General features: G+C 35.5%; 2 protein-coding genes across 3 annotated transcripts; both read left to right on the top strand.

The window, feature by feature from the left end:
- The first annotated feature begins 38015 nt into the window (after positions 1-38015).
- On the top strand, positions 38016-46295 carry LOC141401607 (uncharacterized). 2 transcript variants are annotated; one of them, XM_073981935.1, is made up of 3 exons: positions 38016-38417; positions 43811-44053; positions 46238-46295. In XM_073981935.1, the coding sequence occupies exons 1-3, from the start codon at positions 38390-38392 to the stop codon at positions 46249-46251; spliced, it is 285 nt and encodes a 94-aa protein (XP_073838036.1). In that variant the 5' UTR covers positions 38016-38389; the 3' UTR covers positions 46252-46295. The 2 variants fall into 2 exon arrangements, with proteins under 2 accessions (XP_073838036.1, XP_073838035.1); XM_073981934.1 differs by lacking the exon at positions 46238-46295 and adding an exon at positions 45028-45397.
- A 5454-nt stretch (positions 46296-51749) lies between these two features.
- Bmcp (uncoupling protein Bmcp mitochondrial) lies at positions 51750-62041 on the top strand. Its single transcript, XM_073982647.1, has 5 exons — positions 51750-51997; positions 54249-54396; positions 60455-60874; positions 60936-61098; positions 61156-62041. Exons 1-5 carry the CDS (start codon positions 51919-51921, stop codon positions 61270-61272), a joined length of 927 nt encoding a protein of 308 aa, XP_073838748.1. The 5' UTR covers positions 51750-51918; the 3' UTR covers positions 61273-62041.
- The last annotated feature ends 10048 nt before the right edge of the window (positions 62042-72089 follow it).

The following is a 72089-nucleotide window of genomic DNA, read 5'->3' as shown; positions in this document are numbered from 1 at the left end:
ATAGGAAAAGTCATCGACGATGAACTTTCCTATAGGAAAAGTCATCAACGATGAATTTTCTATAGGCAAAGTCATCTACTATGAACTTTTCTATAAGAAAGTCATCTACGATGAACTTTTCTATAGGAAAAATCATCTACGATGAACTTTTCCATAGGAAAAGTCATCTACGATGAACTTGTCTATAGGAAAAGTCATCATTTTTCTATGGGGAAAGTAATCGACAAAGAACTTTACTGTAGGGAAAAAATCGTCGATGAACTTTTCTATAGGAAAAGTGATCAACGATGAAATTTTCTATAGGAAAAATCATCGACGATGAACTTTTCTATAGGAAAAGTCATTAACGATGAACTTTTCTAGATGAAAAGTCATCGACTATGAATTTTTCTATAGGAAAGTCATCGACGATGAACTTTTCTATAGGAAAAGTAATCAACGATGAACTTTCCTATAGGAAAAGTCATCAACGATGAACTTTTCTATAGGAAAAGTCATCAACAATGAACATTTCTATAGGAAAAGTCATCGAAGATGAACTTTTCTATAGGAAAAGTCATTAACGATGAATTTTCTACAAGCAAAGTCATCTACGATAAACTTTTCTATGGGAAAAGCAATCGACAATCAACTTTTCTATAGGAAAAGTCATCGACGATGAACTTTTCTATAGGACAATTCATCAACGATGAACTTTTCTATAGAAAAAGTCATCGACGATGAACTTTACTATAGGAAAAGTCATCTACGATGAACTTTTCTATAGGAAAAGTCATCTACGATGAACTTTTCTATAGGAAAAGTCATCTACGATGAACTTTTCTATAGGAAAAGTCATCTACGATGAACTTTTCTATAGGAAAAGTCATCTACGATGAACTTTTCTATAGGAAAAGTCATCTACGATGAATTTTCTATGGGAAAAGTAATCGACAGTGAACTTTACTGTAGGGAAAAAAGCCGATGAACTTTTCTATAGGAAAAGTGATCAACGATGAAATTTTCTATAGGAAAAGTCATCGACGATGAACTTTTCTAGATGAAAAGCAATCGACAGTGAACTTTACTGTAGGGAAAAAAGCCGATGAACTTTTCTATAGGAAAAGTGATCAACGATGAAATTTTCTATAGGAAAAGTCATCGACGATGAACTTTTCTAGATGAAAAGCAATCCTATAGGAAAGTTCATCGTCTATGACTTTTCCTATAGAAAAGTTCATCGTCTATGACTTTTCCTATAGAAAAGTTCATCGTCTATGACTTTTCATCTAGAAAAGTTCATCGTCGATGACTTTTCCTATAGAAAATTTCATCGTTGATCACTTTTCCTATAGAAAAAGTCATCGACGATGAACTTTATTATAGGAAAAGTCATCTACGATGAACTTTTCTATAGGAAAAGTCATCTACGATGAACTTTTCTATAGGAAAAGTCATCGACGATGAACTTTTCTATAGGAAAAGTCATCTACGATGAACTTTTCTATAGGAAAAGTCATCTACGATGAACTTTTCTATAGGAAAAGTCATCTACGATGAACTTTTCTATAGGAAAAGTCATCTACGATGAACTTTTCTATAGGAAAAGTCATCTACGATGAACTTTTCTATAGGAAAAGTCATCTACGATGAACTTTTCTATAGGAAAAGTCATCTACGATGAACTTTTCTATAGGAAAAGTCATCTACGATGAACTTTTCTATAGGCAAAGTCATCTACGATGAACTTTTCTATAGGCAAAGTCATCTACGATGAATTTTCTATGGGAAAAGTAGGAAAAGTAGGAACTTTTCTATAGGAAAAGTCATCGACGATGAACTTTTCTATAGGAAAAGTCATCGACGATGAACTTTTCTATAGGAAAAGTCATCGACGATGAACTTTTCTATAGGACAAGTCATCGACAATAAACTTTTCTATAGGAAAAGTCATCGAGGATGAACTTTTCTATAGGAAAAGTCCTCGACGATGAACTTTTCTATAGGCAAAGTCATCTACGCTTAACTTTTCTATGGGAAAAGTCATCTACGATGAACTTTTCTATATGAAAAGTCATCTACGATAAACTTTTCAAGAGGAAAAGTCATCTACGATGAACTTTTCTATATGAAAAGTCATCTACGATAAACTTTTCAAGAGGAAAAGTCATCTACGATGAACTTTTCTATATGAAAAGTCATCTACGATAAACTTTTCTATAGGAAAAGTCATCTACGATGAACTTTTCTATACGAAAAGTGATCTACGATGAACTTTTCTATGGGAAAATTCATCTACGATGAACTTTTCTATAGGAAAAGTCATCTACGATGAACTTTTCTATAGGAAAAGTCATCTACGATGAACTTTTCTATAGGAAAAATCATCTACGATGAACTTTTCTATAGGAAAAATCAACTACGATGAACTTTTCTATAGGAAAAGTCATCTACGATGAACTTTTCTATAGGAAAAGTCATCTACGATGAAATTTTCTATAGGAAAAGTCATAGACGATGAACTTTTCTATAGAAAAAGTCATCGACGATGAACTTTTCTATAGGGAAAGTCATCGACGATGAACTTTTCTATAGGAAAAATCATCGACGATGAACTTTTCTATAGGAGAAGTCATCGACGCTTTCTATTGGAAAAGTCATCGACGATGAAATTTTCTAGAAAAAAAGTCATTGTTTTCTATAGGAAAAGTCATCTACGATGAACTTTTCTATAGGAAAGTCATCTCAGATGAACTTTTCTATAGAAAATGTCATCTCACATGAATTTTTTATAGGAAAAGTCATCTCAGATGAACTTTTCTATAGGAAAAGTCATCTCAGATGAACTTTTCTATAGGAAAAGTCATCTCAGATGAACTTTTCTATAGGAAAAGTCATCTCAGATGAACTTTTTTATAGGAGAAGTCATCTACGATGAACTTTTCTATAGAAAATGTCATCTCAGATGAACTTTTTTATAGGAAACATCATCTACGATGAAGTTTTCTATAGGAAAAGTCATCAACGATGAACTTTTCTATAGGAAAAGTCATCGACGATGAACTTTTCTATAGGAAACATCATCTACGATGAACTTTTCTATAGGAAACATCATCTACGATGAACTTTTCTATAGGAAACATCATCTACGATGAACTTTTCTATAGGAAAAATCATCTACGATGAACTTTTCTTTAGGAAAAGTCATCTACGATGAACTTTTCTTTAGGAAAAGTCATCTACGATGAACTTTTCTATAGGAAAAGTCATCGACGATGAACTTTTCTATAGGAAAAGTCATCGACGATGAACTTTTCTATAGGAAACATCATCTACGATGAACTTTTCTATAGGAAACATCATCTACGATGAACTTTTCTATAGGAAAAATCATCTACGATGAACTTTTCTTTAGGAAAAGTCATCTACGATGAACTTTTCTATAGGAAAAGTCATCTACGATGAAGTTTTCTATAGGAAAAGTCATCAACGATGAATTTTTCTATGGGAAAAGTAATCGACAATGAATTTTACTGTAGGGAAAAACTCGTCTATGAACTTTCCTATAGGAAAAGTCATCAACGATGAACTTTTCTATAGGAAAAGTCATCAACGATGAATTTTCTATAGGCAAAGTCATCCATGATTTACTTTTCTATAGGCAAAGTCATCTACGATGAACTTTTCTACAGGAAAAGTCATCGACGATGAACTTTTCTATAGGAAAAGTCATCAACGATGAACTTTTTTATAGGAAAATTCATCAACGATGAACTTTTTTATAGGAAAAGTCATCAACGATGAACTTTTCTATAGGCAAAGTCATCTACGATGAACTTTTCTATAGGGAAAGACATCGACGATTATCTTTTTTGTAGGAAAAGTCATCGACGATGAAGTTTTCTATAGGAAAAGTCATCGACGATGAACTTTTCTATGGAAAAAATCATCGACGATGAACTTTTCTATGGGAAAAGACATCGACGATGAAATTTTCTACAGGAATTTTATCTCCGATGAACTTTTTTATAGGAAAAGCCTTCAACGATGAACTTTTCTATAGGAAAACTCATGAACTTTTCTATAGGAAAAGTCATGAACTTTTCTAGAGGAAAAGTCATCGACGATGAACTATTCTATAGGAAAAGTCATCTACGACGAACTTTTCTATAGGAAAAGTCATTGACGATGAACTTTTCCATAGGAAAACTCATCGACGATGAACTTTACTATAGGAAAGTCATCAACGATGAACTTTTCTATAGGAAATGTCATCAACGATGAACTTTTCATCGGAAAAGTAATCAACGATGAACTTTTCTAAATGAAAAGTCATCGACTATGAACTTTTCTAAATGAAAAGTCATCTACGATGAACTTTTCTATAGGAAAAGTCATCTACGATGAACTTTTCTATAGGAAAAGTCATCTACGATGAACTTTTCTATAGGAAAAATCATCTACGATGAACTCTTCTATAGGAAAAGTCATCTACGATGAACTTTTCTATAGGAAAAGTCATCTACGATGAACTTTTCTATAGGAAAAGTCATCTACGATGAACTTTTCTATAGGAAAAGTCATCTACGATGAACTTTTCTATAGGAAAAGTCATCTACTATGAACTTTTCTATAGGAAAGATCACCGACTATGAAGTTTTCTATAGGAAAAGTCATCGACGATGAACTTTTCTATAGGAAAAGTCATCGACGATGAACTTTTCTATAGGAAAAGTCATCGACGATGAACTTTTCTATAGGAAAAGTCATCGACGATGAACTTTTCTATAGGAAAAGTCATCTACGATGAACTTTTGTATAGGAAAAGTCTTCTACGATGAACTTTTCTATAGGAAAAGTCATCTACGATGAACTTTTCTATAGGAAAAGCCATCAACGATGTATTTTTCTATGGGAAAAGTAATCGACAATGAACTTTACTGTAGGGAAATCGTCGATGAACTTTTCTATAGGAAAAGTAATCGACGATGAACTTTTCTATAAGAAAGGTCATGAACCTTTCTATTGCAAAAGTCACCGACTATGAACTTTTCTATAAGAAAAGTCATCGACGATGAACTTTTCCATAGGAAATGTCTTCGACAAGTAATTTCTCTATAGGAAAATTAATCAGCCGTGAAATTTTCCATATGAATAGTCACCAACGATGAACTTTGTTTGTTTATAAATAAATGTAAATAACTTTAAATGCAAATATGACAAGCTTTTAATTTTTGACCTTCCATCCCTCTTAAATAAAAACAATTTTAAATCTCCGAGAGAAAAAAGGCGCGCAGACACACACAGCATGATATCTGATGTTACATTTTATGAACTTCCATAAAATACCGGAGTTCGTTAAAACAGGCGACCCAGCAAAATGACATCACATTTTGACATATCAACATTTACCAAGCAAAACAAAAACAAATGAAACAAATTCCACTGAAAAGCAACATTTCAGCATACCCACAGTTATTATTAATCAAATGTTATATTTTAAATATTTTTTTTCCTTTCTCTCCTCTCTCTCCATCTCTCTCCCTTTAGATGAAACCACCAGCACTGTATTTGGCATGGATATGACATGGATTGTAATGATTGTGGTTAGTATCCTGCTGATAATAAGTGCCATTGTTATAACCATAACCATATGTGTGTGTCGGAGACAGGAGGATAGCAACAATCAACATACCACGGCCATGCAATGTAAGTTTCCAGCAATAGAAACAACAAATTACCCAATAATTACAATAACTTCTTTTTTCGTTTCGTTTCTTTCCCAGCAGTACATCACATGGCCGAAACGAATGGCTCCTCAAAACACCTGCATTATACCCATGGCGTTGGTGGTGTTGGCGGCGGCGCCGGTGGTACACTAAGCCGTGAACATACACAATTACCGCCAACGTCGGGAAACTGGCATCACCCTGCGGGACCATACGGGTACCTCCGCACTCAACTCAACTACTTGAAGATGGCCACCAAAGTCCGTCCCATCTGGTGCTTGGCAAATTTCGTCAATTAGGTCAAGATCTCTCAGCAACTTCAGCTAACAATTTGGGCATGTCCCAGACAAACATAGCCATTAATAATGTCGCAAATCCCGCCAATGCTGTGGGTGCTGCCCAAAAAGATGAATGGTTTGTCTGAAAGATGTGGGTGTATGTGTGTAACAACAATGAGAATGAATGTGTCGTTTAGCCAGCCATAAAGCAAATGAAGAGATTTCTTTAAAAAGGAACAAAACAAAAAAAGGAAATCAACGACAACAACAAGAACAACAGTAAACGAATATTTATTAAACCCCAAAACTGAAGACGAAGAAAACTCAAAGAAAAACTGAAATTGAAGAGAGACGAATAAAAACAAATTTGCACAGCATTAAATGAAGTAAGTGGTAGCGATTATATTGAGTTTACAAAGGACAAAACAATTATGTTAACATCTAAAGTTTTTCATGTACGATGAACTTTGCTATAGGAAAAGTCATCTCCGATCAACTTTTCTATAGGAAAAGTCATCTCCGTTCAAATTTTCTATACGAAAAGTCATCTCCTATGAACTTTTCTATACGAAAAATCATCTCCGATGAACTTTTCTATAGGATGAACTTTTCTATAGGAAAAGTCATCTCCGATGAACTTTTCTATAGGAAAAGTCATCTCCGATGAACTTTTCTATAGGAAAAGTCATCTCCGATGAACTTTTCTATAGGAAAAGTCATCTCCGATGAACTTTTCTATAGGAAAAGTCATCTCCGATGAACTTTTCTATAGGAAAAGTCATCTCCGATGAACTTTTCTATAGGAAAAGTCATCTCCGATGAACTTTTCTATAGGAAAAGTCATCTCCGATGAACTTTTCTATAGGAAAAGTCATCTCCGATGAACTTTTCTATAGGAAAAGTCATCTCCGATGAACTTTTCTATAGGAAAAGTCATCTCCGATGAACTTTTCTATAGGAAAAGTCATCTCCGATGAACTTTTCTATAGGAAAAGTCATCTCCGATGAACTTTTCTATAGGAAAAGTCATCTCCGATGAACTTTTCTATAGGAAAAGTCATCTCCGATGAACTTTTCTATAGGAAAAGTCATCTCCGATGAACTTTTCTATAGGAAAAGTCATCTCCGATGAACTTTTCTATAGGAAAAGTCATCTCCGATGAACTTTTCTATAGGAAAAGTCATCTCCGATGAACTTTTCTGAAGGAAAGTCATCTCCTATGAACTTTTCATAGGAAAAGTCATCTCCGATGAACTTTTCTGTAGGAAAAGTCGTCTCCGATGAACTTCTCTATAGGAAAAGTCATCTCCGATCAATTTTTCTATAGGAAAAGTCATCTCCTATGAACTTTTCTATAGGAAAAGTCATCTCCGATGAACTTTTCTATAGGAAAAGTCATCTCCGATGAACTTTTCTATAGGAAAAGTCATCTCCGATGAACTTTTTTATAGGAAAAGTCATCTCCGATGAACTTTTCTATAGGAAAAGTCATCTCCGATGAACTTTTCTATAGGAAAAGTCATCTCCGATGAACTTTTCTGTAGGAAAAGTCATCTCCTATGAACTTTTCTATAGGAAAAGTCATCTCCGATGAACTTTTCTGTAGGAAAAGTCATCTCCTATGAACTTTTCTATAGGAAAAGTCATCTCCGATGAACTTTTCTATAGGAAAAGTCATCTCCGATGTACTTTTCTATAGGAAAAGTCATCTCCGATGAACTTTTCTATAGGAAAAGTCATCTCCGATGAACTTTTCTATAGGAAAAGTCATCTCCGATGAACTTTTCTATAGGAAAAGTCATCTCCGATGAACTTTTCTATAGGAAAAGTCATCTCCGATGAACTTTTCTGAAGGAAAGTCATCTCCTATGAACTTTTCATAGGAAAAGTCATCTCCGATGAACTTTTCTGTAGGAAAAGTCATCTCCGATGAACTTCTCTATAGGAAAAGTCATCTCCGATCAATTTTTCTATAGGAAAAGTCATCTCCTATGAACTTTTCTATAGGAAAAGTCATCTCCGATGAACTTTTCTATAGGAAAAGTCATCTCCGATGAACTTTTCTATAGGAAAAGTCATCTCCGATGAACTTTTCTATAGGAAAAGTCATCTCCGATGAACTTTTCTATAGGAAAAGTCATCTCCGATGAACTTTTCTATAGGAAAAGTCATCTCCGATGAACTTTTCTGTAGGAAAAGTCATCTCCTATGAACTTTTCTATAGGAAAAGTCATCTCCGATGAACTTTTCTATAGGAAAAGTCATCTCCGATGAACTTTTCTATAGGAAAAGTCATCTCCGATGAACTTTTCTATAGGAAAAGTCATCTCCTATGAACTTTTCTATAGGAAAAGTCATCTCCGATGAACTTTTCTATAGGAAAAGTCATCTCCGATGAACTTTTCTATAGGAAAAGTCATCTCCGATGAACTTTTCTATAGGAAAAGTCATCTCCGATGAACTTTTCTATAGGAAAAGTCATCTCCGATGAACTTTTCTATAGGAAAAGTCATCTCCGATGAACTTTTCTATAGGAAAAGTCATCTCCGATGAACTTTTCTATAGGAAAAGTCATCTCCGATGAACTTTTCTATAGGAAAAGTCATCTCCGATGAACTTTTCTATAGGAAAAGTCATCTCCGATGAACTTTTCTATAGGAAAAGTCATCTCCGATGAACTTTTCTATAGGAAAAGTCATCTCCGATGAACTTTTCTATAGGAAAAGTCATCTCCGATGAACTTTTCTATAGGAAAAGTCATCTCCGATGAACTTTTCTATAGGAAAAGTCATCTCCGATGAACTTTTCTATAGGAAAAGTCATCTCTGATGAACTTTTCTATAGGAAAAGTCATCTCCGATGAACTTTTCTATAGGAAAAGTCATCTCCGATGAACTTTTCTATAGGAAAAGTCATCTCCGATGAACTTTTCTATAGGAAAAGTCATCTCCGATGAACTTTTCTATAGGAAAAGTCATCTCCGATGAACTTTTCTATAGGAAAAGTCATCTCCGATGAACTTTTCTAAACGAAAAGTCATCTCCGATGAACTTTTCTAAACGAAAAGTCATCTCCGATGAACTTTTCTATACGAAAAGTCATCTCCGATGAACTTTTATATACGAAAAGTTATCTCCGATGAACTTTTCTATACGAAAAGTCATCTCCGATGAACTTTTCTATACGAAAAGTCATCTCCGATGAACTTTTCTATACGAAAAGTCATCTCCGATGAACTTTTCTATACGAAAAGTCATCTCCGATGAACTTTTCTATACGAAAAGTCATCTCCGATGAACTTTTCTATACGAAAAGTCATCTCCGATGAACTTTTCTATACGAAAAGTCATCTCCGATGAACTTTTCTATACGAAAAGTCATCTCCGATGAACTTTTCTATACGAAAAGTCATCTCCGATGAACTTTTCTATACGAAAAGTCATCTCCGATGAACTTTTCTATACGAAAAGTCATCTCCGATGAACTTTTCTATACGAAAAGTCATCTCCGATGAACTTTTCTATACGAAAAGTCATCTCCGATGAACTTTTCTATACGAAAAGTCATCTCCGATGCAATTTTCTATACGAAAAGTCATCTCCAATGAACCTTTCTATACGAAAAGTCATCTGCGATGCAATTTTCTATACGAAAAGTCATCTCCAATGAACCTTTCTATACGAAAAGTCATCTGCGATGCAATTTTCTATACGAAAAGTCATCTCCAAGGAACCTTTCTATACGAAAGTCATCTCCGATGATCTTTTCTATACGAAAAGTCATCTCCGATGAACTTTTCTATACGAAAAGTCATCCCCGATGAACTTTTCTATACGAAAAGTCATCTCCGATGAACTTTTCTATACGAAAAGTCATCTCCGATGAACTTTTCTATACGACAAGTCATCTGCGATGAACTTTTCTATACGAAAAGTCATCTGCGATGAACTTTTCTATACGAAAAGTCATCTGCGATGAACTTTTCTATACGAAAAGTCATCTGCGATGAACTTTTCTATACGAAAAGTCATCTGCGATGAACTTTTCTATACGAAAAGTCATCTGCGATGAACTTTTCTATACGAAAAGTCATCTCCGATGAACTTTTCTATACGAAAAGTCATCTCCGATGAACTTTTCTATACGAAAAGTCATCTCCGATGAACTTTTCTATACGAAAAGTCATCTCCGATGAACTTTTCTATAGGAAACGTCACCTACGATGAACTTTTCTGTAGGAAAAGTCATCTCCGATGAACATTTCTATACGAAAAGTCACCTCCGATGAACATTTCTATACGAAAAGTCACCTCCGATGAACTTTTCTATACGAAAAGTCATCTCCGATGAACTTTTCTATACGAAAAGTCATCTCCGATGAACTTTTCTATACGAAAAGTCATCTCCGATGAACTTTTCTATACGAAAAGTCATCTCCGATGAACTTTTCTATACGAAAAGTCATCTCCGATGAACTTTTCTATACGAAAAGTCATCTCCGATGAACTTTTCTATACGAAAAGTCATCTCCGATGAACTTTTCTATACGAAAAGTCATCTCCGATGAACTTTTCTATACGAAAAGTCATCTCCGATGAACTTTTCTATACGAAAAGTCATCTCCGATGAACTTTTCTATACGAAAAGTCATCTCCGATGAACTTTTCTATACGAAAAGTCATCTCCGATGAACTTTTCTATACGAAAAGTCATCTCCGATGAACTTTTCTATACGAAAAGTCATCTCCGATGAACTTTTCTATACGAAAAGTCATCTCCGATGAACTTTTCTATACGAAAAGTCATCTCCGATGAACTTTTCTATACGAAAAGTCATCTGCGATGCAATTTTCTATACGAAAAGTCATCTCCAATGAACCTTTCTATACGAAAAGTCATCTGCGATGCAATTTTCTATATGAAAAGTCATTTCCGATGAACTTTTCTATACGAAAAGTCATCTGCGATGCAATTTTCTATACGAAAAGTCATCTCCAATGAACCTTTCTATACGAAAAGTCATCTGCGATGCAATTTTCTATACGAAAAGTCATCTCCAATGAACCTTTCTATACGAAAAGTCATCTCTGATGACCTTTTCTATGGGAATAGTCATCTCCGATGAACTTTTCTATACGAAAAGATATCTCCCATGACATTTTCTATGGGAAAAGTCATCTCCGATGAACTTTTCTATACGAAATGTCATCTCCGATGATCTTTTCTATACGAAAAGTCATCTGCGATGATCTTTTCTATACGAACTTTTCTATACGAAAAGTCATCTCCGATGATCTTTTCTATACGAAAAGTCATCTGCGATGAACTTTTCTATACGAAAAGTCATCTGCGATGAACTTTTCTATACGAAAAGTCATCTGCGATGAACTTTTCTATACGAAAAGTCATCTGCGATGAACTTTTCTATACGAAAAGTCATCTGCGATGAACTTTTCTATACGAAAAGTCATCTGCGATGAACTTTTCTATACGAAAAGTCATCTGCGATGAACTTTTCTATACGAAAAGTCATCTGCGATGAACTTTTCTATACGAAAAGTCATCTGCGATGAACTTTTCTATACGAAAAGTCATCTGCGATGAACTTTTCTATACGAAAAGTCATCTGCGATGAACTTTTCTATACGAAAAGTCATCTCCGATGAACTTTTCTATACGAAAAGTCATCTCCGATGAACTTTTCTATACGAAAAGTCATCTCCGATGAACTTTTCTATACGAAAAGTCATCTCCGATGAACTTTTCTATACGAAAAGTCATCTCCGATGAACTTTTCTATACGAAAAGTCATCTCCGATGAACTTTTCTATACGAAAAGTCATCTCCGATGAACTTTTCTATACGAAAAGTCATCTCCGATGAACTTTTCTATACGAAAAGTCATCTCCGATGAACTTTTCTATACGAAAAGTCATCTCCGATGAACTTTTCTATAGGAAACGTCACCTACGATGAACTTTTCTGTAGGAAAAGTCATCTCCGATGAACATTTCTATACGAAAAGTCATCTCCGATGAACTTTTCTATACGAAAAGTCATCTCCGATGAACTTTTCTATACGAAAAGTCATCTCCGATGAACTTTTCTATACGAAAAGTCATCTCCGATGAACTTTTCTATACGAAAAGTCATCTCCGATGAACTTTTCTATACGAAAAGTCATCTCCGATGAACTTTTCTATACGAAAAGTCATCTCCGATGAACTTTTCTATACGAAAAGTCATCTCCGATGAACTTTTCTATACGAAAAGTCATCTCCGATGAACTTTTCTATACGAAAAGTCATCTCCGATGAACTTTTCTATACGAAAAGTCATCTCCGATGAACTTTTCTATACGAAAAGTCATCTCCGATGAAAAGTCATCTCCGATGAACTTTTCTATACGAAAAGTCATCTCCGATGAACTTTTCTATACGAAAAGTCATCTCCGATGAACTTTTCTATACGAAAAGTCATCTCCGATGAACTTTTCTATACGAAAAGTCATCTCCGATGAACTTTTCTATACGAAAAGTCATCTCCGATGAACTTTTCTATACGAAAAGTCATCTCCGATGAACTTTTCTATACGAAAAGTCATTTCCGATGAACTTTTCTATACGAAAAGTCATTTCCGATGACCTTTTCTATGGGAAAAGTCATCTCCGATGAAATTTTCTATACGAAAAGTCATCTCCGATGAAATTTTCTATACGAAAAGTCATCTCCGATGAAATTTTCTATACGAAAAGTCATCTCCGATGAACTTTTCTATACGAAAAGTCATCTCCGATGAACTTTTCTATACGAAAAGTCATCTCCGATGAACTTTTCTATACGAAAAGTCATCTCCGATAACCTTTTCTATGGGAAAAGTCATTTCCGATAACCTTTCCTATGGGAAAAGTCATCTCCATTACCTTTTCTATGGGAAAAGTCATCGCCAATGACCTTTTCTATGGGAAAAGTCTCCGATGAACTTTTCTATACGAAAAGTCATCCCCGATGACATTTTCTATGGGAAAAGTCATCTCCCATGACCTTTTCTATGGGAAAAGTCATCTCCGATTACCTTTTCTGTGGGAAAAGTCATCGCCAATGACCTTTTCTATGGGAAAAGTCTCCGATGAACTTTTCTATACGAAAAGTCATCTCCGATGAACTTTTCTATACGAAAAGTCATCTCCGATGACCTTTTCTATGGGAAAAGTCATCTCCCATGACCTTTTCTATAGGAAAAGTCATCTCCGATAACCTTTTCTATGGGAAAAGTCATCTCCGATGACCTTTTCTATGGGAAAAGTCATTTCCGATAAACTTTTCTATGGGAAAAGTCATTTCCGATGACCTTTTCTATGGAAAAAGTCATCTCCTATGACCTTTTCTATGGGAAATGTCATCTTTGATGACCTTTTCTATGGGAAAAGTCATCTCCCATGACATTTTCTATGGGAAAAAATCATCTCCGATGACCTTTTCTATGGGAAAAAACATCTCCGATGACCTTTTCTATGTGAAAAGTCATTTCCGATGACCTTTTCCATGGAAAAAGACATCTATGCTGACCTTTTCTCTGGGAAAATTCATCTCCGATGTCCTTTTCTATGGGAATTGTAATCTCCAATTAACTTTTCTATAAAAAAAGTCATCTCCATCTTATCTGCTCTCACAAAAATTTCTCGTGAAACATTTCAGTGGATCTCTCTCTGGGTTTTATATATTATTAATTCTCTTCTCTTTCTTCTTCTCCCTCTCTTTTCAGGACTGTTATTACCAAAAACAAAAAAATTAATAACATTTTGAAAACCAACATCAATTATTAATTTATAACAATAATAACAACAACAAAAATATATAACAAAACCTATATATTTTTTCTTGGTGGACATCACCACGCAGGGTGTATGTAATAAGAGATTTTTTGTACCCAAATCTCTTAGACTAACAAAAATCAACAAAAACAACTAGAACAACAAAAATGAGAACCAACAACAACATCATTGAAAACCAACAACAACTAAGAAACCATTTAAACAGGAATATGGAAATATAAAATTAAATAAAAAAATTCAAACAAAATGGAAGAACAATTATGAAAAAGAAATTCTGTAAATAATTTATACATACATATGTTTTTTTAATGAAAATAATAGAACAAAGAGGTAACAATAAACCATAGAAATTATGAAATAGACTTGAAATAAATTGAAGGCGTGTTTAGACCAGAGGTTTTTATGGTGGTAAGGGATCTATTTCGATTTGTTTGAGGAAAATTTTCATAGATTCCAAGTGAAATGAATTGAAGTATTTTAGTTTAGCATCATAGAAAAGTATGGTCTAAACACACCTTTACAGTTTGAAAAGTGATGCAAAAAATTGTACTTACCAAATTTTGGCCATTGTCAAATGGATTTTTAATTAACTTTAAACGCAAATATGCCAAGATTGTAATAAAGAGTTCTGTAACTTTAATAACTTTTATAATTTTGATAGATAATTTTGAATCTTCTATATTGAAAAATGACGATTTAATATTGTTCCAATCTGCCTGAATCCATTTTATTGTATCACTTTCAAAAAAAAGTAATATTGAATCCATGAATATAAGAAATAGTTTAAAAACCAAAATTCCATAAAGAATCAATAACAAAACAAATATTATTTTTATATATTGTTTAAAAACATTTTCCTTCAAATTTTCATTTCTAATACTTAATTTTAAAATTTGCATTTAGAAAAATATTACAGTTAGAAACTCTAAAACAAAGCTTAGAATTTAAAAAACCTTAAAAATATTATTTAATTTTTTGTAAAAAATAAACAATAAAAATAAATAAAATTCCAAAAGAAAACAAAATTAGTTTCTTGACTAATACCGACCTCCCCAATTGTTTTCAAAACTCCATAGTTTTTCCAAATGCAAAAATTGTAACAGTATTGAAGCTCAAATTTTATTAAAAGACGAATAAAACAAAACTAAACAATTTTTGAATACCGTAACAGACTTCCATATATAGAGAAACAAAGCAACAGAAAATAAAAACAAAAACTATAAAAAAATAATACTACCGTTAGATTACAAATCCTGCCCTAAACTTATCCAAAAAAAAACAACACTTTGTCCAAATAAAAACAACCTCTGAAAACAATAACAATAAAAAATACCACTTAATAAAAACCAAACTTTTTCGATTTCCAATCAAACAAACAATGTGTAATATTTATTTGTCTAATTAGTTGTAATTTAAAATAATAATAATAAAAATTATTATAATTTTGTTTTATTTTAATGTATAATTTCCCCAAAATTTTAAAATTTAAATAAATAAAATCTTATATCTATACAAACACAACTCCATTTGTATTGAAACTAAACTCTATACAAAAAAACATAAACACTTTAATGTGTTTATGGCAAAAACCAATACTTGAAAAACACAAAAATAATTACTAATTAAAAACAAAAAACAGATATAACAGTTAATAAAACAAGGGATGTAAATAGTTGACAATACCAACATGATTAATCATTAAAATTCAGCAAAAACCATAAATCGTAAATCCATTGAAGTGATGTTTTCAAAGACAAGACCATAACAAACTTCAACGCCTCTCTCGCTCTTTCTCAAGATCATTAGTAAAAAAAAAAATCACAACATTTCAAGACAAACATTGAAGCATATCACATTCACATTTCACCACTCCTCACTCCATTTTCCATATTTGGTTTTAGTTTTTCAGTAAAAAAATTTGCTCAATTAATTCTGATAACAAATGCGATTGGAGAGTCTACAAAACAGTCAATCTTCTCATTTGAAAATGTTAAGAGTTTTTAAGTGACAAATGTCAATTCTTTTGGAAAAGATCAACGAAACTATTTGACAATCTAACACAGGTAGCGGCTCAGTTCACACAGGACAAATTTTTCTTAAACGAAACTCATATGCTTCAGCCAGAATGGGTTCATCGGAGACGACTTTTCCTATAGGCAAGTTCATCAGAGATGACTTTTCGTATAGAAAAGTTCATCGGAGATGACTTTTCGTATAGAAAAGTTCATCGGAGATGACTTTTCGTATAGAAAAGTTCATCGGAGATGACTTTTCGTATAGAAAAGTTCATCGGAGATGACTTTTCGTATAGAAAAGTTCATCGGAGATGACTTTTCGTATAGAAAAGTTCATCGGAGATGACTTTTCGTATAGAAAAGTTCATCGGAGATGACTTTTCGTATAGAAAAGTTCATCGGAGATGACTTTTCGTATAGAAAAGTTCATCGGAGATGACTTTTCGTATAGAAAAGTTCATCGGAGATGACTTTTCGTATAGAAAAGTTCATCGGAGATGACTTTTCGTATAGAAAAGTTCATCGGAGATGACTTTTTCTATAGAAAAGTTCATCGGAGATGACTTTTCGTATAGAAATGTCCATCGGAGATGACTTTTCGTATAGAAATGTCCATCGGAGATGACTTTTCGTATAGAAATGTCCATCGGAGATGACTTTTCGTATAGAAATGTCCATCGGAGATGACTTTTCGTATAGAAATGTCCATCGGAGATGACTTTTCGTATAGAAATGTCCATCGGAGATGACTTTTCGTATAGAAATGTCCATAGGAGATGACTTTTCGTATAGAAATGTCCATCGGAGATGACTTTTCGTATAGAAATGTCCATAGGAGATGACTTTTCGTATAGAAATGTCCATCGGAGATGACTTTTCGTATAGAAATGTCCATAGGAGATGACTTTTCGTATAGAAATGTCCATCGGAGATGACTTTTCGTATAGAAATGTCCATCGGAGATGACTTTTCGTATAGAAATGTCCATCGGAGATGACTTTTCGTATAGAAAAGTTCATCGGAGATGACTTTTCCTATAGAAAAGTTCATCGGAGATGACTTTTCCTATAGAAAAGTTCATCGGAGATGACTTTTCCTATAGAAAAGTTCATCGGAGATGACTTTTCCTATAGAAAAGTTCATCGGAGATGACTTTTCCTATAGAAAAGTTCATCGGAGATGACTTTTCCTATAGAAAAGTTCATCGGAGATGACTTTTCCTATAGAAAAGTTCATCGGAGATGACTTTTCCTCAGCAGCTCGCTGGCTTTCCACCGACTCAAAAATCTCTTCATGGTACTCTTCAGACTGAGTTACAGTGAGACAAATACCCAGCTTTCTATAGTTGTTTTTCGGAGCAATGTTAAACTAGGATTCAGAGTTTTAAAGAATGACCAGACCTTTGGATACCTTCTTATTTCGTGGTGATTATATCACGTCTCCATAATTATTTTGTAGCAAAATAATTAAATGAAATTAAGAAAACAAACAGAATGTCACATTAAACCTCTCAATGGGCTATATAAACGGAAAATATTATCTCCGTGGTTAAACCTTCAATAATATAAATATGCCATAATGCTTGGTTTACATTTACGAAATCCACTCAATTTCATCTGTCAATTCCATATATTCCATATTGTATACTTCAAATGAAAACTCACCTGAAATCGATTGGATTTTAGTTGACATTTGATCAATGGAATTGACAGTTGAAATCGAGTGGATTTCGTAAATGTAAACACAGTATAAGATTTAATATACAAGAATTCAATAACAAACATTGTCCTGTGTGAACAAAACATATGTCCAAATGAGCCAGGATTGCCAACTACTTTTTGCACATAAGCAACATTTAAATCACCGCTCAATAGGCTACGTTAAATCAGCGTTGATTATATATGTTCGACAAAAGTTTTCGTACATTTTCCATCACAATAAATGGTAGTGTAAACATATGGCCTGTTCCCGTACTTAATAAAGTTGTAAAAGTCGTAAACGATTTTCATATAAATTTTGTGTACGGGAACGCAAAATGTGTAAAAGTGGTAAAAATTGTAAAAACTTTTTAGTTCTGGAACAGAGCTATAACATTTACATTAGCGCTCATTTTCAGAAAATTGGAATACTTTTAAGTTAATCGTGTTAATCCCACAATTACTTAGCCCTTAGTGATTTAAATGAAATATTTTAATGAAATTAGGCGTTCTTAGATCGAGTTCCCCACTACAGCAATTTTATAAAATTACTTTAGTATGAAACTCGATCTAAGAACGCATAATTTCATGAAAATTTTCAATGAAATCACTGTAGTATGGACCGGGTCTTAGAAAATTATTTCAAATATATTCAAAACGAATTTTCAATTAAGTTTTTAAGGTATGTATTGCATAAACACACACACATATACACAATCAAATCATAACATAGCAATAACATTTAAAAAGGCCAATGGGACAGGTCAAGCAGAAATAAAGCCGCCAAGCAAGATCTATGTATGTCCCGGGCCACACTACAGTAATTTCACTGAAATTTTGACACGAAATTATGCGTCTCTAGATCGAGTTCCTTAGTAGAGTAAAATCATAAAAGTGCTGTAGTGGGGAATTCGAGCTAAGAACGCCTAATTTCATTAAATTTTTTAATGAAGTTCATACTAGTTTGGACCGGGACTATGTAATGTCACGTAATAGTCTCATTATATTTCTTTAATGAAATTACGCTAGTATGACCGGGACATAATGTTATATTTGATATATTGCACCATGGGCTTTCTGTTAGACCCACTTATTATGCCTTGACATCTATCAATAAACATCCACCACCACAACAGCGACACCATCAACAACCTGTCACCTCAGCTGATTCTTTTAACAAGAACGAAACTGAGAAATCAATAAAGAAAATAATTGATCTGTTCCATAACCTGCAAATGTCTACTATTTTTCACATTTTTTACATTGTTTTCCTTTTTAAATTTGTCAAAAATTCAATAAAAATTCAAAAATTCTTGCAGGATCTAGACTGATCAAAGAATAATAATAATAACAACAAACAAACAAAATATGAAACAAAACAAACGACATGACAATACAATTTAAACAGAGAACATTTATAGTGAAAACAAACAACAACAAAAATCTTTACAACCTTTTTATTTAGAAACAAACATTTTTCTACTTTATTATTGGGAAATATATAAATAAAAACAACAACCAGAAAAATACAAACGATTTTTACTAATTGCTTGAGAAGAAAACAAAAAAAAACAGTAAACTTTTATAAAAGAATATGAAATAGTAAACAAAAACAACTAATTATAGTAAAATTTGTCCTTAATAAATTTTATTTTGAAATTAACTTCTTCAATAAAATCAATTGAATCGTATATTAGCAATACCCGCCGTAAATCGTATAAAACTTATATAATGGAAAGGGAAAATAGAAGATGGTGATAAAATGATTAGTTTATTTTTCATTTAGAGTACGTTTACATATTGTATGTAAACCAATGGATATTTAATGCCAACATCATTGCGTATAGGTGAGGTCAGTTGTTATTTGATGTACATGCAATGAAATTGACAGTTGAAATCCACCGGATTTAGTAAATGTAAACATGCTTTTGGAAACGCACAAACCATACCACTTTGACAACTCTACACGAGTGGAGGGTTTCTCCAAAGCCACACGTTGAAACTTTCATACGAAACTTTCACAGCTTTTGGGAGAGAGCGGAGATAAAGGGGCTGTGAAATTTTTGTATGAAAGTTTCAATGTGTGGCTTTAGAGTTTGTTTAGGCGTGTTTTATTTAAAAGCTGGTTTATATCCCGGTTAGGCCATGTTTATATTATAGCCTTTTGCAGGGTTAACCTTCTTAATGTGGATTTATTTGACGTATACGCAAAGCAATTGACATATGAAACCCAGTGGGTTTGTTAAATCCGGTTATATGTAAACGTACTATAAAACGCCTGTTAGACTATGAACTTATACTATGATTTAAACTGTCAACACCATACAATATACGTCAAATAAAAACCAGTGAATTTAGAACTACGATTTATTTGACGTATATACTATGGAATTGACATTTGAAATCGAGTGGATTTATTAGTCTAAACGTACTATTACACTTAATCGGATTAACCCAGTGGGTTTGTTTTTCAAATGTCAATTCCATAGCGCAAATGTCAAATAAATCCTCATAAACTGGGTTAACCCGGCAAAAATCTCTAGTGTAACCGTACTATTACACTTATGCTCCGAAATCCACTGGATTTCACGAAATACTGAAATATACCCCGTTGTTTACACTTATGCTTGGTTTACATTCGGCATCGTTTCGTGATTACACAGGCTTTTAGTGATTTCCCGCGTAATCAAGCAGAATTTACCATGATTTTGCATGATCATCTCATTTCGTGATTTCAGCGAAATCTACATCGAAATCACAGTAATCATGTTTTTGCTTAAACAAGTACCAAAAGTTGCAACACTTTTCACGTATCACAATAGGTGTGTCTTTTTACGTGATAATTTGTAATAATTATTACGAAATGTTACTAAATGCTGTCTTTTTACACAAACGTTCAGTAAAAGAGAGCGAAGTGAGAGAACAATTTTGACAGTTGTTTGCTGAGAAATTGCTAAAAGTTGCTGAAAGAATTTTTCCCAGCAACATTTAGCAAGTTCGATCAGCTGTTTTTTAATCATCTGCTAATGGTCAGCTGCTCAATGTTTATCTTATTTTTGTGAAAAAATACTATAAATATTACGATTCAGCTATATTTATTGATTGTTGTATTAATATATTAATTATTTTTTATTTATTTTGCTTAAAATTGAAGAACTTTTTCATTGCTTTGGAGTTAGTTTATATTTCATGCATTGGCGCCAATGTTTTTGTTTTGGTTATCAACTGTTATCTTGCTAAAGTTTACTAAATGCTGTCTTTTTACTTTTTTCTCTATTTTCGTATCAAAGAGTAAAATCTCTCTTACTCTCTGAAAAGAAGTTACTGAATAATTATTACTGAAAAAGTAAAAAGACACAACTAATAAACAAGGTAGATGGCGAATTGCTGCAACAAAAAGCTTTGTTCCCGTACTTTTTAATAGTAAAACTCGTAAAGGAAACAAGGAGAAAAAATTGTTCTCATACAACAGTTTTTTTTTTGAAAAAAGTTCGGGATCGCGCCATTTTGGTTTAAAGAGAAGTGAACATTTTACAACTTTTTTGTGTACGGGAACGGGTTTTCGGGTAAAATGTGTAAAAGTCGTTAAAATTGTAAAAACTTTTTAGTTCTGGAACAAACCTAAAATGTAATATCAAAATTTGTAAACAAAGTAAAAAAAATTAAATTACTTTGTAAGTCTATATTTACATTAGGCGATTTTCCTTGCGGCAATTGTCAGTTTGTAGGTGAGCGAGGGCGTTGAGTGGCAAAGGGTTACCAAATGCCTCACCCCTCTCTCCTTTATACTTACAATTGCCTCAAGGAAAATTGCCTAATGTAAATATGGACTTACAATGTTAAATTTTCATTGTGTTCCCTACTTTTTCGTCGTAAAATTAGCATATGAGCGAAATGTGAAAAAATACTTTCCTATACAAATTCGTTCAAACAGTTCGGGAACGAAAAATGGCAGAAATTGCAAAAACTCTAGCAGAAATGTTAAAATCAACACATCAGGCAATCAGATGACTGCAAACAAGCTGCTAGTTTCTACTCGGCTGAATTTATATAGTCCCGGTCCACACTAGAGTGAATTTCATTAAAAAATTTCATGAAATTAGGCGTTCTTAAGCCGAATTCCCCACAACAGCAATGTAATGATTTTACTCTACTATGGAACTCGATCTAGAGAGCATAATTTCATGCCAAAATTTCAGTGAAATTACTCTAGCGTGGCCCGGGACATAGCAGAAATTTTTATTCTGCTACATTTTTGTTTGAAGAGAAGTGCGAGTTTAGTACGGAAACGCGTTTCTGACTCAAAACGGGACAAAAATAATAGTATAGTTTGCAGGTTCTGGAACACAACTTTATGCCTGTTCCAGAACCTGCAGCAGTGTACACAACTTGACTACGATATCAAGTTTTCCTTTATGTTGTCGAAAAAATTAGTAAAATTTTGTAGATTCTTGCAGTACTGGAACAGACCAATGTACATATACACAATTTTACGATGAATTGCAAAAACTTGTTTTGAAAATTCATGTTCGATCAGCTGCACATAGTCCCGGCGTAGAGTGATTTCTTTGAAAAAATTTCATGAAATTATGCGTCTCTAGATCGACTTTCATAGTAAAGTAAAATCTTAAAATAGCTGCAGTGGGGAATTCGATTTAAGAACGCCTAATTTCATGAAATTTTTTAATGAAATTTACGCTAGTGTGGACCGGCGTAGAGTGATTTCTTTGAAAAAATTTCATGAAATTATGCGTCTCTAGATCGACTTTCATAGTAAAGTAAAATCTTAAAATAGCTGCAGTGGGGAATTCGATTTAAGAACGCCAAATTTCATGAAATTTTTTAATGAAATTTACGCTAGTGTGGACCGGGACTCAGGATTTCGTGAAATTTAGTGGATTTCGGAGCATAAGTATAAACCAGCTATTAGGCTGAATTCTGAAACGTCTGTTGCTTTGTATTCGTGCATGAAACTAGGGGTTCTTAGATCGAGTTCCCCACTACTGCAAGCAATTTCATAAAATTACTCTAGAATGGAACGATCTAAGAACCCCTAGTTTCATGCACGAATACAAAGCAACTGACGTTTCGGAAGTGCCTTATTTTTTGTTGATTTCAAAGATATCACAATAATCAAGGTAGATGTATATCTGCAGCTGATCGAATATGAATTTTCAAAACAAGATGTTGTAAATTGAATTTGTTGTTAAAAATATGCGACAATATAGACATTTACTGTTTTGTTTCAAACATCATCGTAAAATTGTGTATATATACATATATCATAATTACTGTGTATACAAATTTCATTCTCTTATCTTCTACTTGAAAAGTTTGGCTGATCTAACATCGTGATTACTGGCATCTTATTTGCAGATACGACGATATTTCAGCTAGAAATTGTACAATATTTTTAGTTTTTCCGTTCCCGTACTTTTAGAACAAATTTCAAAAAATGTCAATACTTGACAAATCGTTCATTCGCAAGTACTACAGCATATTAAAAAATCAACAATTTTATGTAGCCACACGAATAAAATTTCTTGTCCTTGTTTTCAATTTTACTAGGGGTTTACACACAGACAGTATTGGCAAGACAAGTTACAAACCATTTTCACCAATACATTCATACTTTTCTCTATACATATTTAAAAATTTATAAATCTATTTGTGAAAAAGCTATTGTCTTGCCAATACTGGCAATTGCATAATGTCAACAACAGTAAAAAATGTCAACCCTGCTTTTGACAGAATAGGCCATAAGAAGAAAAAATTTTAATCAGCTGTTAGCTGTGGCCTACTTTATGCATTATTGTACCATGTCATCTACCTTGTCTATTGTGATACGTGAAAAGTGATGCAACTTTTGGTACTTTATTAGGCAATACCAGGGTTGTATATCATGCGTACTATGATTTCGATGTTGATTTCGCTGAAATCACGAAATGAGATGATTTCAGTTTTGTATGCAAAATCATGTTAAATTTTGTACGATTTCGCGCGAAATGACGAAAGGATGCCGAATGTAAACCAAGCATAACGCTTTATTAATAATTTCATTAAATCTTTTAACAGTTTTTTAAGATTAATGGCAAATGTGAAGCGTTTCACAGATATAAAATGAATATTTCACTGAACAAAACATGGTTTAGACTATGTACCTTTACGATGATTAAGTGCATTACCTCGATTTATTTGACGTATATTGTAAGAAAATGAAATCTTAAATCCACTGCATTTGCTAAACCAAGCATAATCTAAACGGGGTATAAGATGTTTTTATACATTTTACGTCAAATAAATGGAAACACAGATATTTACCACGATAATAAGCTCTAGTATAAACGTACACTAGCTAGAAATGAGAATTTAAATGAAACATTTTCTTACAACCCACTTGGTGTAAACATTGCATAAATGTGTCCAGCTGAAGCGGTGTACACACGATCAGTTTTGACTGTCGATTTTTCGGAAATATCGATAAATGTCAAACAGTCCAGCAACCACAAAATAACCCAAAAATTTGTACAAATTTTTACTTAATGCTGTTCGATAACAAAATTATCCAGCAAAAGAGAGCGAGTTTGGAGAGTTTTGTGACTGAGACAATTTTTTTGCAGGACAAAGTTTCCCAGCAAAAATTTGCAAGGCTGATCAGCTGACTTTTAATCACCTGTTCAATGTAAACAACTCGAAATGTTAACTTTTTTGACCAAGAAAATTTCACAATAACATTGTTCCAGAACTAAAAATTGTTTACAATTTTTACACATTTTACCCGAAAACCCGTTCCCGTACACAAAAAAGTTGTAAAATGTTCACTTCTCTTTTAACAAAAATGGCGCTGAATGACGCTCTCTTTAAAAACTTTTCACTCGACAAATGTGAGCGTGTAAAAAATATTAACATGGATGCCGGCGTCTGATTTGCTGGAACGCCGACTTTGACATTTGTTCCAGCTTTTTTACGTTTTTTCCATTTTTGCGTTCTCGAACTTTTTGAAAAAACTTTTGTGTGAGAACAATTTTTCTCTCTTTCTCTCCTTTACGAGTTTTACTATTAAAAAGTACGGGAACAAAGCTAATTTCACATTTTTTTACATTTTAAAGCGTTGTGGATAGGATTACTGCCTTAAATAAGTCAAATGCAATTTCAAAATGTATGTTTTTGTTCCATTTGGTTTAAAATATCAAAAGAAACAAAAACAATTTTCATACATTTTCGGAAACAGCTGACTTTCTTCGATAACTTTCTGCAATTTTTCTTGCTTGAGAGAGTAAAATTCATTGAGAGAGGTGGATGGAACTTGCTGAGTAATTATTGCTGGGAAAGTTATCGCACCTAATATTTTGTGGTTGCCTGATGACTGACAAAAGTTAGCGGCCACACTGGGAAGCAACCGATTATTTGAACAAAACTGACAGTCCGAACTGATCGTGTGTACCCCGCTTTATAGAGCTGGCAAACTATCGATATTCCCAAAATTAGATATTTTCGATATTTCATTTCAAAAAATCGATTGGTATCGTTATGATCGTTTATTTGTTATCACTATTAATTTGGAAATGAAAATGCCGGAAATGTCTGTGTTTTTGTTGACATTTTGCACAAGTAGTTCACAGAAATATTAAGAAGAAAAAGCAATTGTTTTTATTTAATAATAAAAATACATGTTACTTTTCCAAAAAAATATGACTACGGACTTACTTTCCCACATCCACAAAACGGAAAAGCCGCGAGATTTCTATTTATTTCAACGAATTTTAGGTTAGGGGTTTTTAGTCCGATAATATCGATAGTCAAAACTATCTGTCGATATTGAATTTTTAACAAATAATCTATATTATCGGTAGTGCCATCGATTTTTTGCCGGCTCTAGTTCAAATTCTCATGAAAACGAGAAAACAAAGAGTAAGGAAAAAAATAAATTATGTTTCTCTTAATTACGAATGGTGTCGTTGAAACGGGTTAATTCGTGTACGTATTTCGAGAGGCGAACAACGTACTTCAAACGCTCGTGTGAACATGCCATTAGGGGTTTTTAATCCGATAATATCGAAAGACAAAACTATCTGTCGATTGTTGATTTAAAAAAAAAAATAATCTCTATTATCGATAGTGCCATCGATTTTTCGCCATCTCTACTAGCTTATATGCCGTTTAGTCTCGGTCCACACTAGAGTGATTTCATTGAAAAAATTGCATGAAATTATGCGTCTCTAGATCGACCTCCATAGTAGAGTAAAATCATAAAATTGCTGTAGTGGGGAATTCGATTTAAGAACACCTAACTTCATGAAATTTTTTAATGAAATTCACGCTAGTGTGGACCGGGACTTAAGCTTGTCCATTTTTTCTTTTAATGTAATACCGCGTTTAGACTAATCTTGGTTTAGCAAATCCAGTCGATTTAAGTTGTCATTTTCATACAATATATGTGAAATAAATGGAGATAATGCACTTAATCATCGTATAAGTGCATAGTCTAAACCGAGTTAAGAAACTACTTATTACTATTGAGCCTTTAAATCCGATTTAGCTAATTTTGGGTTTTTTTACAAATTCAATAAATTGTTTAGAAAATTTCCATTTTTTTTGTTGATTATTCGTTAAAAAAATACTTATTTCCTTGGCTATATAGAAGAATGTCCTTTCACAAATTCAATCAAACCTTATTCCTAGAATATATAAATATTTTTGGTAAATGGAAATTATGAAAATTACAAAAACTATATAGAGAAACACAGTCCCCCATTTTTAGTATATGTAGTTAAAATGTGTGTAATATGACAATTATATATGCATATACTATACTAAAACCAAATTACATATAACCTAGACATTTTGTGTATAACAAATTTATACTTTATGATTTCTATTTCTAGGAGATTTAGTGAATGTAATTAAAATAATAAATTAAACTTAATTAGTTTTCTAAACTTTAAAATATTTGTCTATTTGTAGCTAAATTTTAGAAAAAAGGAAATTTTAATAATTTGATTTTTTAATTATTTTTCTAAGCAACAAAAAAACTCAGCTATATTTTGTACAATCTTTTGGGATTTTTTCCAACTTTTCTAATAAAAAATAATAAATTTAGAAAAAGGATTAAACATTAATTTTGAAAAAAATATTAGTTTTCAAAACTAAAAATAATAAAATCTTTAATATGCAATATTGATATACATATAAATATATTACGAACAAGTTAAAAACAAAATTAGTCAATATTAAAAACAAAACAGAAATACAAAATTCAAAATTTATATGGCATCAAGAAACTAACGAACGAAGGAACTTAAAAGAGAGGCGCCCCTCACATTTCAACTGAGGCATTAAAGCAACTAAAATTAAAACCTAATATCTAATTAACAATAAATAATTAATTAAAAAAAAACAACATAAGTAGTTGGTTTAAACCTAATTCGTATTGATAATGATAATGGGATACAGTAACCACAACACAACAATTGTCGGCATATTGTAAAAATATTGAAATCTTAATAACAAAATCCTTAAACCATGATTATTAAAAACTAAGCATATAAAAATGAAAACATAAAAAACTTAGTTAAATTCTTAAAAACTAAAAAAAAGAAAACAAATTCCCCAAAAAGAAATATGAAAACAGAAACAGGTAAACTGTAATTAAACGCATTTTAACTGTTAAAAATAAAAACAACAAGAAGATATAAAAATGAATCCATATTAGTATTAGCATTTACATTCAAAATCGATTAAAATGAAAAGAAAATAAAAAGAGTTACAAAATAATATATGGTATATATTGTTTTTATATATACATTGCAAAATGTAAACATGAGTAAACATTTATTATACATACTTCCCCCACTCAATGAAATAGGCATTTAGTTACAGTTTTAAGTATATTTTTTAAGAAAAACACTTTTTTTCGCAAATTCTTACAAAAAAATACTATGCATTTAAACAATGTTCACACTCGGCAAATTTAAAACATGAGTGGATTTTTATGCATTTATTTATGCCCATTTTTATTATTATTAAAAAAACTATGACTTCAATGGAATCTAGAGACATATTTCCTGGTTCCTGGGGTGGTTGAAGGTAGGTCAATTCACAAACGAGTCAATTGCTCTATGAAATAAGTCAAAGAACCTTTAGCCAAACCCAAAAACTGTTCCTTTTCTCAAAATTCTCTTTCAAAATTAATTTTCTAACTTACAAAAATTCCACGATCTTTTAAGAAACTTAAAAATAAGTTAAAAAATCATATAATTGTTTATAAAGCAGAAAAGAAAAACCTACATAAAAGGCAATGTCAATAATCATCATAAACAAACACTCATCAAATAACATAACCAACAATTATTGGAATTCTATAAAAAAATATAAGCTAGAAATCCAATTTGAAAGAAAACCCCGAAAAAAATTATTAAGAATAATAATATAAAATATAATAATGGTAAATTAAAAAAAAAAAGAATGCTTAGCTTTGTGTTAAATTTGCTGTTAAATGTAAAACAAAAAAAAATAAAATGAAACCATTTAAAACCAAAACAAATAATTATTGTAATGATACCATATGTTAATATTGATTGAAATGGAAACAAAAAATATGAAATGATATTATTATTATGAAAACAAAATGAAACAACTAACAATTGACATTTACAGAATAAAATAATGCATAAACAACAACAATTTAATGGTATGATAATGTGGAAAACCCCCAAAAAAGAAACAGTAATAAATTAATTATAATTTTAAAATAAAAAAACTGACAAACTATACAAAAAAATAAATAAAAATAATTAAAAAAACAAAAAATATCAGTGGGTTGTATTTATTTATTTTAATCAAGTTTTTTTTCAAACGACTCTCTCAGTGTATCAACAAGTTTTTCGAACTGAACATACTCCTTACGTCCATATCAGCGTTATGTGGTATCCGATGGAGTTGCAATTTTCGAATTTCGAAAAAAGCTGAGTTGTGCTAGGTTTGTGCCCATTTGTGCCGAAAATTATTTATATAAATTATTTATTATTTTTTTCGAAAAAATGTTGACAGAATTGCAATTTTCGAGTTTCGAAAAAATTGAAGTTGTGCTGAATTGTGCTCATTTGCGCCGAAAAATTTTTTTCGACATCTCGTACCATTTTCGAAAAAACCGATATTTTCGAATACATGACAGAATTGCAATTTTCGAATTTCGAAAAAAACAAAAGTGAATCCAGCTCTATCTCTTCTAGTTTCGGAGATATCACGATTTTTTTATAGGTGCACTTTTGATGCTCTATCACTTCTAGTTTCGGAGATATCACGACTTTTCTATAAGTGTACTTTTAATGCTATATCTCTTCTAGTTTCGGAGATATCACGACTTTTCTATAAGTGTACTTTTAATGCCCTATCCCTTTTAGTTGTGGAGATATCACGACTTATCTATATGTCTACATTTAGTGCTCCATCTCTTCTAGTTTCGGAGATATCACGTAATCTTGGCATGATTGTAATTAATGTCCCTTTGTAGACAATTTGGCTAGAAAATTCTAGTTGTTGAAGTTATTTTCCAAGTAATTACCATTCTGATTACTTAGTCGTTTTCAATGCTCATTTTAAAAAAGCCCATTTTTCGTTTTCCGCTAAAATTTCAGTATAACGGTAATGTATACGGGATATTTTTGTATGCATTCTTAAAGACATCTTTTCAGTCTACAAAATTGTGTTTTGAATTGTTAAAAAATCTCAACTCGTTTCCACATTATCAACGTTTACATTTTTTATTTCAGGTTGCATCATTTTCAGTGACAGTCATGTCAGTGACAGTCACTGTATCTTGAAAGGGGCAACCAATTTGATCTAAAACTGATACCGATCCTAAAGTTATACTATGACCCACTAAAGTGACTAGTAAGCGCTATATCAATCAACAAGATATAACCCCTAAAATAAGATCGACTTCCATAATGGAATATATCGGTCCATTCCTTCAAGTACCTCCTCCGCAACATTTTGAAATTTAATCCTATTCCACATTTTTGTCGGCAAGTTCAAATGTCCAAAAAGAGCCACAAATTTTCGAAAATATCGGTTTTTTCGAAAATGGTAGGAGATATCGAAAAAATTTTTGCGGCACAAATGAGCACAGTTCAGCACATCTTTTGTTTTTTCGAAATTCGAAAATTGCAATTCTGCCATGTATTCGAAAATATCGATTTTTTCGAAAATGGTACGAGATATCGAAAATGAGCACAAACTGAGCACAATACAGCACAATATACCACATATCAGCGTTGCCAGTATTTTTATACCCTCCACCATAGGATGGGGGTATATTAAGTTTGTAACTACTCGAAATAATCATTGTGAAATAATCGTCAAACAAAAGTCGAAAAATCAGTTCTGCCATTTTTTACCTGCAGAAATTTTGCTGGTAGCCTGTGGTAGAAGAGAAAGCCATTTTCGCTCTCTCCACTCTCACTCTCTTAAAAATTGCTTCCAGTTTTGCCACTTTTCGGGGTTAAGGAACGCTTTGTAAGTTAAAAATGGTAACAAATGGCAAAAATGGTAACCTCAGGTAAGTAAAGGAACACAGCTTATATTCCTGATCAGCGTGTAATTCTACAACCATATAGCCATGTCCGTCCGTCTGTGGACATCACTCTAGCGTCCAAACGGATTGACGTAGATGGATGAAATTTTGGGAAATTATAACCGGGCTATGTAGGTCCACGCTTTCGTATAGCCCCCATACAAAATGACGCGTGACGCGTCGTCGTTTTAAGGAATTTTTAAGATATTTGTCCCATTTTACCACCGAATTGGTTGTAATTTGGTATTTTGTGTCTCCAGAGGCCAAAAAATATTCCTGGCTTACATAGGTCCACGTTTTGGTATAGCCCCCATATAACGCCCCATATAAAGTACGCGTCATTTTAATATATTTTGAATATATTAATCCCATTTGACAACAGAATCGGTTGTAACTTTGTATTTTGTGTGTTCCTGAGGCTAAGAAACATTTCTACCATAAAATGTTTATACAGGTCCACGTTTTGATATAGCCCCCATAGGACGATATCTGCCGATTTTCGGTATTTTGAAGATGGCTGAAATTTGGTATTTAGTCTTCGTTGGGGGTATAAAACTTTCCCCCAGAAATTTGTAGGTACAGGTCCACGCCATCATATAGCCCCCATAGAACGGTACTAGGGATACGTAAAATCGATTTCGGTTAATCGATTAATCGGCTATTAACCGTAAAATTTCCAAAAGTCGTAGTCGACTATTGACTGAGCGAAACCGAATAAAGCTGAAAACACATACAACGTTTGAGTAAAGTTTTGTGTCGTTTTGGCCGTTTTTACACTGTTGGGCATGATGCCGAAAAATTCAAATTCATTTGAAATATATGCCGGCAAACACATTAACGCCGGACTTTGATGTCGGCGTCGCCCTGTTGTTGTTGTTTTTTTTGTCAACGCCCAACGCAAAACTTTACTCAAACGTTGTATGTGCTTTCAGCTTAATCGATTATTCTTAGTTGTCTTTCGGAAGACGGAGTCAAGTATTATTCGTAGTCTATTATTATTCGTAGTCGGCTTTTAATCGTGGTCGACTATTAGCCGTATTTGACTATTGGGTGTTCTAACCATCACGGATCGCATCAACGAAAATGTTCGATTATAATCGGTTTTCGGCGGTTAACGATTAATCGAAAGTCGACATTTAGAACACTCTCAAATAATCGACAAACCGAAAATCGAGTTTTAAGTTTTTCACGAAAACCGAATAATCGAAAAACTGATTATTGCATTTCACTGCGTATCCCTAAACGGTACCTTTCGATTTTCGGTATTTTGATTGTTTCCAAATTTCCAGATATTATTAAATTTCCCAAAAAAAGTAAATAAAAATCCGCAAACATTTTTAACAAATAATTACAAAAAAAAAAACAAAAGTAGTTTTATTTTACTATTGAAATTTATTTCATGCGTTTTGTTTGACATAATTGACTTAAAAATAAGAAAACGTCAACAAAAAGTTTGTACTAAATAATACTTCAAAAAATTGTACATTGCATGGTTTAATAAGAAAGGTTAGCCAAAGCTTTATGTCAATTTAATTTTTTTCATTCGAGTATGCCTAAAACTTCAAAACAATATAAGCAAACTGTGTATGTGTGTGTGGTGTTTGAATAATATTCCAAACAATTTTAAAAACAATCGAATTCAATGATATTTAAAATTGTTTTTAGACCATTTGTATGGAAGAAATTGGTGAGATTTCCATTAAAACAATCAGTTTATCATATTCCCAACTCGATTATGTGGAGAAAACTTAACTCTTCATTCATTTTTCGCGTTTTTTAAAAAATGCTCAAAAAATGCATTGTAAACAAACAAACTTGTTGCTTTTATTTTGAAGTTTTAGGAATTCAAGAAAAACAAGGGTTCTATAGATTTTTTTCATTTAAATCTACCTCTTTACTTATACCATGGTACATTGAAATTCAATTCAATTGGTTCCAAACTTGTAAAGTATAGAATACTTTACTTCTATATCAATTAAATCAATTAAAATTGATTGTCAAAATCCCACAACTTGCCTGTGTGACGTAGGCGTCCAGACAACTGCGATTATGAAATTATGAATGAAAATCACCGATTTCCTTTTGTTTTTCCTTTACATATTTTGTTTTGTACATATTCTTTTGTTTTCAACACATTTGAATTATCATCTCACATTTTTATAATGAATGGTGGTTTAAAATTTCTACAACAAATGGAGCTGTTAGAAAATTGAGTATTTATTCTCAATATTGCTTCTAGTAACTCGTACTATATTTTATTTTTAAATCGTTGTTTTACAGAATGCATAATAGGAAAGACTCTTTCTACACATGCATTACTCGTGGGAACGTAAAGCATATTTAATGTCATCTCCGAACTTTCTAGAAATGTAGTTGACCCTGATGCATCTCTATACATACATATATAAAAAACCCTTACACCAAAATGTGTTTAAATCATTAGAAGAATTATCTTCAAATATGTCATTCCAATTTACGAAGAATAACTTTCTCCATTGCGATTCGTAAACACCCATGGAGGTTCTAATTGGGTTGGCCCACTGAATTTCAACAAATATTGGGGGAAAATTGCTTGTAAGTTTTCAACATTTGTAGAATTCTGTAACTCATTTTTTGAGTTACCGATAAAAATCGATACAATTGACTGTTGAAATCCACTCGATTTCGTAAATGTAAACGTACTATATGTTAAATAAATCCCCATAAAGAAAGTTAACCCGGCAAAAGCTGTAATGTGTTTTTCTATTGTTTGGTTTACATTCGGCGTCTTTTCGTGATTTCGAAGGCGTTTCGTGATTTCGCGCGGAATCAAGCAAAAATTATCATGATTTCGCATACAAAAATGAAATCATCTCATTTCGTGATTTCAGCGAAATCAACATCGAAATCACAGTACACATGATATACAACCCAGTTTGTGACTGAAAAAGTACCAAAAGTTGCAACACTTTTCACGTATCACAATAAACAAGGTAGATGGTCAATTGCTGCAACAAAAAATTTTAGAATCAAAATTTTTAAACAATGTGAAAAAATATTAGATTACTTTGTAACAATGCTATTTTTCATTGCGTTCTCGTACTTTTTTAATGGTAATGTTAGAAAAAAGAGCGAAATGTCTAAAATTGCTTCCCCATACAAATTTCTTAAAAAATACGGGAACGAAAAAATTACAGAAATTGCAAAAACTGCAGCAAATCAACGTATCAGCTATCGTATTTAGATGATAATGAACATGTTTCTAGTTTCTACTATGCCAAAATTGTATGGCAGAAAACAGGAGAATAGGGTGTTATTCGGCGCTATTTTTGTTTAAAGAGAAGTGTAAGTCTTGCTAGACTTCGGAGTACGGGAACGGATTCTATACACAATGAATACGATATATAGATAGTTTTACGATAATTTTCGAAATAAAGTAGTAAAGTTCTATATTGTCGTATATTTTTGATGACTAAGTCAATTTGCAACAACTTGTTTTGAAAATTCATGTTCGATCAGCTGCGCGTATGCATCTACCTTGATCATTGTGATATGTATGAAATCAACAAAAAAATAAGTGTAATGCCAAATTTACACTTGCGCTCTAAAATCCACTGGATTTCACGAAATCCTGAAATACATCCCGGTGTTTACACTTATTTTTTTGTTGATTTCAAAATATCACAATGATCAAGGTAGATGCATATGCGCAGCTGATCGAACATGAATTTTCGAAACAAGTTGTTGTAAATTGAATTAGTCATCAAAAATATACCGCAATATAGAACTTTACAACTTTATTTGGAAAATTATCGTATAAATATCTATATATCGTATTAATTGTGTATAGTACTAACAAATGAAAAAATAAAAAAATGATCTTATCGTTGAGACATCATAATAATAAATTTTGATAGATAAAAGTTGTGCTCAGAACCTGCACAATATTAGTACTTGCAGTGGTTTTCCCGTTTAGTGCTAAAAATGCGTTCCCGTACTCCGAAATCTAGCAAGACTTGCACTTCTCTTTAAACAAAAATAGCGCCGAATAACACCCTCTTCTCCTGTTTTCTGCCATACAATTTTGGCCTAGTAGAAACTAGCAGCAAGCATGTTTATTGGCTGATACGTTGATTTTGACATTTATGCAGTAGTTTTTGTAATTTCCGTCATTTTTCCGTTTCCGTAGTTTTTAAGAAATTTGTATGGGGAAAAAATTTTTGACAATTTGCTCTTTTTTCTAACATTACCATTAAAAAAGTACGGGAACACAATGAAAAATAGAATTGTAACAAAGTAATTTAATATTTTTTCACACTGTTTACGAATTTTGATACTAAAATGTTTTGTTGCAGCAATTGACCATCTACCTTGTTTATTGTGATACGTGAAAAGTGTTGCAACTTTTGGTACTTTTTCAGACAAAAGCAGGGTTGTATATCATGTGTACTGTGATTTCGATGTTGATTTCGCTGAAATCACGAAATGAGATGATTTCATTTTTGTATGCGAAATCATGATAATTTTTGCTTGATTCCGCGCGAAATCACGAAACGCCTTCGAAATCACGAAAAGACGCCGAATGTAAACCAAACATAAACACCGGGATGTATTTCAGGATTTCGTGAAATCCAGTGGATTTTAGAGCGCAAGTGTAAACTTGGCATATGACTGTGATAATGCCTTTCTAATGCTTGGTTTACATTTACGAAATCCACTCGATTTCAACTGTCAATTCCATTGATTAAACGTCAAACGAAATCCAATGGATTTCAGATGAGTTTTCATTTGACGTATACGCAAAGGAATTGACAGTTGAAATCAAGTGGATTTCGTAATGTAAACCAAGCATAACTGAACATGCGACATTAAGTCCCGGTCCACACTAGCGTGAATTTCATTAAAAAATTTCATGAAATAAGGTGTTTTTAAATCGAATTCCCCACTACAGCAATTTTATGATTTTACTCTACCATGCAGGTCGATCTAGAGACGCATAATTTCATGCAAATTTTTCAATGAAATCACTCTAGTGTGGACCGGGACTTATGTTATCACTAAAACTCTACCGCAGCACTTAATGAACGGCAAACCCACTGAACATATCCCACAGTAATGGGTGTTTTACACGATATGTAATTTTACATATGTGTTGTCACTGCGTATACATTTTGTATATAAAAAAATTTTGGAAGTTGTGCATGTTATGATTTCACAACATCCTTCGATGCAGAGTTAGGAAAAATGCACTCCGTTGGATACAATTTATAAGCAGTTGCTTTAAAGATCCCTAAAAAAAAACAAAAACAGTTGGTTGATCCCTACCCACCGCTGGCGAAATCATTTATGTATTCTAAAAGTAGGAGAGAGTGTATACATTTCTAAGAATTAAAAACTTAAACTAAAGTAAAGAAATAAAAACTTAAGTTGGGAACATTTTTGCGGTAATTCACGAGACGGTAATTTTTAATGGAGTGGAGTCCAGTTGGTGTCCATGTCGAAATCTGAACTAGTGATCGGAAGGCAACATAAAAAGCCTTTAATTGGAGAACGGTGAAAGTAAACTCAATTGTGATTGAATTTAATGGAATTTTTTTAATTTGTGTTTATATAATAAAGTTCTTTGTATTATTGTTTTACACAAATAATAAATGCATTTTATTTATTCTGGGATATTTCGGAATGGCTTGCATTTTTATTGCATTTTTAGACTGACTAAAATGCAATCCGAAGAGTTCCTTTAAATTCGATCCAAAACACTGCATAAAAAGCTATGATTTGGATCGAAAATGGAGTGCATCCTAGCTGTGTGCTGTGGAAGCAAAATGGAAAAAGATGTTCTCCAACGGCACTTGTACTGCACACTTGTAGTGATTCAACTGCATCCGCGGATGCAAACTTTTTGTCTTATCTTGTTGTATTTATGTCTTTGAAGTGTGTGTTCAGTGAGAGTTAACAAAAAAGACTGATTTCATAAATGCAGTTATGATGTGTCAAATGACATCGTCGCTAGAGTTGTGCCAAAGGTACTATCAGGGCAATCATGAACAACAATTCCGTGCGGAATTTGTTCCCTTTCCCCAATTTCACAATTTTTTATTTTCAAAAAAGGTAAAATTTTTTGTCGATTCAACGAGAATATTTGTTACGTACCCTCTTTCCAAAATGTGTCTGCCTCAGCTATCTCGTCACCGGTCGTGAATCCTCAACCCTTTGACACTTTGAAGGTACCCACAATAAACTATATACAAATGGACTACAGACACACCGACAATATGACCAACCAAGCAATGCTTCCAGGGATCCACATAACTGGTCCCCTTCTAAACCCACCCAACCTATAGTTCCTTTAAACCAGGAACCCCAGTTCAACAGACACCAACGCTGATTTATTTCACATCCTTGACATATCCCAGTCTTACCCTTTCTCCCCTCCCACTAAACAAACTAACACATCATTTTCATTCCAACACTTAACGTTTATTACATAATTTAAGCTTAATTAGAAATTTTACTAATAGATATATTTCTTTTCTTTTCAGGACTGATTAAATAATTTGATTTATAATAATAAGAATGAATAAAAACCATTAATTAGGAATAGTACAATAAATAAAAAATACTAACTTTAAAACTATTTCTTTGTTTTCCTGGGTGAGGTTATAATGAACAAAAAGAATAGACCTAGAGAAAACTAGGATCTAGCCAAACTCAGTTTAACGTCCTACTCTGAAATCCTGACTACTAGAGCTCTACTAGTGGATGTCCCTTCAGACTTTGAACTTTGTTTTTAGCAATAGATAGTTCCCTCACGCTAGAAAAAAAATCTTAAACAAGAAAATATTGCTTAATAAACCAGCTTAAAAAGAAAGGAATGACCTGAAGATAGTTTACGATAAATTCAAAAACTTAAAACTAACAAAAAGAACTAACTACGACAACACAATCAGACAAACATGAAATCGCCTTTTTCCATTTGGCGCCTTAAGTTATGCTAGACTTAGCTTTATCTTTCTGGATTTCTTCCACAATAGGGCTTTCGTGGTGGGTTCCACACCAAATTGGATGTCGTTTTTAACCCGCTCTCACCAAGTTCCACTTTCCAAATCTGCATCCACTACTGTACACTGCTTTTATGTAGCAATGGGCACTAACTACGGAGTGCCTTCGTAACGTACGTTACCAAAGTACTGCAGACCAAAATGTTGAGCCACACCAGAAGATCTCCAGAAGATGATATTAGCCAGCACTATAGAAAATAAACCCGATTATTACAACATCACCTACACACACTGACAACCACTTACAATTCGAACCATTCGCATGCACGAAATAAATTAATAATGGTATTTCTGTTTATTCAGTCGTTTATGGAGTTTGTCACTAATTTTCCGTTAAAACAATGAGATTTAGTTACTTTTATAAATAAAAATAATCAAAATGACTTTATCAACCAAAATTAATTTTTTTTTCAATTATAGTTCGGAGTTTGCTTGTCTCGCACTATGTTCGGTTGCTTATGACTTCACATCAACGTTTCTTCAATAAGTTGAGTTAATGCTACAGTCAACCTTATAACAAACTTTCATCCAAGTATCTACTCAACTATCATTTGGCAGTCTCACATTATTTACCTCTCTTCTACCAACAAAATTGCCGTGCTTGAACAACGGTCTAAGTTCAAAGTACTTATGGCCTTGAAATTTTGAGTTTGAAACTCACATTACGCATTGGCTAATTCTCTTAGCCTACGCTCTTACGTGTGCACAAGCAACTATACTCCCAACCCTGACCTGTCACACAAATAAGTTCCACAAACAGCTGCTGTCATACCACCACTTGGTACTGGTGGTATGAAAGCAAATAAACAAACTCTCCGATAGAAAAATATAAAATCAACGAAAAAAACGATATTTCCCATAAAAAAACCCACCAAACGAATGCACATTACCTATTTGCAAGGCATATTTGGCGTTATTTACGGGAAATATTTACCTGAAGCCTCCTGGCACCATCTTCGTGTACCCGAAACCCAGCCGGCATATCATATACTACTAAGGCTACATATGCTGTCAATGCCCAGAGAAATTGCAATGAATACTCATCTTAAGCCGCCGAGGCACCCCGCATTGCCCCGTTTTGCATTTTTGGCCTGAACCCCTCCGTACATATCTCATTTGACAATCCGGCATCAATAATCTGACCATGCAGTATTCCCAAATTCTACGGGAACTACTTGGTGTTTATGAATGGTGCATCAGGCATCTTTGCCCGTGAGGACACCTCCAAAAAAAACAACTAGATGGCACTCCAGGCAATGTATCTTGCAGGTAACAACGAACGACCCTCTATCCTTATATTTGTGCCAACCTAGCTGTCGTATTATGTTGTTTTCTTTTGAGGGTAGGCTAAGTTCGTAGTGTATACCATCTACGGACTTAGCCTCTTTCCTTACTAACAGAATGATCCACTATAAATAGAGGGTGTAGATGTATTTAAATATCTTTTCATTAGCTGAGTTTCTGTACTAACTAGGGGAACCCATTATAAGCTTGAAAGAAAGTTCCCTATTAGTAGTGGTTACTACATACCGCCTACCAATACATTTATTTGTCTATCTATCCGGTCTCCCGCACTATTTTCCGGTATTATTTCTGTCCCTCGTTTTTGGCGTATTTGCTTCCCCATCCCTCAACAAAACTCTGGGGTTCTAAAACTTGTTGATAGAACAGCAGTGTGAGGGATGTTAGTCTCTCATGTAATCATTTTTAATACACTTTTGTGCACTAAAACCCAAGTCTTTGATACCATGTTCAACTCTATCTCACAGTGAAAAGCTAATGTATTAGAATCGTTTCTTCAATAGAAGTGTCGTCACCCTGGGAAGGGAAAGTAAAAACTAACTCTCATTAGACATTAATTCTTAAGCGATAGCCCGAAGGGCAAGTCGAATTTCGCAAAATATCTTAATCTATAAACTTATCTACCATATCAAAACACTCTTGTTTATCATCTATCTAAGCATGAAGTCATAGAGATGGTTTTTGCTAAAAAAAAATCTGTTTGATCTTGTATTTTTTTTACTACTCTCTACGTACCCGTTTATGTTGAACTAAACGGAATTAAACTTGAATACTATTATTTATTTATTTTAGTATCTACCAATGGTTCATTATTCTTAATAACATGGCATCAGGAAAAGTATAGACTAAGTTGAGCTTATCAAGTGTATAAGCTTTACATAACCCATATTTTCCTGGACTCGGCTTAGCGAACGTTTAGTGTTAGTTTTTCTTTTTTTTTATCTTTATGTTACGCTACGCGCCCAACGTAGGCTACACCCACGAAATTGTTATCTTTACAGTTGTATAGGCGGGTTAGAGTAAATTCCATCTAAGAAATGTCCATTATGAATCTATTCTGACCTACTGCTGGCATGGTCAACAATACCACTGACAAACTATATGTCATTCGAAAGTCAGCACGGACATTGTACATTTGTGGTAGTAAGTCAATTGATCATGAAGGGCCACATGGGGATAAAGGTACAAGGGTTTCACTATTAGGTTTGTTGGTCAATTTGGGACATTGAGGTAAATTCAAGAGCTAAATCAATAAGATGCGTTCATATTTACGAAATCCGCTTGATTTCAAATATCGATTCCGCCGCTTATACGTAGTTATTGGATAGTTGTTTTTTTGGAACAGCTCATGGCCTAGGTTACTTTATTTGTCCAAATATATTAACTCTATGTGATAAAATGCAAGGATTTATAGAAAGTATGGGTAATGGGAACCACATGTGAAACCCAGTACCATAAGACTATGAACTTAGTTCAAACCCTATACTTTTGTTAACTTCGTATATTTTATTAAAAAAAAAAGTAAAGACTGTTGACAATATGTAAACATCCAGTCAACAAAGTCACCATAATAGTATGCAAAGTGGTGACATGTCGCCACATGACCCCACGTATGTAAAGAGTTAGCCGGGCAATAACTTTATTACTAAACAAAAGACTTAAGACAGTAACCCGACTTAAGCATAACCTCTAGGCAAAAGCCTACCAATATATCACAGACGTAGTTGGGGGATATGTGGGAATGTACACCCCATATCACAGATCGAACAAATACCACTGCACACTACACAAAGCCAATAATTTAAATAAATAAATAATTAAAGACGATACACCACTTACTCTAATATTGTCCATACTTTAATATATTGCACTATTGAGTAAAAGTATCGAAATTTGTTTTACTTTGGATTGACCCATGTTTATTGTTTGATGTCCTTGGCATGGTAAACGCCTAGTGGATCCCCATTCAATGTTTCTAATCTGTACATATTGTTACCTAGTACTTCACCTACACGACATTTAGTGAACTTTCGACAAAACTTGGCGTTGCGGTTGTCCTGAAATTTGCTAAGGACGAAGTTACGTTTGTAAACCTCCTGCCCGGGGCTAAAACGGACTACTCTTGCCCTTCTATTATATCGGAGTGCACTTCTCTCGTACGCTTGATGTAAATTTCTCTTGATGGTATCCCTGATTATGCTGATCCTATCGTTTTCTTCTAGCATTAACAGCTCACTATCACTGAGTGCTTTTAATTTCCTTGCAAGCTTATAGTCTCTGCCGCAAGTAAACATATTGTGGCCATACAGGGCAAAAAATGGTGTCACACCTGTGGCCGCGTGGACAGACGTGCGTAAGGCTAGCTCAATCTTTGCTAAATTTAGGTCCCAGTTGGTGTGGTCGTTATCTAAATATGATCTGATAGCATTGAGTACACTCTGATTGACACGTTCTGCAGCGTTGGATTGGGGTGCATAGAAAGCGGTCTTCATATGGTCTATTTGGAATTCTTTCATCATTTTCTGAAATTCTTTAGAAACAAATTGCTTTCCGTTGTCCGAATGGATTACTTCTGGCACGCCAAATTGCTGAAACACGTTCTCCACTAAGAACTTTATGACATTTTTACTATTAGCTTCCTTTAAAGGCTTCAAAAATACAAATTTTGTTAGGTGGTCCACTACCACCAGAATATAAGCATTGCCCTTTCCAGAACGAGGGTACTTTCCCAAGAAATCTATATAAAGTTTCTGGAAAGGGCGGTCGGTCTGTACTTCATTTCCAATCTGGGGCATCATATGCTGATTGGAACTTTTGCATTCTTTGCAGACTTTGCAGTTTTTTATAAAGTTGCTTACATGAACGGCCATATTGGGCCAATAATATTTCAGTTTTAGGTGTCCTAAAGTTTTTCGGATTCCTCCATGAGATTTTTCTTCTGGTTCATGGGCCCTTTGTATCAGAGTTGTGGTTATGTTCTCCGGAATCCACAGTTTCCACTCAAATTCCTCTAATTCCATGTCCGATTTAGATACGGTCCTTTTAAAAACCATACCGTTCTCCACTTTGATGTCTGGAAATTTTTCTTTATTTTCCTCTATGGTTTTTATTAAGTCTAAATATTCTTCGGACTCAAATTCTACCGTTTCGAACCCAACGACCTCTTCCGGCATAAGAACCTCTTCTACCAAACGTGACAAAGTGTCGGCAACAATGTTTTCCGATCCTTTCTTGTGTTCTATCTCGAAATCGAACATCTGTAATTGCAATGCCCACCGTGCCAACCTACCATTCAGGTCCCGCAATGACATAAGCCATTTTAGACTCGCGTGATCCGTGATTATTGTGAACGGCATAAGTTCCACGTATGGCCTAAAACGTTTGACGGCCAGGATTGCTGCCAGACATTCTTTTTCGGTGACACTGTAGTTCACCTGTGCACTGTTCAACTTTTGGGAAAAGAATGCAATAGGTCTTTCGTTATCGTCGTTGTCCTTTTGGAACAAAACAGCTCCAACCCCTATATTTGAGGCATCACATTGGATGTAGAAGCGCTTTTGGAAGTCCGGGTGTACAAGAACGGGAGCGTGAGTCAAAGCGTACTTCACCTCGTTGAAACTTTCCAAAGCCTTATTATCCATAACGAATTTCTTGTCCTTCTTAATAAGATTAGTGAGTGGTGCCGTTAGTTCGGAAAAGTTTCTGATGAATCTACGGTACCAGCCTGCTACCCCTATAAAGCTCCGTACCTCTCTAACATTCTTTGGCACCGGGATTTTTCTAATGGCATCTACCTTAGCCGGATCAGGCTTCATAACACCTCCACCTACTATAAATCCTAAATAGTGCAGTTCTTTATAGCAGAATTTGGACTTTTTTAGTCCTATTGTTAAATTTGCCTCTCGTAGACATTTTGCCACTCTCTCTAGCAGGTTCATATGGGTCTCAAAGTCCGCAGATATGACCAATAAGTCATCCAGATAAACGAAAACATTTGTTTTCAATTCTTCCGGAATGACCTTGTCCATAAGTCTGCATAACCTTTGTGCCGCATTGCACAGACCGAACGGCATAACCACATACTGGTATAAAGGCCGTCCAGGTACTGTGAATGCGGTGTAAGGTCTGGACTTTGGGTCTAACTCGATTTGCCAAAATGCAAACTTGAGGTCCACGCTGCTTATAAAGTAGGTGTCCTCAAGCCTGCTCAATATCCCCTCAATGTTTTGGATGGGGTATGCGTCTTTAACTGTACGATCGTTTAACTTCCTCGCATCCAAACATAAACGATTTTTCCCGGGTCTTCTGACTAACGTTGACCTATTGCTCCAGGGACTGTGACACTCTTCTATGACTCCTAATCGAAGCATTTCATCTACCTCTGCATAAATGAGATTCTGAACCGCTGGCGAAACTGGGTAATATCTTTCTTTAACTGGTTGGGAACCTTCTTTTAACTCAATGGAGTGCATTTCCAACTTAGTTTTCCCTAACCCATGCTCTTCGTACGATTTAAACATCTTTTTCACATTTTCCAACCTTTTAAACATTTCCTCAGTAAGCTTATGTTCAGAATTCTCACTTATTAATGCAGGGTAGTCTTGCAATACCTCCTGACTTATTTCCTCTATCCCAAAAACGCTTGGAGCTATTTCAAATTTCTTAAAAAAATCTACTCCCAAATAGGCAGTTTGGACTAAATCAGGACATAAGTAGAAAACAATTTCCTTCTCCTTATCTTTAAAATTCACAATATCTCTTATTTTTCCCACTACTGACAAAAAATTCCCACTTGCTGTGGTTACGGAGGTACAAAAGGGTTCGATTTTAGATCCTAGTTGTTCCACTAACTTGTCACAATCCTTTCCGAGTAGACTAACAGAGGCTCCGGAATCAAGTAGTCCTCTGATTTCTATATTTCCGATCTTGAAATTAATATAAGCCCTATTATCTAAAGAATCTACATCTACTACAGAAGAACAACTTATAATTGACCTTTTAACTAGTCTACACAATTCTTTTTTGTTTTTGAATTTATCCCTAACTCTCTTAATTCTACTGATTTTACTATAAGCCTTACTTCTAACATTTTCTTCTTTACTATTACCGCTGTTCATTAGATCCTTACTTCTATACCTAGAACAAACATCTTTATAAACCTGTGGCACACTAACGCTGTTTTCATTGGGTATTAGTTCATTTCCATCATTATATCTATTGCCGTAACTCACATTCCCACTGTTAAATATTCTATCTCTTACCCTATTATAATTTTCTAATCTCTCATCATAACTCCTATATCTTTCTGAACTAGCTTTACTATTTATCATTCTTTTTCCCACTTCTTCTTTTCTTTTTAGGACTAAAACATGATTTTTCTCACTATCCGAAACTACATTCTGATCCTGGCACGCATTTATTGTTCGGGAGCTGGAACCGAACGCATCTCTCCCGACTTCGACGCGCTCTTCATGCCGTTTCCCAAACACTTGGGACACGTAGGACAAGTTACACCAGGATACCCGCATCGGTAACAGAACAGATTGCGCTGTGGTACCGGACACTCGATGTAGATATGTCCCGCTGCTTGGCAGTTCCAGCAGGTGAGTTTCACTTGTCTCCTCTCAGATGTTTTGCTGGGATTTATTTCTTCGACAACCAAGTTCTCGTCCTCCTGATTTTCGGGCTGTTCTTCGAAGTACACTTCATTTACGGGATATGTTCGACGGATGGTGGTTATGGGTTTTGTTGGTTGAACTGTATATTTTTCCCTCTTCAAATAATTTTTCTCTAATTCTTTGCACTCATCTCGCAACTGATCGATTGTATAAATCTTCATAGAGTATAGGATATGAGATAAATCAGACCGCAAGTTTCTCTTCACGATCCTTATCATCTCTGCATCTGGTAAGGGAGTACGTAGTTTGGCTCGAAGTTTTTTTATTGCATGGAAATACTCATCAATCGATTCTCCAGGACGTTGTTTTCTTTCTTCTAAATCCCTAAGGTACTCATAGACGCTTCGATTGGACTTGTATTGCTGTACTAAGGCTTCTTTTAAGTCGACCCAATTATTAATATTTTGGTTACTCATTAGGACCCAAAACCATTCTTTAGCGTCTCCTTTGAGCAATAGATGGAAATCTCGAATTATTTCGTTCCATGGGCATCCATACAATCTTTGAAGATGTTCGATCCTGAACACGAAATCCTCCACATCCAATCCGTCAGGTTTCGCGTCAAAATAGACATTCCATTTGTCCACAACAATCAAGTTTCTATTTGTTACCATTTGTGCAGATTGTGTATTCACTGCATTGGAGGAATTATTGTAGTTTTGATTAATGGGTAATGAATAATCTTCCTGAAAGTCTAGATTTCTTTGAGCCTTGTTTTTAGAAGTCCCTTGTGTTTTGTCAGAAGGTTTCGGGTTTAGCTCGTTTGACCCTAAGCTACAGTTGTCTAACTCTGAGTCACCTTGCCTGTTTCCCACTGTCATTTTATTTAGTTCCCTTATTAGGCTGGCAAATCCCGATTGAATGCTTTGATTTATCCTTTGCTCTAACCTTTCCTCTAGATCGTCCCTATAGGCGTTGTTGGCATCAGCTATTAAAGCGGTTACCATAGCGGCATATTTTTCAGGACTATTTCTTTGTCTTGTTGCAGACTGAGGTAGGGGAGGTGGAGGCTGAGTGAAGTCCAATAAGGAACTAGCTTGAGCCCTCGAGCTCTCGCCTGAATTATTGCCTTTGCTAGAATTTACCAAGTTTCCTACCTGAGATTGACTATTTCCGGCGCCATTCGACGTCGATGGTGAGCGTTCAAGAGGCATGTTGTTGGCAGAGTAGTTTTGACAGTAGATACTTAATGTTATTAAGTTAGACGAGTGGCAAAAATATATGTACGAGATTTAGTATTGGCTAAGTCAAGAGACAAAGTTCATTCACGTTTTAAAATTTAACACAAATTAACATTTACACTAAGGAAGGATCGAAAGGATAATTAAATTTAGGGATATGTCCTTTTCAGTTGGTGTCTACGCATTGCTTCTATGGTCATATTCTACACTACTATTCAAAATCACACGAACATCCAGAACACAAATTACACTGGGTTTCGTAAAACTGTATTTAAGAAAAGAAACTGAGCCATCAATTGATAAACTATATGAAGATCTTGAGATCTCGGTTTCTTTCCTTGGCTGGATTCAAACTTTGTTTAAATTAAGATTCAGAGAAACAGTCACATTGATTAATGCAAGATTCCTTTGATCTCTCGCCTGTTAATTTCATAGGCGGCTTATAACACGTTTACAATTTACTATTTATATCACCACGCAGCTATTTGATAACTGGGGCTATGGTTTATTTTTCATTGGGCGCCATTACTGTTACGTACCCTCTTTCCAAAATGTGTCTGCCTCAGCTATCTCGTCACCGGTCGTGAATCCTCAACCCTTTGACACTTTGAAGGTACCCACAATAAACTATATACAAATGGACTACAGACACACCGACAATATGACCAACCAAGCAATGCTTCCAGGGATCCACATAACTGGTCCCCTTCTAAACCCACCCAACCTATAGTTCCTTTAAACCAGGAACCCCAGTTCAACAGACACCAACGCTGATTTATTTCACATCCTTGACATATCCCAGTCTTACCCTTTCTCCCCTCCCACTAAACAAACTAACACATCATTTTCATTCCAACACTTAACGTTTATTACATAATTTAAGCTTAATTAGAAATTTTACTAATAGATATATTTCTTTTCTTTTCAGGACTGATTAAATAATTTGATTTATAATAATAAGAATGAATAAAAACCATTAATTAGGAATAGTACAATAAATAAAAAATACTAACTTTAAAACTATTTCTTTGTTTTCCTGGGTGAGGTTATAATGAACAAAAAGAATAGACCTAGAGAAAACTAGGATCTAGCCAAACTCAGTTTAACGTCCTACTCTGAAATCCTGACTACTAGAGCTCTACTAGTGGATGTCCCTTCAGACTTTGAACTTTGTTTTTAGCAATAGATAGTTCCCTCACGCTAGAAAAAAAATCTTAAACAAGAAAATATTGCTTAATAAACCAGCTTAAAAAGAAAGGAATGACCTGAAGATAGTTTACGATAAATTCAAAAACTTAAAACTAACAAAAAGAACTAACTACGACAACACAATCAGACAAACATGAAATCGCCTTTTTCCATTTGGCGCCTTAAGTTATGCTAGACTTAGCTTTATCTTTCTGGATTTCTTCCACAATAGGGCTTTCGTGGTGGGTTCCACACCAAATTGGATGTCGTTTTTAACCCGCTCTCACCAAGTTCCACTTTCCAAATCTGCATCCACTACTGTACACTGCTTTTATGTAGCAATGGGCACTAACTACGGAGTGCCTTCGTAACGTACGTTACCAAAGTACTGCAGACCAAAATGTTGAGCCACACCAGAAGATCTCCAGAAGATGATATTAGCCAGCACTATAGAAAATAAACCCGATTATTACAACATCACCTACACACACTGACAACCACTTACAATTCGAACCATTCGCATGCACGAAATAAATTAATAATGGTATTTCTGTTTATTCAGTCGTTTATGGAGTTTGTCACTAATTTTCCGTTAAAACAATGAGATTTAGTTACTTTTATAAATAAAAATAATCAAAATGACTTTATCAACCAAAATTAATTTTTTTTTCAATTATAGTTCGGAGTTTGCTTGTCTCGCACTATGTTCGGTTGCTTATGACTTCACATCAACGTTTCTTCAATAAGTTGAGTTAATGCTACAGTCAACCTTATAACAAACTTTCATCCAAGTATCTACTCAACTATCATTTGGCAGTCTCACATTATTTACCTCTCTTCTACCAACAAAATTGCCGTGCTTGAACAACGGTCTAAGTTCAAAGTACTTATGGCCTTGAAATTTTGAGTTTGAAACTCACATTACGCATTGGCTAATTCTCTTAGCCTACGCTCTTACGTGTGCACAAGCAACTATACTCCCAACCCTGACCTGTCACACAAATAAGTTCCACAAACAGCTGCTGTCATACCACCACTTGGTACTGGTGGTATGAAAGCAAATAAACAAACTCTCCGATAGAAAAATATAAAATCAACGAAAAAAACGATATTTCCCATAAAAAAACCCACCAAACGAATGCACATTACCTATTTGCAAGGCATATTTGGCGTTATTTACGGGAAATATTTACCTGAAGCCTCCTGGCACCATCTTCGTGTACCCGAAACCCAGCCGGCATATCATATACTACTAAGGCTACATATGCTGTCAATGCCCAGAGAAATTGCAATGAATACTCATCTTAAGCCGCCGAGGCACCCCGCATTGCCCCGTTTTGCATTTTTGGCCTGAACCCCTCCGTACATATCTCATTTGACAATCCGGCATCAATAATCTGACCATGCAGTATTCCCAAATTCTACGGGAACTACTTGGTGTTTATGAATGGTGCATCAGGCATCTTTGCCCGTGAGGACACCTCCAAAAAAAACAACTAGATGGCACTCCAGGCAATGTATCTTGCAGGTAACAACGAACGACCCTCTATCCTTATATTTGTGCCAACCTAGCTGTCGTATTATGTTGTTTTCTTTTGAGGGTAGGCTAAGTTCGTAGTGTATACCATCTACGGACTTAGCCTCTTTCCTTACTAACAGAATGATCCACTATAAATAGAGGGTGTAGATGTATTTAAATATCTTTTCATTAGCTGAGTTTCTGTACTAACTAGGGGAACCCATTATAAGCTTGAAAGAAAGTTCCCTATTAGTAGTGGTTACTACATACCGCCTACCAATACATTTATTTGTCTATCTATCCGGTCTCCCGCACTATTTTCCGGTATTATTTCTGTCCCTCGTTTTTGGCGTATTTGCTTCCCCATCCCTCAACATATTCCATAATTATGTGATTCTAGTAGTTTTCAACCTTTTAAAATATTGATTTTAAAAGAATTTCGCTTTTTAAAATTATTTTCCATGCAGAAAATTCCGAGGGAAATATTCTTGATTGCCCTGATTATAGATTTAGGAAAATACCACTTCAATGTTAGAGGAGGTTTATTGCATTGGTCTTTTCCTAAAGAAAGATTCATCGTAGATGGCTATTCCCACAGAAAAGTTCATCGGTGATGACTTTCGCCACAGAATAAATCATCGGAGATTATTTTTTCCTATAGAAAACTCATAGTTGAGGACTTTTCCTTCAGAAAAAAATCATCGGTGATCACTTTTTGCATAGAAAGTCTCGTCACAAAGTTTTCTTGTTACCACCAAGGCATATTAATATAAGGTAAATGCATGAATTACAACAACTAACAAATTTACAAAAACAACATATTTTTATAGAAAATTTAATGTCAAAGAAAATATTGAATAATGGGGTCGTTCTAAAAATTTCTCAGGAAAACCATAAATACATTTTGAAAATCGTCTAAAATAGAACAAATTTGAATTAAAATGTAAACATGAAGCATTCAGAAGTATCGTTGGTCATTATTATTACACGTTTTCGATAAAAATAAGTATTTTATGGTAGCAAATTTCGAAGTTTCAAATTTCATGATTAGACCCTAAACCAAATTTACAAAAAAAAGGTGTGTTCGTTTACTCAATAATTTGTACAAATTTGTACAAGTCCAGTAACTTCTTGTAAACGACTAAGGTCTTTTGCATTGTACTGGAGGGTAAACGAACAACATCCAGTAACAATTTGTACAAATTTTGAGTAAACGAACACACATAAAAAGTAAAAATACAGCTGATTGTCACTTCTACCTTACTGGCGTTTACACAAGGCAGTCTGTCTGCAAATACAACTCAACAACACATACAGTGAATCACAGTCATTTTTACATTAGTGTCTTAACTTAATTATAATGAAATAAAATTAATGAAATTCAGGTAAATTTAGATAAAAAATATGGTTAAACAACATCGATTTCTACCTCACAGTGAAAAGTATGCACTCTAAAAGTTTTATGAAACCAAAAGGATTTCTTAGGAGTTTAGCACTTGGTATGACATCCTTTGTTATCCTTTACAGCTTTTAGCCTTATTGGCAATGATTTAACTAATCTTTCGGGGCAAGATATCGGAATTTTCCCCATTCTTCTTGCAAGGCATATTTCAGGTTTCCTATACTTTAGATGTTACGATTTTTTATATTTGTCTCCAAAATACTCCATAAATTATCTATAGGATTCAGGAGGTGTTTGAATCACTTTTGGACAGTTACATAGCATCCATTTTGGAAAAATATGTGATTTGTGCTCGGGCTCATATATTGATAAAAGTGGAATGTTGTCACAAATCACATTTTTTCAGCGCGTAAATTTCAAATTATCCTTTCAGAATGTTTAAATAATACATCTTATCCTTAATTCCTTCTATAAAATGTACATATTTTCGTTTACTTACAAATTGTTACTGGATGTTGTTCGTTTACTCTACAGTACAATGCAAAAGACCTTAGTCGATTACAAGAAGTTGCTGGACTTGTACACATTTTTACAAATTATTGAGTAAACGAACAGACCTAAAGACACGATTTCTTACACCGGAAGCACTCATACAACGCCATACCACAACAGAGTATCCTCTGTGCTTTACTGTTGAAATTGTGTGTTTAGGGTCCAAGGCGGTATTTGCCCTATGACATACCTTAATTGGTCCATATGACCAAAACAAGCTGCCAATGAAAGCAATGAAAACAACTTTAACCTGTTTTGGTCATATGGACCAATTAAGGTGTAAACGCAGGGTTATATAAATATGCCTCGGTTATCACTATTCACTGAACACATACTTAGCAAAATAAATTGGAAGTAGTGCAATGTAGACTAGTTCTTTCACGGCATGTTTTTATGCAGTTCAAACGGAGTCGTGAAAAATGCACTCCATTCCTCACATTTTGAATCACATCCATTTGTCACATTTTAACAACATCCGGAGGCAGTATAACGGAGTCGTGAAAAAGGCACTCCAATTCCTCACAATTTAACAGCATCCGGATGCAGTGCAAACGGAGTCGTGAAAAAGGCACCCCGTTCACTACATTTTATTAGCAGTTGTTAGAGATCCCTACATGTACATAAATCAGCTTGTACATCTCTACAGGCAGCGGAATATATTTCCAAAAAGAGATAATCGTGTTAACATTTCCAAACATTTGTTAATACAAACTAAATAATATTTAATTTGTGAACATTTTTCCGGTAACTCACGAGAAGAAAATTTCCCAATGGAGTGCTGTTGGAGTACATGTCGAAATCTTAACTGGTGATGGGAAGACAATATCGAACCCATTTATCAGATGAAGCAAAAGCACTTAAGCTTGGATTAAATGAAGAGCGGAGGAAACACACATGTTTGCGATTGAATTCAATAGAGAATTTTCATAATTTGTGTTAATTTAATAAAGTTATTAATATTTTTGTTTTACACAAATAAAAAATGCATTTTATTTTGTTATTCAAAACACGTGCTTTGGACTGCCTCCTATTCTACCGCAAAGGGTCAGTTAAAATGCAATGCCAAAGGGTCAGTTAAAATGCAGTGCCAGAGGTTCAGTTAAAATGCAATGCCAAAGGGTCAGTTAAAATGCGGTGCAATGGAGTGCCTCTTTCCGGGGTCACTCCCTTGTAAAAATCATGAGTGAAAATGCATAATTTGATGCACTTCCAAATCACTTGTACATATCATTTAACTGCCTCTTTGGAGGCAAACTTTTCGCTGGGCTGTTACTTTACGTGCCCGAAGTTACCATTTCTTACCATTTTTAATTTGTAAAGTGTTCCCTTACTTTTAATAGCATACAATTTATATGATAGCAGTTTACCACTTTTACCATTTTCTGCCACTGTTACCATTTTTAAAAGTAAAGGAACAGTCCATTAAATGTTGAAAATGTGAGTCTTCACTAAACACACTCGTACAAAGTGATAGTTAATTTCACTGAACATACCACACAGTAAACAGCGTTCTTTGCAACGATCCATCAGCTGTTGTTGTTTTTCTTTAGTTTTGTATTTTGATACCCATCTTTATCGAATATTTTCATATCTTCGTTACGTTATTCCCGCCGTCATCAAAAGCATTGTCACGTTGTTGTTATTTTTGTTTTGGTTATTCGCATTTATCGTTCGATCTATTTTGTCTTACTCATTCGTCTCGTCCGTTGAACACCTTATTCATCAAAGTGAACCAAGGTTCATTACGAAAAACTCTGCCATGCAATATGGGAGAAGCACGTCCAGTCGTTCATTCTTTCTGTCAGCAACAACAAGCAAGTTCACTTGTTATTCTCGATGTTGAGTTAAAATTAAATTGAATAATAAAAATAAATAAATTGAATAAAAGTTCAGAAATTAATAAAACAAAACAATTTTCAACGCAAGCCAAAGGATTAACACAGCCAATATGAAACAGGAATTGAGTGATAAACGTGATTTAAGGCCTTTCGTTTATGGCGGATTAGCATCTATTATTGCGGAATTTGGTAAGTATTTTGTTGGTGTTCTTTTTTATTTAACAAATATATGTAAAAATTATTAAAGAACATTGCAGTAATTGAAACAAACAATGCATGACGCAATCTAAATTATAAACAAGTAAAAACGGCGTTAAGTTCGGCCGGGCCGAACTTGTTATACCCTCCACCCACCACAAGTTGTATTGAAGTAAAATGGAATAATTAGTTTCCTTTCGTGTATGAAGAAGACTAAATACCAAATTTCCTATATTTCGGTAAGAGAATGTGGCTAGAACTAAAAAAATACCGAAAATCAAGAAGTAAGCTTCTATGGGGATATAGGAAGACGTGGACCTATACTGATAATACTCTTCTGGAATATTTTATAACTCTTGGAAGACGAAATAACGAATTTAAGCCATTTCGGTTGGATATTGACGTCACAATCTTCAGTATTACGAAAATCCGGAGGTACCGTTCTATGGGGGCTATATCGAAACGTGGACCTATGCCGACGAATTTTAGTCAGAAATGGGGCAATATGAAAGCGTGGACCTGTAAAGACATATTTCTGGCGAACAGTTTTATAGCACATTGAAGACTAAATACCAAATTTCATCCATTTTGGTGGAATATTGAAGACACAACCTTCAAAATACGAAAAATCGGGAGGTACTTTTTCATGGGGGCTATATGAAGGCGTGGACCTATACCGACAAATTTAAAGTGGAAGTTTGAGTACCCCCAACGAAGTCTAAATACCAAATTTCAGCCATTTTTGGTGGAATATTGAGGCCACAACGTTCAAAATACCGAAAATCGGGAGGTACCGTTCTATGGGGGCTATATGATGGCATGAATCGATACCGACAAAGTTCTGGGGGAAAGTTTTATACCACCAACGTAGACTAAGTACCAAATTTCAGCCATTTCGGTGTGATAATGAAGCTAAAACCTTCAAAATACCGAAAATCGGGAGGTACCGTTCTATGGGGGCTATATGAAGATGTGGACCGATACCGATAAAATTCTGGGGGAAAGTTTTATACCCCTAAAGAAGATTACGTACCAAATTTCAGCCATTTTGGTAGGATAATGAAGTTAAAACCTTCAAAATACCGAAAATCGGGAGGTACCGTTCTATGGGGGCTATATGAAGGTGTGGACCGATACCGACAAAATTCTGGGGGAACGTTTTATACCCCTAAAGAAGACTACGTACCAAATTTCAGCCATTTTAGTAGGATAATATAGTTAAAACCTTCAAAATACCGAAATTCGGAGGTACCGTTCTATGGGGGCTATATGAAGGTGTGGACCGATACCGACAAAATTCTGGGGGAACGTTTTATACCCCTAAAGAAGACAACGCACCAAATTTCAGCCATTTTGGTAGGATAATGAAGCTAAAACCTTAAAAATACCGAAAATCGGGAGGTACCGTTCTATGGGGGCTATATCAAAACGTGGACCGATATATCCCATTTTCAATACCAACCATCCTGCAAGTAATAAAAACTTCTGTACCAAATTTTGACTCTCTATCTTTAAAATTACGAGCTGTATCTTGATTTCAACAGACAGACGGACGGACGGACAGACGGACATGGTAAATCGACATAGAATTTTATGCTGATCAATAATATATATACTTTATAGGGTCTCCGACGAATATTTCGATGTGTTACAAACGGAATGACAAATTTAATTATACCCTCCATATGGTGGAGGGTATAATAAAACAGCAAATTATTGATCGGGACAATACAGAGATGGCAACAATTTGGGGTAAATTATAAAACAGCAAATTTTTGATCGGGACAATACGGAGATGGTGTAGAAGGCCCTTCAGGCCCTTCAAAACATGCCATGTTTTAGTGGGTGGTAGTGAAAAAATGTAAACATATTTGTCTTCAATTTGTTGTTGTTAAGGGGGTTTAATGTCTAAATTGTTTAATAATCTATAAGAGGGAAGTTTTTGCAAAGACCATCAACCAGCGCCTGCCATGTGAATGCCGTGTCTCGTGTTTCGTGTTCTTATCAACTAATTTTGTTGTCATGATTTATTACAAAGCGCTGCTGACGAAGAACGGGGGTATTATTGTCTTTGCTTGTGTATGAAATTAATGTACTCACGTAGATAGGATAGGTGTTCTTCCACTTACTGTTTGTTTACATGTACCGAATGCAAAATTATAAAATTATATAGGGTATAAGTGTTATATAGTATATGAGTTTTTTTGCAAGATTATTTATCAGATGTTTCTTTCTATTCTAGGCACGTTTCCAATTGACACAACAAAAACTCGCCTACAGATCCAAGGTCAAAAGCATGATAAAACATTTTCCCAGCTACGTTATCGTGGCATGACAGATGCCATGATAAAAATAAGTCGTGAAGAAGGCTTAAAAGCATTGTATTCAGGGTAAGAAGCAAACATTTCTTACATATTTTTTATTACAAAGATTAAATGTCAGTTTAATTTTCGTTAGAGCGAATTACATTGCCTTGATGCTTCGGAATATTTCTTGCATCACATCTTTTGCTTTGTTTGGCTGGTTAACTGAAATAATTAAATCTAATAATACTACAAGCCTAGACAATTACTATCACAAAAGTGCCCTGAACATTAATTAACCACCGTTTATTATAGCCAATAACGATTAAATTTCAAAAGTCCATTTCGTCACCATAAATGCCGGAAGACGTAACCGACATGGAAATGGAAATTCGTTTTTTGGTGGAATCTGATATATTAAGCTAAAATACATGCTCTGGCAAAATTTCAAGCTTCTACGTTTAAAAATAACGATCCTATTCAAGAAATGCCAATAGACGTAACAGCATACTGTAATTTTCATAGAACACAAAAGGCGTAACCCACATTATTTCAAAACTAAACAGCAGTACAAACAATGTATTCTTTGATATTTGTAGAAATTATAATGGCAGAGGGAGGGCTTATTGAGTTAATGTATAATTTCCACGGGGGCGGATTCGGTTAACCGGTTATTTGACCCGAAAGTCCAGGTGCAAAACCGGGTTAGACCCAGTTCTACTGAACCGATTGCTACAAAATGGGTAAGGTATGAAAGCTTATGGAAATACCTATCACATGGTGTAGTTACTTTAACAGTTTGGCTTTTACTCAGCTTATTTCTCCATATGTGTAATTTGACTCTTAGGTTACCATATCTCAAGAATGGTAGCGTTTTTTCAAAAATCACAAAGACCATTCTTTTAATTAATTTTTAAAGTAATAACTTTGACTTCAGACGGTTTTTACTGGTCTTACAGAAAAAATCCATAATTGAAGATTATGACAGAAGACCTATGCCCTGATTTAAATAAACATCTAAAACGCACATATGGAAAACAATATGTTAACCGGACAAAAGGAAGTAGTTATTCGGAAGGCAATGCTCGTCCCGATATTGTTCATTTTTCCAAGAGAAAGAACGAACGGAAATGTTCAAAATTTGAGACGTTGATACGAAAACGTGTATGTGGTCAAAATTCACGTCGTTCCAGTACAAAGATGTATTCATTAAAGACGGATACGATTAGGCTGTAAGTTTGCAAAAGATGGTCTGGTCAACCAACCCATGGTTTAATAGAGATCAACTGATTGTAATAATCGAATAGGTCCAAAGGACAAAAACGCAAATTTTCTGTATTGGTTTGGATTATACAAAAAGACAGGAAATCCTACAGTCACTGCGAGCATTGGCTTTTGATCCTAGCAGTATAATCTACAATAGAGAAGTTCCAAAAATTTTGAGGCAGTGGATCCTTCTCAGATGTACACACAAAGGCTAAAAGTCTCAAAAAAGAAATTCCAACACCTGCAAGACTTAAAACGCTTAATTTCAAGTGATTGTCATTACTTTTATGACAACATTCCTTATGACAATTAAAATTTAAACTGTTACAGATCACTTAATTTATATGAACTATATTTTGTCCATAAATTGACTTAAATACAACAATAAATATAATATTCCAGATTTAATATCGTCTAATACAATTGAAATTATAAGTAATTATAGTGATGGTTGGAATAAACAGTTCACCTAATTGTGGTCCATTGAAATATCGACGTCAAGCCTGGGAATTGAACCCAACACCGTCAGATGTCTAGTTTAAAGTTCGCTTAACCGCGTAGGCCAATAAACCAGTCCTAATTGGTTTATAATTTTTCATTTATACTAGTTTCTTTAAATGTATACTCAATAAATTGTAGGTTACGTCTTTTAGTATTTCAGAAAAATACAATACCAAAAGACGTAACCCACACAGCTTCTAACATTCTGGAAAAAAATTTAATTTTTTTCGAAAAATATATTTCTTCTCTGCCTTAAAACACGATACTAAAATTTTTCGATATTTTATAACACCGTTTTCATTTTATAACGTTTTTTGCTTCTCCTGTAAAGTTTTATTTTTGTGGGTTACGTCTTTCGGCATTTATGGTGACGATTTGCAGCTAATCAAAAATTTGTTTATAGACCCAAATGATAATGGCAATGAATTAAGAATGAAAAAATAGATTCGTAGTGAAAATTATGATTAGTCATGATCATACACGTCTATCCCAAAACATCCCACAAGTCAATGTCATAAACAAAACAAACGCCAAAAGAACTGGGCATTCTCCATCTATCTACAATCGCAGGCAGTCAGTCGTTATCAAATAAAATCTTCAAAAATGGGGCTTATTGACCACCACCACCACCACCTTGCAATTGGAATAATTTATAAAAATAACATTTAATGTGGAAATATAGTAACGTAAGATTTTTGTTTATTTCACTTGCTGCACGATAAGCAAGCAAGCCAAAGTGTTGTTGAGATGTGACGTGAATCAGCGACTGTAAACAACAACTGCACATGTTTACAATAATCTAGAATTATTTTGTTCGCATCGAGACAGTAATATTTGTTTGTTATAAAGTTGTTTACATCGGGGTAGTGATGCGGTTTCATTTACCTCAAATCAGCAGACCCCCCAAGAAATGAAACTTGAGCAATTTGAAACTAAGTAATGAGAAAATAAACGGAAAATAAAAAGCACCTTTGGAAGTAAATGCGGAAATTGACATTATACGTGTCCATTGTGGTCATCAATAAGGGATAGATGCCCACTGTTATCATCTATAAGGCGATAGATGCCCACTGTGGTCATCTATAAGGCGATAGATGCCCACTGTGGTCATCTATAAGGCGATAGATGCCCACTGTGGTTATCTATAAGGCGATAGATGACCACGGTGGTCATCTATAAGGGGATAGATGTCCACTGTGGTGATATATAGGGCGATAGATGCCTACTGTGATCATCTATAATGCAATATGTGCCCACTGTGGTTATCTATAATGCGAAAGATGCCCACTGTGGTCATCTATAATGCGATAGATGCCCACTGTGGTCATCTATAATGCGATAGATGCCCACTGTGGTCATCTATAATGCGATAGATGCCCACTGTGGTCATCTATAAGGCGATAGATGCCCACTGTGGTCATCTATAAGGCGATAGATGCCCACTGTGGTCATCTATAAGGCGATAGATGCCCACTGTGGTCATCTATAAGGCGATAGATGCCCACTGTGGTCTTCTATAAGGCGATAGATGCCCACTGTGGTCATCTATAAGGCGATAGATGCCCACTGTGGTCATCTATAAGGCGATAGATGCCCACTGTGGTCATCTATAAGGCGATAGATGCCCACTGTGGTCATCTATAAGGCGATAGATGCCCACTGTGGTCATCTATAATGCGATAGATGCCCACTGTCGTCATCTATAATGCGATAGATGCCCACTGTCGTCATCTATAATGCGATAGATGCCCACTGTGGTCATCTATAAAGCGATAGATGTCCACTGTGGTCATCTATAAGGCGATAGATGCCAACTGTGGTCATCTATAAGGCGATAGATGCCCACTGTGGTCATCTATAATGCAATATGTGCCTACTGTGGTCATCTATAAGGCGATAGATGGCCACTGTGGTCATCTGTAAGGCTATATATGCCCACTGTGGTCATCTACAAGGCGATAGATACCCACTGTGGTCATCTATAAGGCTATATATGCCCACTGTGGTCATCTACAAGGCGATAGATACCCACTGTGGTCATCTAAAAGGCGATAGATGCCCACTGTGGTCATCAATAAGGCGATAGATGCCCACTGTGGTCATCTATAAGGTGATAGATGCCCACTGTGGTCATCTATAAGGCGATAGATGCCCACTGTGGTCATCTATAATGCAATATGTGCCTACTGTGGTCATCTATAAGGCGATAGATGGCCACTGTGGTCATCTATAAGGCTATATATGCCCACTGTGGTCATCTACAAGGCGATAGATACCCACTGTGGTCATCTATAAGGCTATATATGCCCACTGTGGTCATCTACAAGGCGATAGATACCCACTGTGGTCATCTAAAAGGCGATAGATGCCCACTGTGGTCATCAATAAGGCGATAGATGCCCACTGTGGTCATCTATAAGGTGATAGATGCCCACTGTGGTCATCTATAAGGCGATAGATGCCCACTGTGGTCATCTATAAGGCGATAGATGCCCACTGTGGTCTCTATAAGGCGATAGATGCCCACTGTGGTCATCTATAAGGCGATAGATGCCCACTGTGGTCATCTATAAGGCGATAGATGCCCACTGTGGTCATCTATAATGCGATAGATGCCCACTGTCGTCATCTATAATGCGATAGATGCGCACTGTCGTCATCTATAATGCGATAGATGCCCACTGTGGTCATCTATAAAGCGATAGATGTCCACTTTGGTCATCTATAAGGCGATAGATGCCCACTGTGGTCATCTATAAGGCGATAGATGACCACTGTGGTCATCTACAAGGCGATAGATACCCACTGTGGTCATCTATAAGGCTATATATGCCCACTGTGGTCATCTACAAGGCGATAGATACCCACTGTGGTCATCTAAAAGGCGATAGATGCCCACTGTGGTCATCAATAAGGCGATAGATGCCCACTGTGGTCATCTATAAGGCGATAGATGCCCACTGTGGTCATCTATAAGGCGATAGATGCCCACTGTGGTCATCTATAAGGCGATAGATGCCCACTGTGGTCATCTATAAGGCGATAGATGCCCACTGTGGTCATCTATAAGGCGATAGATGCCCACTGTGGTCATCTATAAGGCGATAGATGCCCACTGTGGTCATCTATAAGGCGATAGATGCCCACTGTGGTCATCTATAAGGCGATAGATGCCCACTGTGGTCATCGATAATGCGATAGATGCCCACTGTGGTCATCTATAAGGCGATAGATGACCACTGTGGTCATCTACAAGGCGATAGATACCCACTGTGGTCATCTATAATGCGATAGATGCCCACTGTGGTCATCTATAAGGCGATAGATGCCCACTGTGGTCATCTATAAGGCGATAGATGCCCACTGTGGTCATCTATAAGGCGATAGATGCCCACTGTGGTCATCTACAAGGCGATAGATACCCACTGTGGTCATCTACAAGGCGATAGATACCCACTGTGGTCATCAATAAGGCGATAGATGCCCACTGTGGTCATCTATAGGGCGATAGATGCCCACTGTGGTCATCTATAAGGCGATAGATGACCACTGTGGTCATCTATAAGGCGATAGATGCCCACTGTGGTCATCTATAAGGCGATAGATGCCCACTGTGGTCATCTATAAGGCGATAGATGCCCACTGTGGTCATCTATAAGGCGATAGATGCCCACTGTGGTCATCTATAAGGCGATAGATGCCCACTGTGGTCATCTATAAGGCGATAGATGCTTACTGTGGTCATCTATAAGGCGATAGATAGCCACTATGGTCATCTATAAGGCGATAGATGCCCACTGTGGTCATCTATAAGGCGATAGATGCCCACTGTGGTCATCTATAATGCGATAGATGCCCACTGTGGTCATCTATAATGCGATAGATGCCCACTGTGGTCATCTATAAAGTAATAGATGCCCACTGTGGTCATCTATAAAGCGATAGATGCCCACTGTGGTCATCTATAAAGCGATAGATGCCCACTGTGGTCATCTATAAAGCGATAGATGCCCACAGTGGTCATCTATAAAGCGATAGATGCCCACAGTGGTCATCTATAAAGCGATAGCACAATAGGTGGCCAGAGTGGTCATCTATAGCACAATAGGTGACCACAGTGGTCATCTACGCAAAGTAGGTGGCCACAGTGGTCATCTATAGCATAATAGGTGACCACAGTGGTCATCCATATCACAATAGGTGACCACAGTGGTCATCCATAGCACAATAGGTGACCACAGTGGTCATCCATAGCACAATAGGTGACCACAGTGGTCATCTGTAGAACAATAGGTGACCACAGTGGTCTTCTATAGCACAATAGGTGAACGAATTCCCATACCTTTACTAAAAAGTATATCTTTTTAATTTCTTTTAGAATATGGCCCGCCGTTTTACGACAAGCAACATATGGCACAATTAAATTTGGTACCTATTACACCCTTAAGAGTGTGGCAAGTGAACATGGTTTGCTTGTGGATCCTGATACGGGGAATGAACGTGTTTGGGGCAATATTTTATGTGCTGCTGCATCGGGTGCAATTTCTTCTGCCATAGCAAATCCCACAGATGTCCTTAAAGTGAGAATGCAAGTCCACGGGAAGGGGACACAGCAACAAAGTTTATGGGCTTGTTTTTATGATATTTACAAATATGAAGGTGTACGAGGTTTATGGCGTGGTGTATGTCCCACAGCGCAAAGAGCAGTGGCCATAGCATCTGTGGAATTGCCCGTGTATGATTTTTGTAAATTACAGCTGATGGGCATGTTTGGCGATCATGTGGCTAATCATTTTGTGTAAGTATAGATGAGGACTCGTAAGGGATGTTTCTCAAATTGCATTTTCTTCTCTTTGCAGCTCCAGCTTTATTGCAAGTTTAGGAAGTGCCATAGCCTCCACGCCCATTGATGTTGTACGAACCCGCCTTATGAATCAAAAACCAGTTACAGTGGTAAATGGAATGGTAACGGCGGCGACGGCCCAGAAGATCTATACTGGAAGCATAGATTGTGCAGTACATGTAATTATCTCCCTCTTTTATTTGTCTCGCCCATTAATTTGCATTTTTTGTTTTTAGACCGTTCGCAATGAAGGCTTCCTTGCGTTATATAAAGGCTTCATACCAACCTGGGTAAGAATGGGCCCTTGGAATGTTATATTCTTTATTACCTATGAACAACTAAAGAAATATTGAAACTATTCAAGTCCACGACAAATGAATAATCTACAAAACTACTTTGGTACAAACATGTGCAGTAAAGTGTACATCTGCAGAAAAAAAAAACACGCCCACATAAACATACATACATTGTAGGCTAGGGACCATATCTTCTCACCGAACAAACAACCAACATTCACAAACCAAATTCTTAATTTTTTGTTCATTTAGTTTAGTAAGTAGAAATATTTTTAAAACAAAGAAATTGGAATTCGAAAGAAGGAACCTAACCTCTTACCAAGGTTTGTTTTATCCTCAAAACTCTATTTTTACTATCCACCTAATTAGCTTTACCTAAGAAGTTTTATTTCATAGAAGTATTATTGAATTTCATTGTGCGCTTTTCTTTTCATTTTCATTGCCTTCCCCCCAAACCAATCTTAAAGTATTTTATGTTTGTATTTCTCCATGCAACTTCTCCATTCTATTTCTTCCTTTTAAATCTATGCATTTCTTTGGCATTCATTGTTGAACACAAATGAACATTTAATTTGGCGGCATTTTCAATTCGCATATCCTGTTGATGAAGACATCTGAGATAAAGAGTCATATAATTTATATATTCTTCTTTCGTAGCTTTAGTTAATGTTGTTGTTTGCAAATAAATATTAATACATATGTATTTATGTACAGAATGTATATAATTAATTTAATCTATGCAAATATAATGAAATCTCCTGTTATATGCTAAGTAAACGAAAAAAAAAAAAAATAAAAAAAGAAAAAAAGTAAATAAAAAAGAAAATTATTTTAAAGGAAAGCTGTTTTTCTACAAAAATAATCACAGTAGAACCTCTATAAGGCGGTAGATGCCCACTGTGGTCATCTATAAGGTGATAAATGCCCACTGTGATAATTTATAAAGCGATAGATGCCCACTGTACTCATCTAAAAGGCGGTAGATGCCCACAGTACTCATCTAAAAGGCGGTAGATACCCACTGTGGTCATCCATAAAGCGATAGATGCCCACTGTGGTCATCTGTAAAGGAATAGATGCCCACTGTGGTCATCCGTATGGCGATAGATGAATACTGTGGTCATCTGTAAAGCGATAGATGAGCACTGTGGTCATCTATATGGCGATAGATGACTACTGTGGTCATCCATAAAGCGATAGATGCCCACTGTGGTCATCTGTAAAGGAATAGATGCCCACTGTGGTCATCCGTATGGCGATAGATGAATACTGTGGTCATCTGTAAAGCGATAGATGAGCACTGTGGTCATCTATATGGCGATAGATGACTACTGTGGTCATCCATAAAGCGGTAGATGCCCACTGTGGTCATCTATAAGGTGATAAATGCCTACTGTGATAATTTATAAAGCGATAGATGCCCACTGTTGTCATCTATAAAGCGATAGATGGCCACTGTGGTCATCTATAAGACGATAGATGCCCACTGTACTCATCTAAAAGGCGGTAGATGCCCACTGTACTCATCTAAAAGGCGGTAGATACCCACTGTGGTCATCTATAAAGCGATAGATGCCCACTGTGGTCATCAATCCCACGGCAGCGGGTTCTTACGTACCGGATTGACCCGAAACCAAAAGTGTTTCGGCCAGCGGCTGCCAACCCAGCATTATATGCTGCTACAACAACAACTGTGGTCATCTGTAAAGGGATAGATGCCCACTGTGGTCATCTATATGGCGATAGATGACTACTGTGGTCATCTGTAAAGCGATAGATGAGCACTGTGGTCATCTGTAAAGCGATAGATGAGCACTGTGGTCATCTATATGGCGATAGATGACTACTGTGGTCATTTATAAGGCGATAGATGCCCAGTGTACTCATCTAAAAGGCGGTAGGTGCCAACTGTGGTCATCTATAAAGCGATAAATGCCCACTGTGGTCATCTGTAAAGCGATAGATGCCCACTGTGGTCATATATAAAGCGATAGATGACCACTGCGGTCATCTATAAAGCGATAGATGCCCACTGTGGTCATCTGTAAAGCGATAGATGCCCACTGTGGTCATCTGTAAAGCGATAGATGCCCACTGTGGTCATCTGTAAAGCGATAGATGCCCACTGTGGTCATATATAAAGCGATAGATGACCACTGTGGTCATCTATATGGCGATAGATGACTACTGTGGTCATTTATAAGGCGATAGATGCCCAGTGTACTCATCTAAAAGGCGGTAGATGTCAACTGTGATCATCCGTAAGGCGATAGATGCCCACTGTGGTCATCAATAAGGTAATAGGTGCCCACTGTGGTCATCTATAAAGCGATTAATGCCCACTGTGGTCATATATAAAGCGATAGATGACTACTGTGGTCATTTATAAGGCGATAGATGCCCAGTGTACTCATCTAAAAGGCGGTAGATGTCAACTGTGATCATCCGTAAGGCGATAGATGCCCACTGTGGTCATCTATAAAGCGATAAATGCCTACTGTGGTCATCTGTAAAGCGATAGATGCCCACTGTGGTCATATATAAAACGATAGATGACCACTGTGGTCATCCATAAAGCGATAGATGCTCACTGTGGTCATCTGTAAAGCGATAGATGCCCACTGTGGTCATATATAAAGCGATAGATGCCCACTGTGGTCATATATAAAGCGATAGATGACCACTGTGGTCATCTATATGGCGATAGATGACTACTGTGGTCATTTATAAGGCGATAGATGCCCAGTGTACTCATCTAAAAGGCGGTAGATGTCAACTATGGTCATCCGTATGGCGATATATGCCACTGTGGGCAACTTTAAGGCGATAGATGTCACTGTGGCCAACTTTAAGGCGATAGATGACCACTGTGGTTATTTGTAACGCGGTAGATGCCCACTGTGACAATCTGTATGCAATTGATTAGTATTGTGGTCATCTATAAACCGATAGATGCTCACTGTATTCATATATTAGCGCCTAAAGGTATGCTTTAAAAGAATATGCAAATAGACATGTTATCATTTTTCTATGATTGACACCCACGATAAAACAAACATTTGATTTTTTGCTGTAAAAACAAATCAACGGTAAGAAGTGATTAGAAAAAGAAATATTGGAACAAGGATGAATAAATAAACCGTTAGAGATCTAATATAACCTTTTATATAATGTCGTTAAAATGTTTTCTATCAAAAGGAAGCCATTATGAAGTCTTCAAAACGTCGTTTTTAGAGAGAAAAAACAGTCTTTTAAAAGGTTTATATTCTATCTGGGCAAGGGTCAAAAATAATGTAGCCTTGGAGACACTAAGAGAACTTAAAATGTACCAAGAATAAGGAATTAGAGAGATGGGATAGCTGGGATTTAAAGGCCCAAAGGTATTTTGTTTTTATGAACAATTTACGATATTTTTCCTAACCTTATAAATCTTTTATAACAGCATACGGTCAAAATGTATATGGAAACTGGTAGAGTTATTAACTGCATGTTCCGGACAAACATTTCCATCAATGTTATTGATCAACATTGATGTTATCAAATGTCCCTGCCATATGGTACTCGTTTAGCTTGGAATTGCAAACGAAGCACATACCAAAGATCAGTAATAAATGAAAATGAAACATTTAAAAAGATCACCTGATATTTACTGTCAATCAAAAACCATTTAAACACAATTAGCCCTAAAGGGTGTCTGTCTGACACCTTTCCTTTAACATAATCTCTGAGTAGAGATAATAACACACATTCCACATAATAATTATCCATAATTAAGTCTCGAGCGGATGAACGACAAATGATGGAATGAAGAACAAAGCAAAAAAATGTATTTAGAAAGAAAACAAAAAACACGATTCATTTTATGTGAGAGTTTTGTTGTTTTCAAGTGATTTTGCTGTGCTGTGTTTTTTTGCAATATTTGCCGTTAACGATATTAACCCCCAAGTTATTTTGGATTGTTTTCACCAATGACTTAACATATTTTGTATTTTCATGAACGAACAATCAACTATCTTTCGATGCAGGAATAATTAAGTGAAGTTTTCAGTATTGTTTACAATGGAACACTTATATTCGGATTTTGAGATAAATAGTACAGTTACATTTCTTAAAAACTTACATGAAAAGAAAGAACTGAAATGGTTTTTATGAACTAAAGTAGTGGTTTAACTGTGAAAAATTGTATCCTCATTGATCGAGCAAGAGATCCACTTGGCAAAAGATTGTTCGTGTCAATTAAATGGGGGTTTTACTGTAAGGTGTTAGGATTATAAATTTGCAATTCACCTTCCCCATTCGCTGATCAACCATTAATTATAAGAATTCCAATGAAACGAAGGCAAAACAATTGAATTGAAAATATTCAATTGTTAATTAATAAAAAAAGTATTTTTTATTAATAAAAGTTTTTTGCTATCTTCATTAAAAGTAATTAATGATCAACAATATCGCATCATTAAATCAATAGTACACACAGACATAAGTATATATATTTTCAAAAAAAAGTTTGAGTATTTAATGCGATCCACGTGTTATGTGTTGCTTATGCAAGTGACAGAGTTGTTAAAAAAGCGGCAGGTGCCTACTGCGGTCATCTATAAAGCGGTAGATGCCCAGTGTGGTCATATATATGACGATAGATGACCATTGTGCTCATCTATTTAGCGATATAGAACTATCTATAAGGCGATAGATGACCACTGTGCCCATCTATGTTGCGATAGATGACCACTGTGCTCATCTATATTGCGATAGATGACCACTGTGCTCATCTATATTGCGATAGATGACCACTGTGCTCATCTATATTGCGATAGATGACCACTGTGCTCATCTATATTGCGATAGATGACCACTGTGCTCATCTATATTGCGATAGATGACCACTGTGCTCATCTATATTGCAATAGATGACCACTGTGCTCATCTATATTGCAATAGATGACCACTGTGCTCATCTATACTGCGATAGATGACCACTGTGCTCATCTATACTGCGATAGATGACCACTGTGCTCATCTATATTGCGATAGATGACCACTGTGCTCATCTATATTGCGATAGATGACCACTGTGCTCATCTATATTGCGATAGATGACCACTGTGCTCATCTATATTGCGATAGATGACCACTGTGCTCATCTATATGGCGATATATGACCACTGTGGCCATATATAAAGCGATAGATGACCACTGTTTTCAACTATATGGCGATAGATGACCACTGTGCTCATCTATATGGCGATATATGACCACTGTGGTCATCTAAATTGCGATAGGTAACTACTGTGCTCATCTATATGGCGATAGATGCCTACTGTGGCCATATATAAAGCGATAGATGACCACTGTTGCAATCTATAAGGCGATAGATGCCCACTGTGCTCATCTAAAAGGCGATAGATGCCCACTATGGTCATCTATTAGACGATAGATACCCATAGTTGTCACCTATTGTGCGATAGATGACCACAGTGGTCTCCTATTGTGCGATAGATGACCACTGTGGTCACCTATTGTGCGATAGATAACCACTGTGGTCATCTATTAGACGATAGATGCCCACTGTGGTCATCTATTAGACGATAGATGCCCACTGTGGTCATCTATAAGGCGATAGATGCCCACTGTGGTCATCTATTAGATGATGGATGCCCACTGTGGTCATCTATTAGATGATAGATGCCCACTGTGGTCATCTATAAGGCGATAGATGCCCACTGTGGTCATCTATAAGGCGATAGATGCCCACTGTGGTCATCTATAAGGCGATAGATGCCCAATGTGGTCATCTATAAGGCGATAGATGCCCACTGTGGTCATATATAAGGCGATAGATGCCCACTGTGGTCATCAATAAGGCAATAGATGCCCACTGTGGTCATCTATAAGGCGATAGATGCCCACTGTGGTCATCTATAAGGCGATAGATGCCCACTGTGGTCATCTATAAGGCGATAGATGCCCACTGTGGTCATATATTAGGCGATAGATGCCCACTGTGGTCATATATTAGACGATAGATGCCCACGGTGGTCATCTATTAGACGATAGATGCCAACTGTTGTCACCTATTGTGCAATAGATGACCACTGTGGTCACCCATTGTTCGATAGATGATCACTGTGGTCACCTATTGTGCGATAGATGACCACTGTGGTCACCTATGGTGCGATAGATGACCACTGTGGTCACCTATGGTGCGATAGATGACCACTGTGGTCACCTATGGTGCGATAGATGACCACTGTGGTTACCTATGGTGCGATAGATGACCACTGTGGTCAACTATTGTGCGATAGATGACCACTGTGCTCACCTATTGTGCGACAGATGACCACTGTGGTCACCTATTAGACGATAGATGCCCACTGTGGTCATCTATAAGGCGATAGATGCCCACTGTGGTCATCTATAAGGCGATAGATGCCCACTGTGGTCATCTATAAGGCGATAGATGCCCACTGTGGTCATCTATAAGGCGATAGATGCCCACTGTGGTCATCTATAAGGCGATAGATGCCCACTGTGGTCATCTATAAGGCGATAGATGCCCACTGTGGTCATCTATAAGGCGATAGATGCCCACTGTGTCATCTATAAGGCGATAGATGCCCACTGTGGTAATCTATTAGACGATAGATGCCCACTGTGGTCATCTATTAGACGATAGATGCCCACTGTGGTCATCTATTAGACGATAGATGCCCACGGTTGTCATCTATTAGACGATAGATGCCAACTGTTGTCACCTATTGTGCAATAGATGACCACTGTGGTCACCTATTGTGCGATAGATGACTACTGTGGTCACCTATTGTGCGATAGATGACCACTGTGGTCACCTATTGTGCGATAGATGACCACTGTGGTCACCTATTGTGCGATAGATGACCACTGTGGTCACCTATTGTGCGATAGATGACCACTGTGGTCACCTATTGCGCGATAGATGACCACTGTGGTCACCTATTGTGCGATAGGTGACCACAGATGTCCACTGTACTCATCTAAAAGGCAGTAGGTACCCACCGTGACCATATAAAATGCGATAGATCCCACTAAGGTTATCTATAAGGCGATGGATGACCACTGTTGCCATCTGTAAAACGACAGGTACCCATTGTGTTCATCTGTAGGGCAATATATGACCACTGTGTTCATTTATATGGCCATAGATAACCACAGTGCTCATCTCTGTGGCGATAGATGATCCATATGGCCATCTATAAGGTGACATTTGACCACTGTGACCATATGTAAGGCGATAGATGACCACTGTAGACATTTATTATGTGATAGTTGTCCACTGTACTCATCTAAAAAACGTATTGACTGCTGTGGTCATCCTCTTGTTATTTTTTGTTTATTAAACTGAGGCAGTATAACTATCCACAAAATTCGACTGATTCTTTTCTTACCTCTTCTCTTTTAAAATGCATACGTGCAAAATATCACCAACGTCAGAGCAACGCCCACATCATTTGGTCCATAATATTATTTTGTTTGCTTTGCGATTATTGCTTCAATATTTTTATGTGTTTTTAATGTCACTTCCTAATTTACATTGACGTCAAGAGACCGAATAAAATATTTTTTTGGAGGGGTTGTTTACCAACTGTTTTTATTGACATTTTTGATTTTATTTTTTTTTATTTGTTTTGAATGTGAATTCGAATAAATTACCAATGAAGGAAAAGAAAAAATAAACCATAAAACATAGATTTTAGTTTTGATGGTGAGTCAGTTAGGCAAATGGGACAACATTTTTCAAAACTTTCCATAAATTAGAAGAATTTTGTTTACTTCGCAAAACATCGTGGAATATAAGACATCTTCCTCGTAAAATGTTAAGTGATGTTTTGAATTGACAATTAAAATCCCGTTTGATGTAAATGTGCTATTAGTCTATTTTGCTTTAAAATATACCACAAAGGTTTGTGTCTTAAGTCTTTAGTTAAACATGTGTGGGTGGTGTTGTTTACCTTCGTTTAACAATGACTGATGTAATGAGAATAAGAATTAATTAATATAATATTATAATAAATTAATGAGAATGAGAATTTGTGTGATTTATTTACCCCCATAGAGGCTCGTCAATTTAAGTCAGACAGGCTCACTCAAGTCCATTATTGTGCCAAGAAGTCAAGGTGCTTTATCTGCCGTTATTTACAAATGTGAGAGTGTCTGTTATGAATAGCAACAAATATGTACATTGTGAGATTTTATTAGTGTTCTCATGATAGAGAGGCATAAATAAAGAGGGAATACGTGTGGTTTATCGACACGAAAACAAACGATGCTGTGCTGGTCTGCTCGTGTGATGTATCACGTGCACGGATTATTTTTATCTTGATTTATATAGCCTGTTTATACTATTCAATAAATCTAGTAGATTAATCCGTTTACCGTTTACATATACCATTAGATAAAATGTAATATTATCTCATATATGAGTTTAACCCGATAAGAAAATTTAATGCTATTAGTTTTTGCCATATTTTGTACTGTCCTATTGTACTGTCTTTGTAATAAATGGTTTACTCATTGTCAATGTAACAGAATGAGTTCAGAGAAAATCAACAATCGTGACTCACAATAAAACAAACATAAATAAATAAAACTGAAAGGATAAATGTTAATCGTTTGCGCACATCCGCAGTATTGACCCAACTACTTAACTTCACCACCTATTAAATAAAGAAAATATAATTCTCTTGCTTCAAAAAGCAAGGTGTGTTCATCTTAGCAATCATCTTGAAAGAATCTCATCTGGTTTTACAATGGTCGGGTAATTCCAAAAGTCTTAATGAAGTATTCATAACCTATTTTTAAATGTGTTAAGTCACAGAAATGCATTCATGCAAGCAACCGCCGCCGCCATCAGCAGCTAGCTGCCCATCCTTCTCAACTTAAATGGTGGGTGTGAAAGCCACATGCAAATAATAATGCCATTAATTTATTTAACAAAAAAAAAAACGTGCTAATTTTATGACATTTCATCATAAGTGAAACAAGAAAAAACGTCCACTCATAAATTTAAATATCACACCGTTTTATTGGGGGATTTCAAATGCTTTTAAACAATGCAATTTACAAGTTTTTTTCTTTCGAAATCCCCATAAAGTAGAACATTTAGCAGTATTTAATGACTATTAAAAAAATGAAAAGAAATTAAAACTTATTTTAAATGTCATGACTACAATTGACGTAGTTTCTTGTGCAGAAAGAACGAGTTTTGAATTAAGCACAAGAATTTGGTATTTGTCATAATTTCAAAACTGTCATAGATTCATATTTAATGGTTGGTATTAAAAATTGAAAGAAGTAATCATTATTATTATGGAGATTTTACAACTTTATGACAATAGATGACCACTGTGGACATCTATAAGGCGATTGATGCCCACGGTGGCCATCTATAAGGCGATAGATGACCACTGTGGCCATATAAAAGGCGATAAATGACGACTGAGCCAATCTATAAAGCGATAAATGCCACTGAGGCCATCTCTAAGGCGATAGATGACCACTGTGGCCATCTATAAGGCGATAGATGCTCACTGTGGTCATCTATAAGGCGATAGATGCCCACTGTGGTCATCTGTAAAACAATAGATGCCCACTGTGGTCATCTATAAAACAATAGATGCACACTGTGGTCATCTATAAGGCGATAGATGCCCACTGTGGTAATCTATAAGGCGATAGATGTCCACTGTGGTCATCTATAAGGCGATAGATGCCCACTGTGGTAATCTATAAGGCGATAGATGCCCACTGAATTCATCTATAAGGCGATAGATGCCAACTGTGGTCATCTATAAGGCGATAGATGCTCACTGTGGTCATCTATAAGGCGATAGATGCCCACTGTGGTCATCTGTAAAACAATAGATGCCCACTGTGGTCATCTATAAAACAATAGATGCACACTGTGGTCAGCTATAAAGCGATAGATGCCCACTGTGGTCAACTATAAAGCGATAGATGCCCGCTGTGGTCAACTATAAGGCGATATATGACCACTATGGCCATCTATAAGGCGATAGATGACCACTGTGGCCATCTATAAGGCGATAGATGACCACTGTGGCCATCTATAAAGCGATAGATGATCACTGCGGGCATCTGTAAGGCGATAAATGATCACTGCGGCCATATATAAAGCGATAGATGCCCACTGTGGTCATCTATAAAGCGATAGATGCCCACTGTGGTCATCTATAAAGCGATAGATGCCCACTGTGGTCATCTATAAAGCGATAGATGACCACTGTGGTCATCTATATGGCGATAGATGACTACTGTGGCCATATAAAAGGCGATAAATGACGACTGAGCCAATCTATAAAGCGATAGATGCCACTGAGGCCATCTCTAAACCGATAGATGACCACTGTGGCCATCTATAAGGCGATATATGACCACTGTGGCCATCTATAAGGCGATAGATGACCACTGAGGCTATCTAAAAGAGGATAGATTACCACAGTGGGCATCTATCGCCTTATAGATGACCACAGTGGGCATCTATCACCTTATAGATGACGACAGTGGTCATATATCGCCTTATAGATGGCCACAGTGGTCATCTATCGGTTTAGAGATGGCCTCAGTGGCATCTATCGCTTTATAGATTGGCTCAGTCGTCATTTATCGCCTTTAATATGGTCACTGTGGTCATCTAGAAGGCGATAGATGCCCACTGTGGTCATCTATTGTGCGATAGATGACCACTGTGGTCACCTATTTGGCGATAGATTCCCACTGTGGTCATCTATAAGGCGATAAATGTCCACAGTGGTCATCTATAAGACGAAAGATGCCCACTGTGGTCATCTGTAAGGCGATAGATGATCACTGCGGTC

Source organism: Musca autumnalis, unplaced genomic scaffold (genome assembly GCF_047663935.1).
Source record: "Musca autumnalis isolate F117 unplaced genomic scaffold, ASM4766393v1 scaffold_4, whole genome shotgun sequence".
NCBI lineage: Eukaryota > Metazoa > Arthropoda > Insecta > Diptera > Muscidae > Musca > Musca autumnalis.
The sequence above is the reverse complement of the archived record's forward strand: the minus strand, read 5'-3'. Positions and strand labels throughout refer to the sequence as shown.

Excerpts from the sequence above, each read along its gene's own strand:
- LOC141401607 (XM_073981934.1), top strand. The coding sequence starts at position 38,390 with ATGGCACTCCAGGCAATGTATCTTGCAG. Across the intron at positions 38,418-43,810 it reads CCAGGCAATGTATCTTGCAG|GACTAAAACATGATTTTTCT; the intron begins GTAACAACGAAC and ends TTTTCTTTTTAG. Across the intron at positions 44,054-45,027 it reads CTGCTTGGCAGTTCCAGCAG|ATCGTCCCTATAGGCGTTGT; the intron begins GTGAGTTTCACT and ends CCTTTCCTCTAG.
- Bmcp (XM_073982647.1), top strand. The coding sequence starts at position 51,919 with ATGAAACAGGAATTGAGTGATAAACGTGATTTAAGGCCTTTCGTTTAT. Across the intron at positions 54,397-60,454 it reads TTAAAAGCATTGTATTCAGG|AATATGGCCCGCCGTTTTAC; the intron begins GTAAGAAGCAAA and ends AATTTCTTTTAG. Across the intron at positions 60,875-60,935 it reads CATGTGGCTAATCATTTTGT|CTCCAGCTTTATTGCAAGTT; the intron begins GTAAGTATAGAT and ends TTCTCTTTGCAG.